Source organism: Amphibalanus amphitrite, unplaced genomic scaffold (assembly GCF_019059575.1).
Source record: "Amphibalanus amphitrite isolate SeventyFive unplaced genomic scaffold, NRLGWU_Aamphi_draft 000088F_arrow, whole genome shotgun sequence".
Taxonomy (NCBI): Eukaryota; Metazoa; Arthropoda; class Thecostraca; order Balanomorpha; family Balanidae; genus Amphibalanus; species Amphibalanus amphitrite.
In genome coordinates, this window is record NW_024881584.1 from 362,411 (window position 1) to 434,499 (window position 72,089).

General features: G+C 49.6%; 1 protein-coding gene across 1 annotated transcript; it reads right to left on the minus strand.

Moving 5' to 3' along the window:
• Positions 1 to 6,764: 6,764 nt before the first annotated feature.
• LOC122379968 lies at positions 6,765 to 40,537 on the minus strand. Its single transcript, XM_043362672.1, has 9 exons — positions 40,123 to 40,537; positions 28,535 to 28,608; positions 21,632 to 21,766; positions 15,845 to 16,029; positions 14,114 to 14,258; positions 13,532 to 14,002; positions 12,924 to 13,147; positions 8,215 to 8,360; positions 6,765 to 7,102 (listed from the first exon to the last, which is right to left on the minus strand). The coding sequence occupies exons 1-9, from the start codon at positions 40,535 to 40,537 to the stop codon at positions 6,936 to 6,938; spliced, it is 1,962 nt and encodes a 653-aa protein (XP_043218607.1). The 3' UTR covers positions 6,765 to 6,935.
• Between the last annotated feature and the right edge of the window lie 31,552 nt (positions 40,538 to 72,089).

The following is a 72,089-nucleotide window of genomic DNA, read 5'->3' on the forward strand; positions in this document are numbered from 1 at the left end:
GTTCTTAGACTACCAAGACAATATTCGTTGCATACAATGTCATTCAAAGGTCAAGGTCAAAGTCAGGTCAGGTCAGGTCAGGTCATCAAAAACAAAATATAGAAAAGGGCATGTGCGACACATGATTTATGGGTCATTTTACTCATAGAATTCAATAGTTAGGCACACTCAAGAAGTGATATGGACCACCTCTGGATGAATTTCAGGTCGAGGCCAGGTCAAGGTCAGGTCAAGTGAGGTCAAATTTTGAAATTAGTTGTTAAGGTCTAAAAAGGTGTCTATCTGATGCAGTTTTTCACGGCGAATCGAATGGTGCTATTTTTGTTTCCATACGAGGTCTAAAGTAACCTTCAAAAAAATCATTTTTCAAAATTTTTGTGTGTCGTGACATCATAAAATTTTGCATAACTCCCACATTTTTGAACCGATTCTTCTAAAAATTGGTATGTAGGTACACATAGACCACTTCTCTGACATATCTTCCAGTTTTTTCGATACATTTAAGTTTTGGATTTTATAATTATTTTCCCAAAAAACGTCAGTTTTTTAAGAAAAAAATGGGCCAAAATTAATTTTTTTTTAAAAACCGAGATAGCCATTTGATAGACAACGTAGAATCACGCATAACCTTTTTTTGTTACGTCTTGATTCCTTTAAAAATGAAGATGTTAGCGGCGTTTGAAATTTTGCCGTTTTTGAGGCGAAAATGGCGAACATGACGTCACTAAAACGTTAATGTCTCAAACAATTTCCGACGGATTTCGCTTAAATTTTCAGGGAACGTGTCAAATTGATGTATGATAAGGTACTCAAAGTTTACGTCGCTGGCGTAACGCGTTTATAAGTTATTGGCGAAAAACGGGAGGGGCGGATTCTGCCCCCCAGCGGGGCGCGGGTTAAAATACTTTGGCTACCGGTGGCCATTTCTTGCCCCATGAACCCTTATTGACGAAGTGGCGGGCTGGCTGCCCGGGTTTCCGACTGTTTGAGGCCGCCGCATTTCCTGGCACAGAGTCACGGGGAGTGGGTACAGAGTTCATAGGTGACCAGGTGACCACTCGACCGGTCAGGCACATATTTGCGTCAGGGTCATGAAATTTTCAGGGTAGGTGTAAAATTGATCAACGCGAGGGTACTAAAAGTTACGTCGTGATCAGCCGCTTTTTACGCGAGTTATTTGCGAAAAACCGAGGGGAGTCCGTTCGACCCCCCCCCCCCTAAAGGGCGAGGGTTAACTCACAGTCCGAACTCCGAACAAGTTCGGTCTTGTTTGTGAATTTGTCGGAGCATCACCTAAATCTAGTAGAGATGATGGAGGGAAACTAGGCTTTTAATGACGGTCAGGGGCACTACAAGCTGGTCAGAGGGCTGACATACCATGTTTTGATAGCATGACTGAAACAGACTTTTTGGGTAGCCAGGAAATCGCATGCGAGAGCCTACTGAAATTCTTACATCGGCCTTTATATGCACCAGTCGTATACAGGTGCGGGATTTGGCATACGATTTCCAGACAATCGAAGTACTGTTTGGAGCCAACGAAGGAAGGAGTGAGTGAGTACTAAGTTGAAAGCATTAATTTGGTTCAAAATGATGATGCAGATAAATTAGTTATTTAAATCTAAATATCTTACGACGAGAGCGATTGGCATTTTTGGTATGCAGTGTTATTCATTGAAAACAGGTTGGAGCGTTTAACCCTCGCCCGCACATGGGGGGGGGGGGGGGGTGGTGGTTGCCACCCCCCCAGGCAGTCTTTCTGCTCTGCACTCAACATTTTTAGAGCTAGAAGGCTGATTTTTCGTATAGCTGCTCGGCTATCCTTTCTTGATGTCTACTGAAAATTTCAAGTTTCTGTGATTTTTGGTTTCGGAGATATGACCTTGTTTTTCAGGTCATGTCATGACCCAAATGGCCAATTCTCAACATCTTGCGTTTGCCATGGGCCTTGTGAGCTTTTGACACCCTGATTTCGGCCTTTTTTGCCAGTCTTACCTCCCACCTATCATGGAACATGCTGTTCGACGATGTACAGGGGTCAAGGTCAGGGTCAAGGTCAACCTAGGTCATCTAAGATAATTGCGTTTTAGGCAAGCTGAATTTACTTTTTGTGAAGTTTTTTGACTGCATTTTTGGTAAAAGCTTCTCAGATCATGATTTCATGTGATATGGACCCAAAAACAATCGGTGCACACATCAGTATACACACAGACACACACAGACATACGAACACATATAATTGACCTTGACCTAACTTGACCTGAAATGACCTCAGCAGCAAAATTCTGGTCGGATAGTGTGACAAAGAGGTTCTAGCTGGCTTGGCACCAGAAAACAGCATCGTCATCGGTATTTGATAAGCAGCGCACTTGATATCCAACGGTGACCCAAAACAGCAACATTTTTTAGTTTGACCTGACCTGGAAGGTCAATGACTGACCTGAGAAGGTAAAACTGGGTATCATTGGATTCGTCTCTTCCCAAAGAATCTTTTTGGTCTTTACTGCTAAGCTCTATCTCCAACAGGAACGAAATGGCGCGGGGGGGGGGGTGGCAATCACCCCCCCCCCATGTGCGTTCTAGGATGGGAAAATGGCATGTGCGGGCGAGGGTTAAGTCTTTAATTTAGTGGTCGCCGCTTACTAATCATGCGGCATACACGCCGCACATAACCGCCAATGCCGCAACACAGCTTAGATTTCGAAGTAAGCATTTAGTTTCACCCTTTAAAGGGACCCTCCCACCTTAAAAAAAGTTAATGAATTGGCATAAAGGTGATGTCGCTCGGTTCAGAAAGAGCAAAAACGAAATCTACCAAATTTCACCGAAAAATACCCGCCGGTTTCAAGATACACTTTAACTTTTTTTAAACTTCATACTTTAACTTTTGTTTACTTTTTGAGACCTGCACTGTTCCTGTGACGTCATTTGGAAGCAATGATTTGGCATACTTAAAGTGCGGCAGATGTCGCGCGCAAAGCAGCGCATTTTTTTTACCAAAGGACTTAGTATACGATTTAAAAATCGTTTGACTTGCGCCGACGTCACAGATTCAGAGGGGGCATTCAAATGCATGTTAGCCCCTTAGAATCCGAAAACAGCAGGCTTTGAAATTAAATAACTCGGAATTAAAGATTTATCGATGTTGTGAGTGCCCAAACCGCTAATTGCAGGCCAGGGACCCCAATTTGGCTATCTCAACTCAAAACTAATGTTAAGGTGGGATGGTGACTTTAAAAGTGCAACCAGCGTTGATGTACGTGACCTTACACCTATTGCCTCAAATATATCCGGTAATATTTCTTTAACGGCAAATTTTTACATAAATTTTCTCCGAAGCATGCATATCCATTGATCAAAACTCGTACAAAGTGATTCCGACGTTTTAACTCCGCTATTTCTTAGGTTTCTCAGACTATGTCAGCCACATAAAATCGGGATATCGATACCAAAACCAAATACCAACGAAAACCATAAGAAAATACCGAAACCGAACCAGCTTGGGAAGATGACAAAAACGCCAACTTTTTACTAAATTTACAGCGTTTTTTACATTGGTGCGGACTGCGGATTCATAATACCACAGATGCCAAAAAAGTAGGGTTGAAATACCAAATGCCAAGTTGGTATAGGTTTGGTATCGGAAAGTTGGCATCCGATTGAAATCTCTGTTTGGGACCATGGGACCGGTCAGGGACCATGGGACCACTCAGGGATCAGGGGACCGGTCAGGGACCAGATGGCCAGTAAGGCCGACAGAGGCACATTCCGGAACGGTGACCGGCTAGTAGCTGAGCCATGCCCTTTAACCCTCGCCGGCCGAGGGGGGGGGGGGGCGGGTGCCGCCCCCCCCCATAGGGTTTTTTTCGCGATAGCTCCGAACACGCTGGCGATAGAGAGCTGAAACTGGGCATACCTGACCTTTGATTCAAGCCGGATCTTCTGACATCAACCACATTTTTGGGTCAGGTCAGGTCACTGACCTATGACGTCATAAGTTAACCTCTGCACGGTCTTCAGATGTCGCAACTTCGCAACGCCCTCACTGCCAGAGGAGATGTCACAGGGAAATGAAACTTGCAGGATCTAGTATCCATTATGAGTCTCACAACTTGTATATCTCGGATTTTTCCTAAAGGTCATATGAGGTCAGGTCATTTTCGTGACCTCACCATTATAAGTCAATGGAGAAAAATGAAAACTGCTATTCTGGCGCCGGGAACGATCTCCAACTATCTCAAGCACACAGAATCGTGATTTGATGCACTCCTTGCAAGGTTAGATGCGTCACTTTTGCAATGTTGACCTTGTGTGACGTCATTTATAACGTCATCAAGGTCATATTAGTTTTTCGTCAATAACTCTTTATCAAATTGAGCTTTTTTTTATATATTTTTGGTGCCCGACCTGGGCTTTTTGTCGTTAGTAGCACACATTCATACTGGGTTAGTACACTATACACACGGCAGTGATACGAATCGTTTTCGGCACCCGCTACGCGGGACAGCCTTGACCGCACGCTTCCTGTCACGTGCCCCAGGTGGCACCGCACTGGTGCGCACGCTGGGGCTATCCCGATTTCTCGGGCCCGGCAGGTCAGAGGGCTGCTCCGGGACATGAGGCGAGGCCGTGCCCTCGGGACATGTCACCGGACCGAAGGATCTGTTTAAAGGCGGATCAGGCCCGTGTACCTGCGGCCGGGGGCGCTGGCTGGCACAGCGGTAATCCCCACGACCGAGCGAACACTCCCCAGCTACTGCCATCTCCTGGGTAGGAGCCGGCCGAGGAAAACGCTGCCAGAGGTCAGCTTTGATCCAAGGGCCTCCCACACCAAACGTGAACGCATTATCAAAGTGAGCTAGCGAGTCGGGAAAGCCAACAATGGACTCAGGAAGACCTGCCGAATCGAATGATATGCGACATGACCCCTTTCGACCAACTTCGTGACCTTAGGGTGCTGACCTGACCTTGACCTCAGGTCAACACCCCAAGTTGACCTGACTCGAACAAAAAGTATATCATTCGACGCGCCTGAGCGAGGCGAACAGGATGCTGCCAAAATCGCGGCTCTGCGGCCGTTTTTTTGCGAAGTTATTCACCAAAAACTGAACCGTATTTTGGGGCACTTGACCTGACCTCAGAGGTCACCGGTTGACCTAGGACCTTAAAATCGGGTACCAATCTCTGCATCTCGTAACGGCGCACACGCTCGTTTTTTCCGCGACGCGCTAGCTCTACCAGGGGCGAAACGGCGAGGGGGGGTCGTACCCGCCCCCCCCCCCCTCGGCCGGCGCGTATGTAGAAAACCAATAGGTCCGGCGAGGGTTAAGGTCCCACCCTTAACCGTCACTTTCTGATCAACTTCTGCTTATTCAGCTTCGCCAACATTAACCCTCGCGGGCCCGGGGGGGGCGTTTTTCGCCTCCCCCCCCCCCTGGCGAATATTTGCGATAGCTCTCGAACGCTTAGGGATAGGAAAGCGAAACTTTCAGTACCTTTTCTCCCATCAATTTAACATCTTCTGAAGTAAAAAATTTGGACCTAGCCCCCTTGATGACGTCACAAGGTCCATTTTTTTTGGACCCCTACACTGCAAACTTTGGCGTCACAGACTCAAACTTCAAATAACTGCTAAAAATAGAGTTTTAGAGATGAAGACAAATTACGAGCACGGTTGTGTAGCGTTTGACCTAGAGAAAAATAGAAAAATAGTTTTGGTGACCTGAGGTCAGAGGTCAGGTCAACGACCCCGAAATGTGGTTTTAGTTTTTCGCAAATAACTTCGACAAAAATGGCCCTAGAGCTACGGCAGTGGTACCATCGCATTCGCCTTGTCAAGCCGCGTCGAATGGTATATATTTTGTTCGGAAAAGGTCAAATTTTATGTTGACCTCATGTGACCTCGAATGACCTCTGGTTTACCTTGACACATGTAAGGTCGTTTATGATGGATTTGTACCCGCTGATCACGAATCTGGCATCTATTTTCCTCTAAGCCTTCATTTAGAGCTTCCGGATGGCAAAATTGTCATATTTATTATTACTAACTTGAATCAGTGAAATAGCCTCTAGCAGGGATACTCTTCTGTGACCTTGACCTTTGAGCAGCCTTGTATCGTAAGATGAACCACAAATAGGAAACTGATGAGCCTCAAAACATTTCAAAACATCTTGGAAGCTAGCACGCAAGATGTGCGAAAATGGGCCAAGTTTGAGGTCAATTTTGAGCGTTATCTTGACCTTGACCTTTAATTTTGAGCACATTTTCGGAATCCTCAGATTCTCTTCTTTCGTTTGACACCTAATTTTGCCGGTTTGATGCAGCCTGCCGTCCTCTAGAAGGCTTACTTTGAGATCACTACACATGTGCCGGTTTTTGCCTTTGACCTTGACCTCTGACCTTGAAAATTGACCTGAGGTCAAAAATTTTAGGTGCCTTAGAATCTTCTCGTAAGGACCTTTCGTTTGGTATCGCTTTTGTTTCCGTAGCTCCCTTATTTACAGAGTTAGACGGGGGGGGGGGCGAAAAACGCCCCCCCCGGGCTGCGGTGGTTGGGATTACCCCCCGGGCCCGGCCGGGTTAACCTATGGTAACTTCCGTGACCTTTTGATAAAGTCAGGCGCTCCTACATACACTAATCGTGACAATAATGTCATACCTATTAGCGATTCAAGTCAACATTTTGCACACTCAACAAGACGGAATGTCATGGGCTGAGTGCTCTATTGTACTCGTACTTCGTAGTTAAGCACTAAACAGTCTATTAAATGTTGGCATCATCTGTATTACGATCGCCTGGTAGCGTCATACACAAATACAAAATACATTTCAAGGGGGTGGACAATGATCATTGCCCATCCCTCCACGGCCCAGTTCCCAAGTCACTCCAACACTAAGGTAGACGAGATTCGTTTTGTTCTCCGGTGTGTGTCCGTCACTGTCCGGGAGGCTCGGTGTCGTGGAGCGGGCTCGGCGGCCGGCGGCCGGCCGCCGCTCCGGCGCCCAGCGGTCTCAGGCCCAGCAGGTCCGTATGCTGCAGCACGGCGACCCCCGGCTCCGGCCGGCCGGGCCGAGCTCCGTGCACCGCGTACACGAGCAGCCCTGCCGAGCCGACAGCAGCGGTCAGAGGACCCGAGGCCGCCGTCAGAGGACCCAGCCACCACCCCACCACCCTCTCCCGGGGGCCGGTCAGAGGACCCAGCCACCACCCCACCACCCCCTCCCGGGGGCCGCCGTCAGAGGACCCAGCCACCACCCCACCACCCCCTCCCGGGGGCCGCCGTCAGAGGACCCAGCCACCACCCCACCACCCCCTCCCGGGGCCGCCGTCAGAGGACCCGGGGCCGCCGTCAGAGGACCCAGCCACCACTCCCTCCCGGGGGCCGCCGTCAGAGGACCCGGGACCGCCGTCAGAGGACCCGGGGCCGCCGTCAGAGGACCCGGGGCCGCCGTCAGCGGACCCAGCCACCACCCCACCACCCCCTCCCGGGGGCCGCCGTCAGAGGACCCGGGGCCGCCGTCAGAGGACCCAGCCACCACTCCCTCCCGGGGGCCGCCGTCAGAGGACCCGGGACCGCCGTCAGAGGACCCGGGGCCGCCGTCAGAGGACCCAGCCACCACCCCACCACCCCCTCCCGGGGGCCGCCGTCAGAGGACCCAGCCACCACCCCACCACCCCCTCCCGGGGCCGCCGTCAGAGGACCCGGGGCCGCCGTCAGAGGACCCAGCCACCACTCCCTCCCGGGGGCCGCCGTCAGAGGACCCGGGACCGCCGTCAGAGGACCCGGGGCCGCCGTCAGAGGACCCGGGGCCGCCGTCAGCGGACCCAGCCACCACCCCACCACCCCCTCCCGGGTATCTCAGTAGACGGACATAAATATTCGAACCGCCATGACCTCCAGCAATAGCGTTTCCTAGTCTCCCAGCTTACATAACTCGCGCCCACTAAAAGGAATTGGGAAGGAACACTGATTCCAACAGCCTACTGTAGCAGTTTGTATCCGCTCCAGGAAAAGACTGGTCGCTCTATAGCGCTTTGCTGTCGAAACACGTTAACATCAAATGAAAATAATGTACCATGCAGCCTTCACGTCATACCCAATCTGACACAAAAGACACACGAGTGGAGTGCTGGTACCATAATGTAACAGAACACAGCACGAGCTGGCGGCGGTGGCTGCAGCGCCCGGCTGGGCGGCGCCGGCGCCTCCTACCTGCGGCCAGGCAGGCTGCCAGCGGCGCCCACACGTGCTGCAGCAGGGTGACGAGGCCGATCAGGATGAGCAGCAGCGCGGCGCAGGGCAGCCACGGACAGCCGGGAGCCTGCAGCTCAGCGTGGCAGGAGCCGCACCACGGCTGCCTGGGGACGAGGGACACACATCAGTCGGACACAGGAGCCGCACCACGGCTGTCTGGGGACGCGGGACACGGGACACACGTCAGTCGGACACGGGACACACATCAGTCGGACACAGGAGCCGCACCACGGCTGTCTGGGGACGCCGTACACGGGACACACACCAGTCGGCACAGCACACACCCACCAGTCGGCGCTCGCAGTATGCACACCCGGTTGGCTGGCAAAGTACATACACGATATTAGTATTGATGTCTGCCTGCGGGAAAGCCGACGGGTAAACATTATATCCACAAACATGGAAGCATCTGTCTGTACTCGGTAGGTGACGCTGGTGCCGGGCAGAATATGTAGGTATGTAAGTACCTACCTACTGAACATAAGCGTAACTTTATATCTCTTTGTGGGTGCTCAAGCACCCCCAATCCTGAGCTCGGCACCCCCTGCCTTCTTAAAGCACCCCCAGCCTCCTCAAAACATTCCCAGCTGACTCAAGGCCCTCAATAATCAGAATGTCCATCTCCTAGTACTGTAATGAGCCCAGTGAATCATGCAAATACTATGCTTACTCAATTCAGTGACTAAGAGAATATACATTGAATAAATCACCACAAATTAAGATGCATGACATTTGTGTTAACATTACATCTGATATTATCAGGGGCCCGGGAACCATTTTCAAGTTGGGGGGGGGGGGGGCGAGCCTAAAATACCTGACATGATGCATATGAAACAGTGGCATAGCTAGGGGTCTAAGGGGACACGTAGTACGTACCCCCTACGGCCTACCCCCCATCGAGTTCAAAGGGACCCTCGGGTCCGAGAGGCCCTGCGGCGCCATTTGACCGCTGAGGGTTAACGATGCCCATATTTCTACTCAGAAGGGCCCCGTGGGGCTCGTTAGAGCACCTCATGGGCCCTAAATAGCCACACTAACGTCTCCATAAGGGCCCCACGCCGACTTCTGAGGGCCTCTTGCGGCTTTTAAGGACACCTCGGTGGTCTTCAAAGGCCTGTTAAGCCTGAAACAGACTCTTTCCGCAGTCAGGAAATCGCATGCGAGAGCCTATTCAAATACATGGAAGCACGCTCGCATCAATCGCACGCACCTCCCGCGAGCGATTGATGCGAGAGGAATTACAATGTATTTGAATAGGCTCTCGCATGCGATTTCCTGAACGCGGAAAGAGTCTACTTCAGCCTTTACTGGCCTCTGAGAGGTCTTACCGGCCTTTGAGGGGACAGTTCTAGGGGCATTTCCTACCTGTGATGGTCCCACACTTATTTTTCTAAGGGCCCCATAACGGCAACTATGGGGCCCTCGTCGGTGCCTATGAGGGCCCACACCGGTGTCTCTGAGCGTTTCACACCCCCAACTGAGTGTCTACACCAGTGCCTATTAAAGCCCTATATATCGGCGGCTCTGAGGACCCAACAGTCAACACCTGTGCATCTAAAGGCCACCCACTGATGACTTGAGGGCCCCACAACGGTGACCCTGAGGGCCCCACCGGCGTCTGACAGTACCATGCCGGTCTCTTAGGACCCCGTGCAGGACTTCTTCTGCCGGCCTAAGCCCTAAGGACCCCTTGCCGGTCACTGAGACCCCCTGCCGGCTTGTAGAGAGTTCGCGTCAGCAGCTCTAAAGGCCCCACACCCGTCTGTAACGGCTGTACACCAGCGTCTATGAGGGCCCGGAGCAACGCCTGTAAGGACCCTCATCGGCGCCTCTGAGAGAATCACACTAGCACCTCTGATCGTCCACACCGGCACCTGCATGGCGGCCCCACACCGGTGCCTCCCTTACCGGCGGCTCTGAGGGCCTTACGCCGGTGATTCTGAGGGTGCCACCGATAACTCGACACCTTTTTTTAAACCCCACATTTGTTATCCGGTGAATTTCAGACAAGTTGGTTAGAGACCTTCAAAAAAGGTACAATCACTCGATTTTTCTCAAGTTTGTCTGTCTTGGCAGATAAAGCAATACCAGAACAGGCCTACGAACACACATATTTGATCAGGATCGGACGATTGGACACTTTTAAAAGGAGATCTTTCGTGCCTCCCGGAAATTCACGGGAGAGCAGATGTGGGGTTTAAAAAAGGTGTCGAACTGAAGGCACCACACAAGCCCTTAGCGTAGCTGAGCTTTAATCCCATACCGGCCCTCCGAGGGCGCCACGTCAGTGCACTCATTGCCCCACATCCCTCCCTCACACCCGGAGCGGGTAAACTGTGTTATACCTATAGCAACGATTTTACCACCGTTGTACGTTATGTATTTCTCAAAGTTGACTCAAAATGGTCCAGTACAAAATCTGGCCTGCCAAACTTATGGCCAAGGTCAGGCCCAAACACGTTTTGGGCTATCAGTCTCAGTCCATGACTCCATTCTTCGGCAACTATACGGTGCAAGGCCGATACTGTAGAAACTTGCAATTTGTACCCTTGACCTGACCTTGACATTGACCTCAAACTTTAAATTAAGTACATGTTTTTAGTTATTCGTGATGAGATCTTTCGATTGGCGTTTGAATTTTCCAAATCGGACCATTAGTTCGGGAGATAACAGGGGGGTAAAATTTATCCCCCCAGCCTCGCGCGTTCGGCTGGAGATCCCAGCCCCGCGCGGGTCAATGCATTGGGTGAGCCAAAATTGTTTTACAGTGGCGCTATTAAAACAAGCTCTCGAACCGATTAAACATCATTTCTTGCATGATGCCTGATGGCTACAGTAAAAAAGAACAGCTAAAAAAACTACAAAAACTATGGCATGCCTTTCTGAAAGCTATTGAGCACCCCCAATAATTTTTGGAAAACTACACCCATGCTACTGAATGCAGAATACCGAGCAGACAATGTGCTTTTATTTACGTTCCTTACTGACAAATCACAAGTCTTAAAAAAGCGAACGCATTTCCGTACCATTTCACATAATTTATATCACACATTTACAGCATAGGCGGCGGAACGGGGAGGGCACCGGGGCACCGTGCCCCCCTTTGATTTTGGCATTTTAACATTAGCCCTATGGGCGTTGCATGGAAAGAATGGGACCAAAAGTCGGCAGTGCCCCCCTTAATTGAGGGTGTTCCGCCGCTACTGATTTACAGAAGCAATATCATTCGCTCCTAGTGATGTGAATGACAGATAATAAACCCGCGCCCTGGTGGGTACGAGGGGAGCATTTTTTGCCCCCTCCCGAGACCCGACTTTTCCATATATTTCCAAAACCACTGCAACCGATTTTCACCAAACTTTCAGTACCCTCCCGACACCAATTTTACACATTGTGACCAAAACTTTCAAAGGCTATGATAGGTTGGCCGCAAATGACGTCAGAGTGGTGACGTCATGCTCTGCCATTTTTGACCCAAAGAAGGCTTCGCGGGAAGAACTGTCAGGCCTATAGCTTTGAAGATACAGATAAATGTTTCCAAATAAAAGATGTATAAGTACCAGGGCTGTCTTGAAATTTTAAATTTTTGGATTTAAATATTATTTTTGGGATATGATTGTTAAAAATTAAAAAATATAGTTTCGAAAAACCGGAATATTTGTGATATTCCCTACAGACTTTTACTCACATACCAAATTTGAGATCGATACCTCTTTGTTTTTGGCTAATTTACTCGTATAGCGAAAAACTGTTCAACATTGATGACGTCAAACTTTGATACTCATTTCTTTAGCAACTCTAGACCACGTATTGCAAAACAAAGGCCACCATTAGACTCCCCGTGACGAGCTGCATCGAATAGAGATACCCATTTTATGCAAAAATATCAGCTTTGAATTTTGACCTTTTTGACTTGACCTTGCCCTGACCTCCACCGGCGCGGGTTAAGAAAACGGTACCAAACCAAATACCAACCATATCATAGGAAAATGCAAAAAGAACCAACTCGGGAACTTGAATGAATTACAGCTTTTATCAAATTCAGAATATCTAATACCTAACTAGTGTGGATACATAATACTGATGATAAAGCAATACATAAGGACTGAAGCATCAACTGGTATTTACATCAAAAAGTTGGTATCGCGATTGACATCTGTAGATTGTCGATTGAGATCCGAGTCTCATTTTTTGCTTGAGATCCAGTGAGATCATAGATCCTCACTTATTTTTCGACAGCACAGAAATCCCCCAAAAACTCTTGTTGCAACTCACAAACGCTCTGTTTTAGTAATTGTATGTGATTGCACGTCATAATCCATAGTTTTGTGGGACTTATTGATAAAGAAACCCTTTAGAACATGGTTTCAAATGCTGTGTATGGTGGGATCCACTCAGATAATAGATCCATGTCCTTGATTTATCGTCAGATCGTATGAGATCATAGATCCACGAAAATTTTTCACGCCGGATCCGATGGAATCATAGGTCCTAACCTGCAGGTTGCTTCGAGATCCACTGAGATCATAGATCCATCACTCGGATCCATGCACATGTCTGCCTGGAGATAACGGTCCTCACCAGGTGATGACGTAACTGCAGGGAGGACGGAGCCAATGGTATATAGCCTACCTGGAGATAACGACCGTTACCTAGAGATGGCCTACCTGGCGATGACGGCGCCGAAGGCGGCTGCTGAGACGAGCAGAAGCGCCGTGACGAGTGACGTCAGTGGGTGGGCAGTGTGCGGCGCGGCGGTGCGCGCCACTAACGCCGCGCCCAGGCCGGCGCCGCAGACGACCAGCGCGGCCACGGCGATCGCCACGCGCCGCGCAGAGGCCGGCGTGGCCTCCTGGCGCAGCAGCAGGCGCGGCAGCGCGCTGGGTCGGAACTGGCGGCACACAGCACACGCCACACACAGTCGGCCGGCGCGCACTGACACAGCGTGCCTCACCGCCGGATAGCTGGCCACAGTGCCGCTACAACAGTATAGTGTGTTTAACAACATTTTAAGTCATAAGTACGGTTTAATTATCAGTTCCCAGTGAGACCAAAACCCGTCCACCTGGACCGAGTGCTGCCGGAGGTCACCCGCCTGCACCGAGTACTGCCGGAGGTCACCCACCTGCACCGAGTGCTGCCGGAGGTCACCCGCCTGCACCGAGTGCTGCCGGAGGTCACCCGCCTGCACCGAGTACTGCCGGAGGTCACCCACCTGCACCGAGTGCTGCCGGAGGTCACCCACCTGCACCGAGTGCTGCCGGAGGTCACCCACCTGCACCGAGTGCTGCCGGAACTCGGCCACCACGGCGTCGATGTCGGTGTCGTCGCTCTCCGGCTCGGACAGGTCCGTTTCGTCGTCGTCGTCGTCGTCGTCGTCTGCGGCGTCGTGGCTGAGCAGCAGCCGGCGGCCGGGCGGCGGTCCGCAGCTGCAGGCCGGGTGCGCGCCGCCGCGCTCGGCCGCCAGCAGCGGAGTCCGGTCGGCGGCCGGCGCCGGCGCCGCCGTCTCGATCACGGCCACCTCGTGGCCGGCCTGTGCCAGCCGCTGGGGCAGCAGGCCCAGGCCCGCCTTCAGACGGCACAGCGGCGCCGTGCCGCGCTGCCGTCCGCCGGACCGGCGCGCAGCCGCCGCCGCCGGACTCACCAGGTCAGCGGTGCCTGCTGAGGCCGCGTAGCGCTCCAAGAGGGCGCGGCAGAGCAGCGCAGCTGCCAGCAGCAGCTGACAGCTGGCCGCCAGCCGCAGCAGCTGCAGGGTGCTCAGCAGGCCGGCGGCGGCCGCGCTGACCAGCGCTGTCAGCGCGCCGCCGGCGGCGGGAGCGGCCAGCGCGGCCGGCGCCAGGCCGTCGGCGGCCAGCGCCGCCAGCAGGACGCCCTGCGGCGCGGCCAGCTCCACCAGCAGCAGCGAGAGCGCCACGAGCGCGCAGCAGCCGACGGCCAGCTCGGCGCCGCGCAGCCCCCGCGCGCCCAGCCCCGGCAGCGCCCACAGCGGCCGCTCGGCGCCGCTGTCGGAGCGCGTGTACCGTCAGTGGTCCGCTACACACACCCACAGCGACACTGAGCGCCGGACCGGCGCGGCACGGCGGCAACCAGGACCAGACCATAGCGCACAAGGGCCAGTCCCTACAGCTTACAAAACACCCAGTGGAAAGCGCACCAACAAACGGCAAATAGCGTATATTGACCGAGCTGCTAAAAGCTAAGGATAGGGGAGAGTGGTGCAGGAGGCCCCCCCTTAAGCTCAGTTACTATTTTTAGACAACTGATAATATTTAAGCGCTAACGTGTGCATGCGCTGTGAGCATGCATCATTTTCCCATACATATTTGCATTCAAAATGAATCCAGGGGGTACACAAACCGTAAACTTTAACATTTTGGAAAAAGTTGCAAAAGGGCCTCTTACACTATGGGTATGGTAAGACGCCCCCCCCCTCGGGCGTTTTAAAAGTCAAGTCGACTTGTAAAAGACGCTTTGCGAACACAGCTGCAAGGCCTTTTATTTCGAAAAGCTAAGCAAATACGGTGTTATCGAAACCAATAACACTTCCAAAGCGCTCGAACAATGCGAAAACTAGCACAACCAAACGCTGATGACCAACGAAAATTGTACCTATAACCTCTAAGAAAAGAAACAGAAAAAAGAAACAAAAACAAACTCCTTGAAAAAAGAATGCCACGCCTGCCGCAGGTGCAGGCGTTTTAGCATCGGGGGCGTTTTTTATCGGGGGGCGTTTTATCATCCTCGAAGGGAGGGCCTCTTAAAAAAATACAGTGTTTTAACGTCCACAATATTTATGGTTTATGAGACATTTGCAGCGCACCAGAACATGGTCTATTCTGAAGCTAACATGTGACAATTTCGATGAGAAAAGATTGCATTTGATAGCCATTGTTTTTTTCAGATATATAAGGGTGATAAAGATGCATATATCTAGCAAGTAAAGGGGCAAAAACAGAAACAGGCTTACCAAAAGTCGCTGCGACGCACCTGATACCTCAGGTTTCGTGAGTTGTTGTTTCAAGAGGGCTTCTGCTTTACAAGAACATTAAAAAATAAATAACATTATTGGTTTGGTAAAAAAAGCGATGGGGCCTCTTACCGACCCTGGGCGTCTTACACGGATCTCCCCTACTTGAAGGCCAAAATAAAGGAATTCGGTTGAAATGTTTTTAGGTCTTTTGCATGGCTCCCTAATGGATCCAAAGTTAAGTTCAACAACGGTAGGAAACTGGCAAGGAACAACGGTACAGCAACGGGAGGAAACTGGCAAGGAACAACGACCAGCTCGTCAGGTCGGCATCCGATAGCCAGCGAGCTAGTGGCCCTAAACTAGTTTCGACTTTCCCGGAAAACACGAGGAGTGCCTGTTACAGGGCTCAGCGGCTGGTATGGTAGCCGAATTGAAGATCAACTCAACCGGTGACCTCCGATGTCAGATAAAAGTGACAAAAGCCAGACTAATTCTGTAAAAAAAAAAACAACTCGCCAAAAAGTTCACAGAACTACGATTTTTGGCACCAATCTGGCATTTTATTGTGCTCACATTAGGTAGAGGTGGGTGGCGGGATGCTGCGGTACTTGTACTCACCCCTGATAGTGCTGGACCAGGGCGACGCTGCTGGCCAGGCAGCAATAGACGAGGAAGAGCAGGCCGCAGGCGGCGGCCGTCAGCCGGGCTCCGTCCCAGCAGTGGTGTCGGGAACGGGTGAGTCGGAGCGGCGGCTCGGGGCCGCGCCACATGACCACCGAGTACAGGGCGCACGCCTCCACCAGCTGACACACAGACACAGTCAATACATCGTCTGACACACAGTCAACACACCAGCTACTGATAAACCTAGTCAATACACCAGCTGACACACAGACACAGTCAATGCACCAGCTGACACACAGACACAGTCAATGCACCAGCTGACACACAGACACAGTCAATGCATCGGCTGACACACAGTCAATGCACCAGCTGACACATACACAGACACAGTCAATGCACTGGCTGACACACAGGCACAGTCAACACACAGGCTGACACACAGACACAGTCAATGCACCAGCTGACGCACAGACACAGTCAATGCACCAGCTGACACACAGACACAGTCAATGCACCAGCTGACACACAGACACAGTCAATGCACCAGCTGACACACAGACACAGTCAATGCACTGGCTGACACACAGGCACAGTCAACACACAGGCTGACACACAGATACATTTAACACACCACCTACTGATATAGTCAATACACCGGCTGATACACAATCAATACACTTGCTGACTGACAAACACATGTCAGTGGTGTACTTACCCAGGCATGATGAAAGAGCACATTGACAGTAAAACATTTGTAACAAATTTAATCCCCGCCATGCTGGTGGCCTGAGTTTTCCGTGTCGTGCTGGGGAGGGGGGGGGGCGTTTTCACGCCCCCGTCTAACTGGGCTCCTGGCCCATGTAGTGACACGCGGTAGGCGCCAGGCGGCAATCGAAAGAGCATCAAAAGTAATGACGGAAACACTTCAGTCATTTTTAGGTCAGTTCAAAGGCCAGGTCACCAGAGGTCACCAAAGGTCAAATTTAGTCCAGTTCAACAAGTTTGGAATCTGCTAACGGCTAACTCGGGAACCAATAGAGCTACAGCGCCGCGGAAAAGCGCATTCGATAGCCCTGGTACAGATTATTCTGGGTGTTGTTCTCAGATTTGACCTCGGGTCAACGGTTTAGCCTCCAGAGGGCAAATGCTCTAAAAATACCCGTTTTCACTAAATATGTTTTTCGGTAATAACTTCTGACTCAAGAGAGCCACGATATTAATTTTGCCAGCATCGTGTTCCTCTCGTCGAGGCGCGTCAAATGAACTATACGTTGACCTTGAAAGGTCATTTTGAGAATTTGACCCCAGGTCAAGGTCATGACCTGGCCGGAAAGGGTTATTTTGCATATCAGTCGATCCGTATCATCGAGCTGAACACAGCTGACGTGTTTTCATCGCTCTATCAAAAGCTATCGTCTTTATCAAAAGCTATCGTCAAAAAACTGCTGGTGACATTAAATGACGTGAGATGACCTCGGGGACATACAGAGGGGCCACAGGTGCATTTTTCAGATTCAGTGTGTCATGTTTACCTATAAACCGATGTTTGAGAGAGAGGGTTTAGAACGACATTCGTCCAAGAAAGGTGCATTTCAATTTTCTCCCGATGACTTTTGGAGAGATCACAAAATTGACCTGACCTTTGGTCACAGATATTTAAAAAATCCGAGATAAACATTTTATATATACTGTTACTCTTCTCTGAAAGTTTTAAAGTGATCGTTCGTTTGGTGTAGGCAAAGAGAGCCTTTGATTTTTTCTGGGTTAATGCCACCTGACGTGACCTGTTGACCTGACCTTGAACGACCCGGGTCTGAAATTCTCACATGTGCGGGAAATATGTATGAACAGGTGTGCCGTTTTTGAGATATTTACGAAAAGCCTGAGGGGGGCGTAAGAACGCCCCCCCCCCAGCACGGCGCGGGTTAAAAGCATTTGGTGTTGAACCAATAGAAACAAAGCCACCACTGTTCGAGCGATTAACATGCTGTAGAAACCGGTACGAATCGCAAAATAGTCCTAGCAGCACGTCATCGCACCATTTGGCTGCCAAATGGAGCAATAAAGCTAAATTAAATGGTGTGGATTCACGTTCCGTAATAGCTGTAGCTGTAGAGCAGCCGCGATTAGAAGTCAGTTCCGAGCCTGTTGAGTCGGCATTAACCCGGCAGGCGGTGGGCCTACCAGCCACCTTCCGCGCGGTGGGGGGGGGGCATTTTTTTGCCCCCCCCCCCCGTATCTCCGAAACTACTGGACGGATCCGGAAAATTCAAACGGCGTTCGATAGCCCTGTCAAATTTGTCGAAGGAAACCAAATTTCATTGACCTCGGGGTCACCGATGACGTCACAGGTCAGGTCAAAGATAAAATGTTTCTCCGTTCACAGGGCTTCTAGGGAAAGCGCTATAACACCGAGTAAAACGCATTTTGTCGAAAATCAGCGATAAGGCGTCAGTTGTCTAGTACATATGTTGCTATTAGAGGTCACTGGTCATACCAGGTCAGGTCACAGGTCAGGTCACAGGTCAGGTCACCAAAGGTCACCAAGGGTCACCACATGAGCCCAACTTTAGGGGAAGTTGGGGCAATGCCGGAGTTGGGGCAAAGCCGAAATTCGAGATATTTCGAAAACCGTACGACATGGATGTCACCTGTCAGTGGTGCTCTGAAGTCTGAAGCGTAAGTGACTACCAATTATCGCATGTTTGTTACCAGTCGTCATTCGGAATACTTCGGCTATGAGGGCGCCAAGAGCGTTTTCAAGGTACGTTTCCTTTGTACTACATGCGTCTTCGAAGCTGCATTTCCTACTCATTATGCTACCGTTTGTCTGGCCAATTCGGTCAAGTAATCTTCAGCACGTCTTTGCATAAGTGTGCTGCCTATTTGAAATTTATACAGCACGTTGAAAAGTTATGGGCCTGCAAATGAAAGTATGGCTGGCTGGGGTAATGCCGAAAACGTGCAATTACGCGCGTTAAAGCACGCTACGTGAACTTTACCGCTGTAGAATAGCAACGTGTATTTTTAGTCACACAAATTACACTTTTAACCGACACAACGGCCTGTTACCATAAGGAATGATTTACCTGGCCTTTTCTTATTATATCACACAATTATAACTTCCAGTGTGCACCAAACGTCCTCAAGCTCTTAAAACGCGTGTCAGCTTTGACGGATTCTAGATAAAATTTGAGATAAAATAGCAAAACATCAATTTCGGCATTCCCGTAGATCATTTCTCCCATTTTCGGCTTTCCCCGCAGTCCGGGGCAACGCCGAAAAAGTCACTTCTTTGATATTTTTAGTTTGTGCGCTTAACGGTATGCGAATTCATCAAATGCGCCTGGTATGTTTGAAAGGCAAAAGACTGGCCTCTCGAATGACGCCAACAAGAATAGCTTATGTTGTCTACCTTGCGTGCTACGGGCGTCAGAAAAAAAAGTATTCGGCGTTCCCCCAACTTCCCCTACTAATGTTATGCGATGCATGTTTTATGGCCAGTTTTTCATTTCCAACTCAATGGTGTTGGTTATAAGACCATCAGGTACGGTTTAGGTCACTTTCTGGTGGAGGTCAGGTCAAGGTCAGGTCAAAAAAGGTCAAATTTCAAAGTTGATATTTTTGCATAAAATGGGTATCGATTCGATGCAGCTCGTCACGGGGAGTCTAATGGTGGTCTTTGTTTTGCGCTACGAGGTCTAGAATTGCTAAAAATTGAGTTTGAAAGTTTGACGTCATCAATTTTTAACAGTTTTTCGCTATAACTTGGCCAAAAAAGAGGTATCGATCTCAAATTTGGTATGTAGATAGAAAGCGGTAGGGACTATCACATATATTCCGGTTTTTATCGAAATTAAAAAAAACTTTTTAGATTTTTTGGCTATTATATTAAAAAAAATCTATTTTTTGATTTTTTGGGGTCAAAATCCAAAAAATTCGAAAAACCGAAATAGCAGTTTTGTAGCCCTTTTGATCCCACACCTCTTATGTCTGAAACATTTTTCTGTATCTCTAAAGCTGTAGGCCTGACAGCTCTTCCCGCGAAACCTTTTTTTGGGTCGAAAATGGCAAAAATGACGTCACTCTGACGTCATTAGCGGCCAACCTATCGTAGCCTTTGGAAAACAATTTTGGTCACCATGTGCGCTAGCTGCTCCCGGGAGAGAACTGAAAGTTTGGTGACGATCGGCGCAACGGTTCTCGAGATATATTGACAAAACTAAAGGGGGGGGGGCAAAAAATGCCCCCCACCGCCTGGAAGGTTAACAGGAAGGCCCTGGGGCCCTGATAGTGCCGCCCCGCGGGCCCGCGGCAGCTCCGATCCGGCCGCGGTGCCCTCTCCAGCGCTGCAGCACTGCGCACCACGGCTGCTCGCCGGGGCTGTGGCTGGAACTGGTGCGGGCCGTCCCTTCGACTCGGCTGAGGTTAGAGTCGGTCTCTGACGGCCCCTGTGGCCCGGCGGCCGCTCTACGTGTACTGTGGCCCGGCGGCCGCTCTACTGTGGCCCGGCGGCCGCTCTACGTGTACTGTAGCCCGGCGCCCGCTCTACTGGCGCCCGGCACCCGCTCTACTGTGGCCCGGCGCCCGCTCTACTGTGGCCCGGCGCCCGCTCTACTGTGGCCCGGCGGCCGCTCTACTGCGGCCCGGCGCCCGCTCTACTGGCGCCCGGCACCCGCTCTACTGTGGCCCGGCGGCCGCTCTACGGTGGCCCGGCGGGCGCTCTACTGTGGCCCGGCGCTCGCTCTACGGTGGCCCGGCGGGCGCGGGCGGGCGGGAGCCCACGGCCGGGCCGGCGGGCGCGGGTGGTAGTCCATCCCACGGCCGGCGGGCGCGGGTGGTAGTCCATCCCACGGCCGGCGGGCGCGGGTGGTAGTCCATCCCACGGCCGGCGGGCGCGGGTGGTAGTCCATCCCACGGCCGGCGGGCCCGCGGAGGGCTAATGCGGCCCGGCCCGGCCAGTGGCCACCTGCGACCACCGGCTCCCGTTGGGAGGCCGTTGGCGCTGACCGGCACAGTGGCGCTTCCGGCGCGGACCGACCCGCCGCGCCGGCGGCCGATACAGAGCCGACCAGACGCTCGGCGAATTAAAACAGCTACCGACCGTGTTCACACCGACAGCCAGGAAATACAGCTGGCAGGCTGGGAGGCTGGCGCTTACTGAGCATTAGACAAGGCTGCTACATTTCAAGGATGCTCCTACTTTCAGTCAGAAATATGCGTTTAATAGAAAAGCTTGAAAGACTTATCTGACTACCAGTTATCTACTACAATTACTTATCCTTTCACATAGATTATCGAATTTCTCCCACATCAGACATTCTCAGAGACCTCCACCGGCTCTTTATTGAGCTCTAGCATACACCGTCAGAGAAGTATCTCCTATCCTTCGGTCAAATAAGAGGCCCCGCACTCGGCCACCACCTTACTGATGTGGCGTCTGCAGCGAATATTGCTGAAACGTGGCCGCACAGGACAAACAGACACGATCCTGGGTTCCCTGCTCTCACAAGACCAGCAGTTAACATATCAAAATTGATGGCAATGTAACCCTAGTCTGGTGAGGTATTCATGTGAACTGGTGAGCGGCAAATTTTGTTCCCCCTCCACTGCCCGCGGGCAGTGGACAGTGGACAGTGGACGGTGGACGGTGGACGGTGGACGGTGGACGGTGGACGGTGGACGGTGGACAGTGGACAGTGGACAGTGGACAGTGGACAGTGGACAGTGGACAGTGGACAGTGGACAGTGGACAGTGGACAGTGGACGGTGGACACTCACGCCGACCAGTCCCCGCGGCAGCAGCGGCTGTCCACCCCAGCTGGCGCTCTCGGTCAGAAAGGCGGCAGAGACGGCGAATACGGCCGCCGCGGAGAGAGTACTGAGCAGCACCAGAGCGCGCAGCCAGCCGGCGCTCTGCGGAAACAGCAGAGTCCTCCGTCAGCGGGTGGCACAGCGCATACAGCTCTCAGACACAGCGCAGACAGACCCCAGACACAGCGCAGACAGAGCCAGACACAGCGCAGATAGACCCAGACAGACGCAGCACAGACAAAGCCAGACACAGTGCAGACAGAGCCAGACAGAGCCAGACACAGCACAGACAGAGCCCAGACACAACACAGACAGAGCACAGACACAGCACAGACACAGCACAGACAGAGCACAGACACAGCGCAGACAGAGCCAGACAGAGCACAGACACAGCGCAGACAGAGCCAGACAGAGCACAGACACAGCGCAGACAGAACCAGAGACAGCCAGACACAGCACAGACAGAGCCAGATACAGCACAGACACAGCCAGACACAGCCAGGCACAGCTAGGCAGAGTCAGACACAGCACAGACAGACCCCAGACACAGCACAGACAGAGTCAGACACAACACAGACACAACACAGACACAGCACAGACAGACCCCAGACACAGCACAGACAGAGTCAGACACAACACAGACACAACACAGACACAGCACAGACAGACCCCAGACACAGCGCAGACAGAGCACAGACAGAGCCAGACACAGCACAGACAGAGCACAGACAGAGCCAGACACAGTACAGACAGACCCCAGACACAGCACAGACAGACCCCAGACACAGCACAGACAGTACCCAGCGCTAGCTCCTTGTGAATCCTTCCTATCTTAACCCTATTCCTGGCGGGGGGGGGGGCCTCAGGAGCCCCCCCCCCCTGAGGTTTTTTGGTTATATCTCCCAAACGCGTTGAGCTAGGGAGCTCAAATTTTCTGACTTTTCCTAAAAGGCTTCTACGCAACATGTCTGAAAATTTTGAGTTGATCTGACCTCAGGTCAGGTCACCAGAGGCGGTTTGGTGACGCTACCTCAGAAAAGTTTGCAATCACGCCAGAGCTAGAGTTTTTGACCGATCAATTTCTTCTCTTCAGGGTTTAGTTAGGGTACCAGTATGTGCAATTTGTATATCTCGGAATTTTGATATCGGTGACCTAAGGTCAGGTCAATTTCGCGACCTCCCCATTATAAGTCAATGGGGGAAAAATCAACTCCCTGTTTTTACCACTAAAACGGGTCGGAATGGCCCCATATACCATACATGACTTCTAATACGATCAACCTTCACTACCTTGAGGTCTGTTTTGCTGTTGGGCAGCTGTGAGGTCATGTGACGTCATCAAAGGTCACCAAAGGTTTTTGGCCAATAACTCCGTACAGGAACAAGATACAGACGCGTGGATGGTCTCATTGTGTTCAGCTCGTCAAGACGCATCGAATGATATACATGATGACCTCGAGGTCACGTGACCTGAGGTCAACCTTTGACCTTGACCTTTCGAGGTCAACATATATATCATTCGATGCGGATTGACGAGAGGATCACGATGATGCCCTTAGTTTGTTCCTATCTTGACTAATTCGAAAGTTATTCGAGAAAAACTCTCTCCATATCTAGTGCCGCCATTTTGACTTTTTCGACCCCTGTGACGTCATCTTTGACCTGACCTGAAAATGACCTTAGTAAAAATTGTAGATCTTGGCCGTGCGTATCCGATGCCGTTTACCGATTGTCGCTATCTTGCTTCGTTCTCGAGATCTCAGGGGGGGGGCCGAATCGGCCCCCCCCCCCCCCGCCAGTTTCTTGTCCCGGCGGAGCCCGCCAGGAATAGGGTTAAGGTTCGGAGTTCGGACTAAATTTATATAAAAAAAAAACGTTATATGCGAGTATGGGTAAAAAATCATCAGAGCTGTAAAAAGGCTTATGAATCGGTCTGCAAACTGTTCAGTTTAATCACTTCGAAATTATGTGGCGCTTTTCGTCCTCATTATCACCAGCATTAATCATTCGGACCATACTCGACACAGAAATTGGTTTTACTGTTCAGTGCTCATTTCTTGAAACAATAGAATACATTCCTCAACTTCTAGTATATAGACCAAAAAACTTCAGACCTCAATGGGACAGCGCGAATGGCTGGCCAAATTGGTTCCTTTGAGAACTGCTCCAAGCGTCTCACTCGGCGGTATCATTTGTCGAGAGCTGATTGCAGGGGACCAGGAAACCGCCGCCGGGTTACTGATTAACGCTGGATACCGACAGCACCAGATCGGACTACCTACATTGTGGCCGCACGACATAAACAGAACGCTGGCACAATATCGAAGGACAGAAACAAAGTGTTGAATAAAAACGGGTACCTACAAATCAATAGACCAACATGAGCAATTCTTGTTTCCGCAATGGTGCTAACAAAAGCGTGCAGACATATGGAAGGCATGTCAATGACCCAACTTGAAAATCAGGCAGAAGTTGGAAGGTGTCGTCATCTACCTGCGATAAGATAAGCTATCGATTAGAATTATCAGCGGTGAACCCGGCACCGGCAAGGTCGGGTGAATGGCGGTGAATCCGTGCTATATTTCGCATCGAGCGCCGCTTAGTGTGGTTGTCGGACCCAAAGTCACTCATTCATTCACTCCGATTGAATTTCCGAAGAAGGTCTTGCTTGCATACAACGACAGGTAAGCCCAATGTCTTTATACTGAAAGTGTGTGGAGCTCAATCGTAAAAAAGAAGGGTTGGCACTTGGCAACACATCAGCGAAGAACACTGCTCAAGATGCCCGGGATTCGTCTGAACAATATCAGGGCTTTTTCAAAATTTCGTAGTTATTCAGTATACCGTATAGAAGAAGGTGGCTGAGGCCCCAATCCCAAGCCATTCATCCCAAAGCTGCCTAACTTTCAACCGGAGGCCCTCCAAAGTTGATCTGTATGCCATCCAAGAGCTTCTAGCGACGAGTATCAAGTGCTTAGTTAACCCGCGCCGGGCCGGTGCTCGCTCTGAGATTCCGCGCCGGGCCGGAGGGGGGGGGGGGTGTCTGAACACCCTCCCCCTTCTAACTCGGCTCCTGGACCACGTAGTGACACGCGGAAAGCGGCAATCGAAAGAACGTCCAAAATAAGGACGAAAACACTTCAGGTCATTTTTTTGGGTCAGGTCAAAGGTCAGGTCACCAGAGGTCACCAAAGGTAAAATGTTGACTATTTCAACATTTTGGAAACTGCCGACGGCTATCTCGAGAACTGATAGAGCTACAACACCGCGGGAAAGCACATTCGATAGCCCTTTTACACACCTTTCTGAGTAATGTTCTCAGATTTGGCCTCAGGTCAACTGTTTAGCCTCCAGAGGGCAAAAACTCCAAAAATAGCCGTTTTTACGAAAAACGTTTTTTTCGGCAATAACGTTTGACTCAAAAGAGCCATGACATTACTTTTACTAGCATCGTGTTCCTCTCGTCGAGACGCGTCGAATGAACTATAATTTGACCTTGAATGGTCAACTTGAAAATTTGACCTCAGGTCAAGGTCATGACCTGACCTGAAAAGGTCATGTTGCATATCAGTCGATCCGCAACGTCGAGCAGAACACATCTAAGGCGTTTTTAGCGCTCTAGCACGCCTCTATCAGAAGTTATTAGCGAAAAACTGTTAGATTCTGTTCCAGACCTGAGATGACCTCGGGGACATAACGAGGGGTCAGAGTTGCCATTTTCCGTTTCAGTGTGTCATTTTACCTACATCTCGATGTTTGAGAGTGTCTAGAATAGCGTTCCTGCGAAACAGACGCTTTTCAATTTTCTCCCATTGACTTATAATGAAGAGGCCGCAAAATTGACCTGACCTTAGGTCACCGATATCAATATTCCGAGATATAAATTTTATAGATAATGTTGCTCTTATAATAAATCGCTGAAAGTTTCAAGGCAATCGATCAATCGATGTAGCTACAACGAGCATTCTTTTTTTCTGAGGTGAGGTCACTTGGCGTAATCTGGTGACCTGACCTAAGGCGACCTGGGTCTGAAATTTTCACAAAATGTGCGAAAAAGATGCTGCACAAACAGGTGTGCCAAAATATCTGCGAGATATCTGCGAAAACCGCAGGGGGGGGGGGTGTTCAAACACACCCCGGCCTGGTGCGGGTTCAAACCCTGGAAATCCATTTAGCGAGTGCTTGGATTTCAGCCCTGTTAACCCGCGCCCCGCTGGACTATTCAGCCATACGCGCCCCTGTCTAACTTCCGAACCGATGGCCCGTAGAAAGACGGGGAAAACGGCGATCGAAAGCTCTCAACAAGATGGATCTTAACCCGCGCGGGGCTAGGAGGGGTAAATTTTACCTCCCCTCGCGAATTTATGCAATATCTCAAAAACGGCCGCGCGCAGCACCGCCAAACTTTCAGTACCTTTTCTTACATCAATTCGACACGTTCCCTGAAAAGTTGAGCGAAATCCGTCGGAAATTTTTTGAGAAATTGACATTTTAGTGACGTCATGTTCGCCATTTTCGCCTCAAAAACGGCAAAATTTAAAACGCCGCTAACATCTTTAATTTTAAAGGAATCAAGATGTAACAAAAAAGGTTATACGTAATTCCACATTGTCTATCAAATTGCCATCCGGGTTTTTGAAAACTTTGAATTTTGGCCCAATTTTTTCCAAAAAAAAAACTGACTTTTTTGGAAAATAATGATAAAATCCAAAATTATGAGTGTATCAAAAAAAAAAAAAAACGGAATATATGTCAGAGGAGTGGTCTATGTGCACCTACATACCAATTTTTAAAAGAATCGGTTAAAAAATGTGGGAGTTATTAAACATTTTATGACATCACGACACACAAAAAAAATTGAAAAATGATTTTTTTTGGACGTTCTAGACCTCGTACGGAAACAACAATAGCACCATTCGATTCGCCGTGAAAAACTGCATCAGATAGACACCTTTTTAAGCCTTAACAACCAACTTCAAAATTTGACCTCACTTGACCTGACCTTGACCTGACCTCGACCTGAAATTCATCCAGAGGTGGTCCATATCACTTATTGAGTGTGCCTTTTGAGTTCTCTGAGTAAAATGACCCATAAAACATGTGTCGCACATACCCTTTTCTATATTTTGTTTTTGGTGACCTGACATGACCTGATCTGACCTTGACCTTGACCTCTGAATGATATTGTATGCAACGAATATTGTCTTGGTAGCCTAAGAACACGTTTTGGGCAATCAGTCTCAGTCCATGACTCCATTCTTCGGCAACTACGGTGCAAGGCCGATACTGTAGGAACTTGCAATTTGTACCCTTGACCTGACCTTGACCTTGACCTTAAACTTTAAATTAAGTACATGTTTTTAGTTGTTCGTGATGAGATCTTCGATTGGGGTTTGAATTTTCCAAATCGGACCATTAGTTCGGGAGATAACAGGGGGGGGGGGGGGGTAAAATTTACACACCCCCAGCCCCGCGCGTTCGGCTGGAGACCCCAGCCCCGCGCGGGTTAAGAGCCCAAATTTTTTTGCTTAAGTAGGTCAGAGGTCAGGTCAAGGTCAGGTCAAGGGTACAAAATGCAAGCTTCTTGCAGTATCGGCCTTGCATCGTAGTTGCCGAAGAATGGACTGAGACTGATTGCCCAAAACGTGTTCTTAGACTACCAAGACAATATTCGTTGCATACAATGTCATTCAAAGGTCAAGGTCAAGGTCAGGTCAGGTCAGGTCAGGTCACCAAAAACAAAATATAGAAAAGGGCATGTGCGACACATGTTTTATGGGTCATTTTACTCATAGAATTCAATAGGCACATTCAATAGGTGACATGGACCAACTCTGGATGAATTTCAGGTCGAGGTCAGGTCAAGGTCAGGTCAAGTGAGGTCAAATTTTGAAGTTGGTTGTTAAGGCCTAAAAAGGTGTCTATCTGATGCAGTTTTTCACGGCGAATCGAATGGTGCTATTTTTGTTTCCGTACGAGGTCTAGAACTTCAAAAAAAAAACATTTTTCAAAAAATTGTGTGTCGTGACGTCATAAAATTTTGAATAACTCCCACATGTTTTAACCGATTCTTCTTAAAATTGGTATGTAGGTGCACATAGACACTTCTCTGACATATATTCCGGATTTTCGATACACTCAAAATTTTGGATTTTATGATTATTTTCCCCAAAATGTCAGTTTTTTAAGAAAAAAATGGGCCAAAATCCATTATTTCCAAAAAACCGAGATAGTCATTTGATAGACAAAGTAGAATCACGTATAACCATTTTTGTTACGTCTTGATTCCTTTAAAAATGAAGATGTTAGCGGCGTTTGAAATTTTGCCGTTTTTTAGGCGAAAATGGCGAATATGACATCACTAAAACGTCAATTTCTCGAGAAAAAAATCCGACGGATTTCGCTCAAATTTTCAGGGAACGTGTCAAATTGATGAATGATAAGGTACTGAAAGTTTGACGTCGCTGGCGTAACGCGTTTAGAAATTATTGGCGAGAAACGGGAGGGGGCAGATTCTACCCCCCCCCCCCACACCCCCAGCGGGGCGCGGGTTAAAAGCCCGTCCATGACAGTGTCCAAGTGACTGTTGGTGACAGTGTTGACAGCTCTCAGTACAGCTCTCAGTGCAGACCAGCGACCCACCTCCAGGCCCAGCGCCAGCAGCGCGGCCAGCAGGAGGCAGACGCCGGCGGCCAGCGGGTCGGCCGTCACGGCGCCGCCGCCGCCCAGCACGGCGCGCACCAGCTCCGCCAGGTGGCCGCCGGTCAGCTGGTCGACGGTGGCGCTGAGCGCGCGCGCGCCGGCGGCCAGCGCGGCGGCGCGCAGCAGCAGAGTCAGCGCGCCGGCCGCCGCCGCCGCCAGCTCGCCCACGCCGGCGGCCGCCGCCGAGTACAGCGAGACGGGCGGCTCGGGCCGGCGCTCCGCCAGCTCCGCCGCGTACAGACCTGCGGCAGCCGCGGGCCAGGGACTGAGCAACAGACCAGCGCAGAGGCACCTCAGTACAGACCAATACACACACCAAAACACACCAGTCAGACCAGCTCAGAACACTGCACACTAGCACAGACCATACAGACCACTACAGACATACAGATCACTACAAACATTTTCAGATCAGCACAAACCTGGAACCTGTAAATAAGAAAAGGTGAATACATACTAAAGCAAACATATACCAAACCAGTACAGGCCACTAAATATTACTAGAGACCAGAAGAGACCAGTACAGAGTAGAAGAGACCAGCACAGATCAGCGTAGACCAGTGCAGAATAGTGCAGACCAGTACGTATGATACAGAGCAGTGCAGACCACTGCGTACCTACCGACAGTATGATGCCTTTGGGGCGGCAAACCGGCGAACCGGAGCAATAGTGCGTCGCACTGGCTCAAAAGTGAGCAAGCCCGACGTGAGACCAGTATAGGTAGGTATAGACGATCTTCGGACACCAGCTTACTACTTATTATTCTAGGGAGCTTTCAAGAGAGCTTCGGCTCCCTTTGCCAGCCAAGTCAACACGAAAAACACAAACACAAACCGTGACACAAAAGTCAAAATGCGTTCACTCCGAGGTGGAGTGTTCGTGCGCCACATTTAGACTAGGTGGAAACATTCAAAGCCCTACCCAGTAAACATGCCGACGTCGGCCCGACGTCGGCCGACGTCGGGGTGACGTCGGCAACTCGGCATCGGCATGCCGACGTCGGCCCGACGTCGGTCCAACCTCGGCACGACGTCGGCTGGATGTCGGATATGCCCGCATGTTCCGACGTCCAGCCGAGGCCCAGCCGACGTCGGGCCGACGTCGGACCGAGATAAACTGCTGAGGTCCAGCCGACGTCGGGCCGACGTCGGGGCGACGTCGGACCGACATCGGTCGCTGTTTTGACCGTTAAAATAATATAAAATACATGTTTCATGCAGGGGCGTCGACACCGGTCCGACTTTTCCGACTAGTCGGACCACTTTTTCGACTAGGCGGTGCCCTGCTGTGGCTCGCGGGGCCCCTGCTGCAGACCGCGGGGGCCCTACTGCGGCTCGGGGGGCCCTGCTAGAGACCGCGGGGGCCCTGCTGCGCCTCTGGGGCCTTGCTAGACACCGCGGGGCCCTGCTGCGGCCCGCGGGGTCCCCTTCTGCGGCCGCGGGGGGCCCCTGTTGGGGCTCTCGGGGGGCCCTGCTGCGGCCACGGGGGCCCCTGGGGGCCCCCACCGGTGGGGGCCCCCCGAGAAAAAGTCGGACCAGTTTTCCTTACGCGTCGACGCCCCTGGTTTCATGTTTCATAAAGAGCTTCTGTATTCAAAATATCCTCAGGAAACTCAAATCTTCCTCCACGCCGCAACCCCCTGTTACGGACTGGACGGGAAACTTTATCCCATTTGGGATTGCCCGTAAGCCGAGCTCGCCCGTAGCCGGGTGCGGTGAGTGCTTGGGGCTGCTCGGCCTATCCTTTGGTCAGGCTCAGCCCCGGCAACTCACCAGGGCCGGGCCCAGTTCATATAGAAAGGCCAGTCGGCAAACTTTGCCAAAGTGCCACTTATCAAAGGGACACTTTGGGAAACGTTGGTGCAGGTGTGTAAGAGTGGCTATATGAATCCATTGTGGGGTCGCCCTTTCCAATAAGTGTCACGTAACAGCAATGGGACCAGGGACTCTATATGAACTGGACCCAGGGTGCTCGCCAAGAAGACCAATCATCCTTCCGGCTCTGAAATGGTCTTGTCAGACCGAAAGGGCATAACCCAACAAAACAAACCAGATTCGTTAGCTGGATGCGTGGTGTAGTGGTTAGCGCACTTACCTCGCGTTCGTATGACACGGGGTTCAAATCCCATCGCCGGCCGATGCTTTTGGCGTGTTGTCCCAGTTAACATGCCGACGTCGGCGACTGGGGGGCTCGAATCCCGCCGCCGGTTGATACTTTTGGCGCGTTGTCCCAATAAACATGCCGACGTCGGCCCCGTCGGTCCAACGACAAACGATCTCGTCAACCTCGGCAAACGATCTCGGCCCGACGTCGGCTCGACGTCGGCTGGACTTTGGCTGGACGTCGGAACATGCGGGCATATCCGACGTCCAGCCGATGTCGGGCCGAGGTTGGACCGACGTTTGGCCGACGTCGGGCCGAGCCTCGGCCCGACGTCGGGCCGACGTCGTCATGTTTACTGGGTACTTAAGATTGTAAGCCTGGATTGTTCAACCAGAGGCCTGTTTCACTAAAAACTTGTAATTACAAGTTTTATTTGTTAGTGAAACAGGCCTCAGTTGGTATGTCATGGGCGGGCAGGCTCTCATTGAAAGTCATGATGCTTTTCTAGATGATTACCTATTAGAGTGTATCGATAACCGAAATTTGCAAGGAAACTGGCATATTATTTGGCGCAAGGACATAAAGATAATATCTGGGCGCAACATTTTCCTCAAAACTCAAAATTGACTGACCCGGAACGGTTTTTGTAAACCCCATTCCAACTGCTGCGGACGTAGGATGAAGCTTTAGTTCTCCCCTTTTGACGCTAGATGGCAGTGATTCCAGACTGTCTCTAACTTAATTTCAGACATTTGTAAACGTAAAAAAGCCATTCGGATTAAATTATGCACATTTTTTTACATCATTGGTGTTGGTATATTGCTGTTTTTTCCATTGCAAGTGTTTTTCCATTGCAAACGCATAGCTTTCCACACATTATCACACATAACACAATACACATTACCTATGCATTAGCGCCCTGAGCTCTTAAACACGAACAAGTAAATAGCAGATTAGGCAACTATTAGCAACTGAGCTCCTGCCGCATCGTACTTTAAGGACTACATATAGCCGGTACAATTGTGTTACCAGCGACCAAATGTCAAAGTGGACACTGGTCAGGTGCTCGGTAACTGGTGACTGGTGAGCCAGTTTGCTTTCTGTCCTATATTACGACTAATTCACCATCATCCTTGCTTGCACTTCTCCGTGTTCCGGATTAACGGTCCGCCTAGCAGACAACCGATGAAAGTCAGCTTCGGAGTGACCATTTCAACAAATGTATGCTCTAGTCTGTCCCGTTGTGACTTGCCGTCAAAACAGTATGTCCCGGCGCTGAAATGCCGTCCCAGCGGTACAGCGGACTAGTCGTCAGTGGTTGATTGAACCGATTGAGCCTTGGTTGATTGAACCTTACATTGCCCTCTCCCTCTCGTGTTTTATCATCCCAGCATAGCCTGACTCAGAGCATTGCAGCCATTATGGTGTCTTTTGACTGAGACGCTGCGGCACACAGCCGGTGCCCGATGGTCGACTTTATTCTGATATTACCCTCTCCCCGCTAATTCATTTATTCATCATACCACGGCCCTAAAATGTTCTCGAATAGACTAACCCATAGGCTCTAACCGTAACCAAGCATAACGAACAAACCCACTTAGCAGTCTCCGAACGTCTGCTGTTAAAATTAGTAGCCACTAGCCAGTAGGTGAAACCGAAACCGACGAGTGGCCACGTCAAGCGGTCCCTCAGTGCCCCAAAGGTGGTCACTTTCGGGGTAGAACTTGTCACAACTCAGCCTATCCTACCGGACTGCCGTGGGCTCCTCTCTTACCGCGCGGCGAACACGGTGAATATCGTGCGCTGGTAGTATTACATACAGCTCGCATCCCAAATAAAAAGTTACTGCCGGCGAAGGCCCAACCATTCACCGTACTATGGTGCAGGTCCGGTGACTTTCCCGCCGCCCGTGTCACCGCGACCAACGGCGGCGACAGTGCCGTCACCGGTCCCCTCGAGATCCGGCGATGCCGTCTGTATTTGTTTGTTTGTTTGTTTTGTTGGGTTAGGCTCTTTCGGTCCGACAAGACCATTTCAGAGCCGGAAGGATGATAGGAATTAGGGGGTGACATTGGTCTGGGCAGGCACCCTAGTGAGTCGCCGGGGCTGAGCCCGTCCAGAGGACAGGCCACCCATCCCCAAAGTACTCACTGCACCCGGCTACGGGGTGCGCTCCCTCGGGAGCCGCGGTGCCGCTCCAAGGGAGCAGCCCGCATGAGATAAGTTGCCTGTCCAGGCCGGAGGGGGTTTCGGCGTGGAGGAGAAGGATTTCAGTATCCTGAGGATGGAAGCACGGAACGGGTGCCGTCTGTACCGGAACAGCGCACTATCTGTACCCGAGCAGGTGCGTCTATGTAGGTGGAATAGGCATACTACCAAACTGAACTGCCGCATGCGAGAGACGGCTACAGTCAACCAGGACTCGTGAGTCTGCGGTGTTTTAATACAGGATCACATGCAAGAGCCCGGTCACCGGCACAGATTGACTGTCAACCAGTCCGTGATATGACCCCTGCTGTAGCTAGCTCACGTTCGGGCCCTGCTCGGCGCACTTGCCGAGGCCAATGACGAGACCGACTTTTACGTCGGTCCTTCTCCGCCGTGCCAACCGAGTTAATAAAATACATTTCACCATTGCTTTCATACATAATCCAGAATCCTATTATTTGACTCATGTGCCGTACACACTTTGCCTCTGTTGCTGCTCAGCCGTTTCAAGCGTCACAGGCACTAAATGAAGAGCTCTTTGCTAACTGACGGTGAACTGGGCTGGTGCGCGATAGGCACTGGTGTACGCAATGCACTTTAGTTTTTAGGGTATTTCTATTACTTTGCTCAAAAGCAATGGCCATTTGTGACCCAGACAAACATACAGTGATCATAGAACAGGAGACATGAGAACAGCACGAAAACATAGCGTAGGAGAAAAGTGCATAGATGCGTTTTGATACTGTTAATGATAATGATACAGATATGGGCATTCAAAGTCCATTCAAGCCTTCCAACGCATGTAACGCTCTCCTATACACACCAAGGTATAAGATAGGTTTCGATCTGCCCCAGACAGAACAGGGCCTAGGCCGAGAGCCGAGAGCAAAACTAGGGCAAAATAGGCACATGTGTAGCTAAAACTCCACACTCCCTGTGTGTTTTGTTATTTTATACTATGAAGTATGTCAAAGGAACCTCTAACTGTCATTTGAAGTTGTTAAACTAGACGTCTGAAACAAATTATTATGGGCAATTAAGGAAAACAATCGCTATTGAGTGAGTAAGATCAGCATCAGACACCACAAGTAGCTATATATCACGGAGTGATCACCCTAAAAAGATAGAGAGACTTCCGTCGAGATTACTTCAGTACCATAACTCGTTTTTCCCAAAAACCATAAGAGAGTGGAACCAACTTTTGCCCAGCATGATGGAAGCCGAATCTGTGGAAGATTTTCGGAAAAACGTTCAAACACATGTAAATTCGGCGTAAACGTGATTGTAATTGAAATTGCTCATGAGTAATGCAGAATGAATCAATCTAAAATCAGTAGTAATGTGAGTAGGTATGTACTTGTGTGTATGTACTTGTGTGTATGTGCGATACTGATGTGTGCATGATGTGTGAACCAGATTTAACATCACCAGGGCCAACCGGCATTCGTGATTGTTGTAATACATGATACATGATACACAAACTGTGTTAAAACGCCATGCCGACGCTAGCGCCACCTACAATTCTAGATGTCGCTAGTAGGTTATCCCATAGGAGCCCGTGTTACGGCGAGATGGTCTCAAAGAAGTGGGCGCGGACCAGAGAATACTGACCGCAGGACACCGATTTTGTGTTTTTCTTACTTACAAATATATAGCGCCACTTTATCTGACAGTTTCCTCTCAATCTGGAATAAAAACCCTCAAATCGATACACTCTATAATACCTATGATGTAAACGTAAGGTGCGTACTAACTACGTGCTTTGTATATGGCACATGTAATTTGTTTGTGATTTGTTTTGCCGTGGAACCTTCCTTCATGCATGTTTGATTTTTTTTTTGAATAATAAACGAATAGATTTAGATAAAATTTGGCATTGCAGATTGATGCGTTCCGAGATTCATGCGTGATTCTGATTCAGTGCCTCCTGCGAAACGGAACGAGCTGCGGAACAGGCTTGAGCGGCGGGTTCCTAAATTTGACCATTATCGACCAAGGAACAGTCAAATTATTGCCATGGAGACAAACTTAACGCCTCTTCATTTTGCACGTGGCATTTGCAGTGAGGGGTCACCGACATGCATCGAGAGTAGCTCGATAGTTGGTAGAAAGGATGCAACCACCCTACAAAAGTTACACTTTACATACAGCAAGTCGATCTGTCCGGCTGCGGCGGCTGAGCCTCTCAAAGGCACTACTTCGCCAGAAACCCTTTTTTTGTGAAGGTTTATGTTTATTCATCATGTTCACAACATCACAACACTATACCACAGACTTCCATGTCGTCCTGCCCGCCCCGCATCGCCCCGCGGGATACAGACTCGGTCTCGCTGGGGCGATGCCCCAGGCCGCCGGCCGGGCCCGCGACCCGTCACCCTGATAGGGTGGCGAGCCGCGCGCCCGGCCGGCCGGCCGACCCTTTATAGGGCCGGCCTCCGGTTAGCCGGGTTGGGTTAGGGGCGGGCAGAGCGCGCGAGCTGCACATTTGCACATGTGCGATAGTTGCACGTACGATGCAAAAAACGCCGTAACATAACACAACGCCGACGATCAAACATAAACGTTCACATGTCATTTTAGGTACCTACCCCTGGTAATATTCTCATCAATCGGAAAATGAGCCGTGTTTGATTAACACATCCCACTCTTGATGGAATTCAGCCAGTTTGTCTTTTCTAGATGCAATGAGCCGATCTATATGGTACTGCTTCATAAGACGTGCCTTAAATTCCCTGATTGTCAATTCGCTATCGCCTTTCAATTTTTTAGCTATAATGAATTCTTTCCCTAAAAGTGTCACATAATTTACCAATCGAGGTGCATCAACACAACCAAAAATGATGTGCTCTGCGCATACCCTGAAACGATCGCCTGACGCTCCTCGTAGCAAGTTGGCAATATCTTGCCACATTGCTTGCACGTTTGCACAATCCACTAGAAAGTGATTTATACTATCTTGATGGGCGCATGATACGCAAAGTGGAGAGTCAATCAATTTTCTAGTATGCAAAAATTTTCTTGTTGGTATGTATCTGTGAATAATACGATACTGCAATGTTTGAAGTTTTGTCGAACTGCAGCACTTATAAGGCAGCAATTGAATCTGTGACCATTTGTCATCAGAGAAACGAAAGTTTTCTTCCGCCCATTTAGTCTGGCATCTTGGTTTGGTTGCTTTTGGGAGAAGTGCCTGATACATTGTCCTGCACAACGCAGTTTTCAACTGTGCTGTGCTATCATCTGGCATTCGTATCTCGGGGACCGAGCCACTGTTATCCGGCGCCAGGGTGGAACTGGCGTGCTGCCTCATGACGACTTTCCATTGGCGTGGGATGGCATGAGCCAAACTTTGATATTTATATAAGGCAATCCGAGTTCCTGGGTGTTTAGCTTCAAGCTGTGAGTGGGTTATGAGCGCCCCTTGCGAGACTAGATCGCCGACACATTTTATTTCTCGCTCATAAAGTTCTGCGAAAAATATTGATTTCCTATCTATCTTAATATGTTTATTGCGCCACAACCTCTGCTTGTACACCGCTTGTGGGGTGTTGCACTCGTCTTTTGCCTGCACAGTCTCGTACTCTCTGAGCGCAGAAATGTAAAAAGGCGGGATTCCTAAGGCCGACAGATCCTTGGTGTCAAAGTCAGTGCACAGCAGATCTTCCAATTTGAGTTTTCCTATTGTGTTTTGCAACAGAAGTCTCCATGGTGAATGAGTACTAGTTAGCATTCTACGACACCAAGTTAGTCTCAGCGCAGAAATATGGCTCTTAAAATCCAGCGCATTCATACCGCCTTCAGCGATTGTCTGGCATAATACACTTCTCTTTACTTTTGGTGGCCGGTTTCTCCAAAGAAAAGCAGAGAGTTCCCTATCGATGTCTCGGCAAACTTCTTCGGGGATGTAATACGCTGACGCGAGGTATGTGAATTGACTGGCCATTAGCATTCTCACTAACGTTATTCTGCCTTTGAGACTAAGGTCCCTCACCTTCCACATATTCATTATGTTCCTCATTTTTCGAACTTTCGGGTAAACGTTATCTTCTAAACAATGCTCTACTGGCGAGAATATAACACCCAGCGATTTAAATTGTTTTGTACATGTTTTCCCGCATATTGGCTCATGACTCGTCCTGTTTAGACCAAGCCAAACAAAGTCCGTTTTTGACATGTTGAGCCGAAGACCAGATACCTTGCCAAACTCATCCAACAAACCTAGTGTTTTCCCCCGCGGACTGCTCATCTCTAACGAAGATAGTCGTATCGTCCGCGTACTGAGATATTTTCAACTCCATCCCATTAACTGAAATTCCAGCTATTTCGTCGTAATTGCGTAACTTGCATGCAAATGTTTCCGCTGCAAGGACAAACAAAAGCCCGGATATTGGGCATCCCTGTCTGACGGCTCGGGATGGTTGAATCCATTCAGACGATATGCCGTTATTTAATATTGCCAATTCAGTCTTTTCATATAATATGCGAATCCATCGGACAAACGATGATCCGAAATTGAACGCTTTTAGTGCCCTGAACAAAAAGTCGTGCTCGACTGAGTCGAACGCTGCAGCGTAATCAAGGTTCATCAAAATACCCGGCAGTGCTTTTTCTTTACAATAAAACATGACATCAGATGTTAATCTGAGATTGTCTGCTATGTTTCTACCACTCAGAAAACCCGTCTGCTCGGGAGCTATCAGTTTATCAATTACATTAGACATTCTTCTAGCCAACACTTTTGCTACGATTTTGTACAAAACGTCTAAAAGGACGATGGGCCTCTTATTGCTGAGCATTCTTTGATCACCTCTTTTAGGCAACAAAACTATATAGCCTCTTCTCTGCGTAATGAAAAACTCTCCCCTTTCGAAGGCAAAATTAGCGTAACTAACAATCAGCGAGCCCAAAACGTCCCAGAAGGCAATAAAGAATTCCTTCGTAAATCCTGATGGACCTGGTACCTTGTCATTCGCCATAGATTTTAATGCTGCAAGGCATTCGTCATTAGTAATTGGGCCCTCACAGCTGTCTCTTTCACTGTTTGTTAGCTGTGGGATGTGTAAATCAGCAAAAAAGTGTTCCAGCTTCGTTGCAGACGCATTATCCCTCGTTGTTGCGTATACTTTTTTAAAATGGTTCGTGCAAGCCTGGAGGATGGCAGCGTTCCCTGTTACCTCATTTCCATCGTCATCTTTCAGCTTTCGAATTGTACCGTCATCCTTCCCTCTCGACTGCAGATTTAGGAAGTATCCTGTGGGCTTCTCTCCCTTTTCGGTCCATTTTGCTCTACTGAAAAGCATCGCTTTCCTAGCCTTTTGTTCCTGTATTTCCTCCCACTTATTTTATAGTCATTATATTCCGCTCTTACGTCCGTTCCTTGCTGTATTTGTATAATGCAGCGTACTAGTTTAGACAACAAACTTTTTTCCTCTTTGTTGCGCTCCATGGCAAGGTATTTGGAAGTAGAAATAGTCACCGCACGTATACTTCCCATCAGTACTTCTACTAATAAGCCGGGATCCTCGATGTCATAAATTCCGGTCCTAGCTCTTGCCTGTTCAATTTCCCACATAACCTTTTCTCTAAATTCTTCGTTTTCTAGCAGGGAATTATTAAATTTCCAAACTCCCGGTCCGCGTTTATCCTCGCAAATCTTCAGACTCAATCTAATCATTTTATGGTCTGATCGGAAAGCTGGTCTCACTTGTACTCCTGATATACCCTGCGTTGCTACAAGTGATTCGCTTATGAAAATGAAGTCGATGCGCGACTGTTGTAAAGCTGCGGAGGTGCCGCGCTCCCATGTAAAGCCATTCGTGCTCGGGTGCAAATGCCTCCAGGCATCTACGAGGTCAAACTTATCAAGAATTTCGGCTAAACGTGCGCTCGTAACGGTACGTACGAATCTCGCGGAAGTATCTAGTTTTGACAAATGCGTGTTAAAATCTCCACAGATAATTAGATCGTTTGAGTCGTTTAAGCGTAGTAGCAGTTGTTCCAATTTGTTCAAATAAGCCAATTGCTGCGCTTGTTGGCTGCTGGTGGGCGCATAGACTGCAGCGACGTAAATGAGTCTGCTAAGACAGTTTAGCTCTGCAATGATGAGCCGACCATCATCCTCCAAAATCGTTGACTTCACTTTACTCTGCATTTGGGTTGGGAGCAGCAGTGCTACACCTCCTTGGTTTGTTGATGCTCCATGACTAAACAAAATTTTTGATCCCCATTCAGCACTCCAGAAACGCTCATCATCTTTTTGGAGTACGTCTCTTGTAGAGCTACAATGTGCCCGGGATACGTGGTATGTAAATGTCTAAATAAGGCACGTCTTTTGACCATGTTCCTTATACCCCTCACATTTGCTGTGATAATATTTAATGTTTCAGAACTAGAGGTGGCAAAATGTGGACCCGAGGACCCGGTCCAAAGAACCAGTCTGGACCCATATGGTCCAGACCGGTTCCTGGAACTTTTCTGACGGGTCCAACCGGGTCCTACCATTAACTATACATCTTGCACACTGCACATTACCGCAAAATATGAAGTGAATGGTTCTTTGCACACAGTATCTCATGAGTATTCCCAGTGGGAAATATGCTGTTTTACATGATGCAACTAATGATACCTACAAGTAGTTTGTATTAATTGACTTTTGGGGAACGGGTCCAACTGGTTCCGATTCCAACTAAGACCGGGTCCGACTGGTTCCAGAAATGTCCAGCCGGGTCTGGTTCGAGTCTGGTTCCCAAAATTTTCATCTTTTGCCACCTCTATTCAGAACCCATTGCGGCTCATAAATATAACGTGATATGTCCCTCCCTCGGATACAAATGATAGTGCTATAACAAATGAACAGGTAGCGAGAATTACAACCATCCTGAGTTTCACGAAGATCGTATTTTGGTATGAACACATTAAATGCCAAACAAATATACGCACATACAGAACAAAATGAGGGCACTTCGTGCATCCCACCATGCGCGTAGCGTTGGCAAAGCGCCACTTCACCACCGGCTCCCGCCCTCCCCCCATCCCCACCAGCCCAGCCCCAACAGACAGGTCCGACAGACAGTCCGCGCTCCAGACAACGATGGGCCGAAACAGGGGCGCGTCCAGTTTGCGGGTCAGGTAGGTCATGGTCCTTAGCTGCGAGCGGTTTCGATCAACTGTGGAATCTCAGACACGTCGTTCACAACGCATTTTAGTGCCACCTCTGTTAAGCCTGCAATAAACCGCGCCCGCGTTTGTGAATACAGTATTCACGCTCCCTTTTTTCTTCTCAGCCAACAGTGCCTGGAAAATTTTCATCCTGTTCACAGTGAGGTATTCACTGATGAACAGCTGCTTATGCTCATCCGCTGCGCGACCAGGAGGTCGCCTGAGCGAGATGCGTTCATAGTACAGCCTGTCTCTCACAGAGCCCCAGCCACAGCGCTCGAACTTACAGAGGATTTTGCCGTTGCCGATCCGCCGTGCCGTGGCCACGTCGTCTCTGCTCACCGGCACAGAGGGGAGATGGCGTCTCAGGACGCCGACGACGGTGTCGACGACGTCCTCCCCGCGCCGAACGTCGCCGCCCTCCCTTGACTGCTGCTGCGGAGCTGCGGGAATCGCCGATCCTGAGAAGATGAGGTAGCTCAGCTTTCCTTCAGCTTCCAGGTTCTCAGCGACCTTTTCCACCTTCCGCAGGCGTTCCTCTCGGTTGTCGTCGCTGCCGCCGAGTGCGTCGAGCTGCTGATCACGATTCTCAACGTGACTCTCGAGATCTGCAACTCGACTTTTCAGAGCCGAAACTTCTGTTTCCAGTGCCTTAGTTCTAGTTTCAAACATGGCGGCCATTTCTTCATAGAAGCTAGTCATCTCGGCTTTGATGAGATCTCTTAATGCACCGACTGTCATACTAGTCACCTTGTCAGAGTCGTCGGGTCGAAGTTGTCCCGACGCCTTCCTCTTCTTTGATCCTTCCTCCGCCCGCTCGTTAGCTGCGTTAAAGTGGTCAGCTATTGAGCGGACAGAGCCGGCGTTCGACCGTTGCACGGTCTTGCCGAATACCAGATTAGCGCGAATTTAATCAAAAACCCGACTTTCGATAAACTGTTATTTATACCTATCAGTGGGTAGGAAATTGTCTGAAGTTATCGGATAGAACCTTATTTTTAAGCCACTTTACCATTTGAGGACTTATATCCCTGCCGAAAGTAGACCCACGCTCCGGTTCCTAAAATCGGGCTATGGTACTGGTAAATATGTCCAGTTTTCAACGTAAATTTTACGGAAGTTTCGAGAAGATATACGAGAAAATAGCATATCACCGAATAGCACAATTCATGATGAAGCTGTTTCTGCTATCATGGTAGCTTTTCAATGAATGGTTTTTGAGTTTAATGAGTTAGAACAAGAGCCCTGCATGTGTATCGTTCTCACGATAGTATTTAATAAAGAAGTTGAAAAATGTCAAAATGGATAAAAATGGATATGACGAATAGGGCATGGCTGAACTCTCCACAACCTTTCTGAACATAAGCGAGCAAGTTTCAGCTGCCAGTTTTTGCCTATTTGCCGTCAACTCAGCTTTGAACATGTCTAGTCGGCCGCCCTATGTGACCTGACCAAGGTCGGGGGCGGCGCGGCCGGACAGGCTCCAGCCTAATAAACTATCTCAAGCACACGAAATCGTGATTTCATGCACTCCTTGCAAGGTCCGATGCTTCAATTATGCATTGTTGGTCTTACGTGACGTCATGTATGACGTCACTAGGGTAATAAGAGTTTTTCGTCAATAACTCCCGATTAAATTGAGCTAGCGAGTCGAGAAAGCCACCAATGGACTCAGGAAGACTTGCCGAATCGAATGATATGCAACATGACCTTCAACCAACTTCGTGATCTGGAGGACTCTGACCTGACCTTGACCCACGGTCAACACCTTAAGTTAACTTCAGCCGAACAAAAAGTATATCATTCGACGCGCCTGAGTGAGGCGAACATGATGATACCAAAATTGCGGCTCTGCGGCATTTTTTCGCGAAGTTATTAATAAAAATGAATCCGCGCCTGGGTCACTTGACCTGACCTCAGAGGTCACAGGTTGGCCTGAGACCTTAAAATCGGATACCAGTCGCTGCGTCTCGTAACGGCGCACACGCTCGTTTTTTCCGCGGGGCTCTAGCTCCATCAGGGGCGAAACAGCGACGGGGGTCGTACCACCCCCCCCCCCTTCGGCCGGCGCGTATTTTGAAAACCAATAAGTCCGGCGAGGGGTAAGTGTCAGTTTTGGAACCAGAGAACCATTTTCAGTGGATCCGAGCGGCGCTGGGATTAAATTCGCGCTAAACTGGTGTTCGGCCACACTGTGCGTTGGCTCAGGCCGGCGCCGCCACTGCTGCCGCTGCGGCCTCGACCCGGGTCAGAGGAGGCGGAGCCGGGCCGGGAGGTAGAGCGGCCGGAGCCGGTGGCCGCGCCGGCGCCGCGCCCGCCTCTGTTCTTGTTGCCAGTCATTGCAGGGTGGATGCAACCCAGGTGAGAGCGGTCGCTGGGGTACTGTGGTCGCAAAAAAAAAATACACAATTTCGTGGCGGAGGGCTGCTCAGCAGGCCACGTAGTTGTCACACCCCGAGTTGAGCCACCTTTAGTCCTTGACACGCTTGAGCACCGTGCAATTGTCCCACCTCACTGTTGTCACAGACCCCGGCGTCACTCTAATCACCGAGCTGGCCGGTCCAGTTGGCGAGCTGGTCCAGCCGTGGTCACTGCGCTCACCACGGGTCAGCTGGCGGAGCGCGGAGCGGCGCGCACGCACGTCCGACCTGGTCCGCTGCCAGCTGACGACTGACTCGCCAGAAACCCTTAGACAAACACAAACACGACTTTTCACGTGTCATGTGCCGCGACGATCACCCATGGATCCATGAAGAGTAGGCAATTACGGATAGAAAGGATGGGGCTATCCAACAAAAAAGACCACATGTCAATCGGCCCAGAGGTTGCTGAGGTATAACCCTCTCAAAAGCGTCACAGACCGGGTCGGGCCGGGCCGCTCATACCAGGGTTGTGCTCGACTAAAAAAAAATTGCCGACTTGACTCATCATTCAGCTTCAGAATGCCCTGACTCAACTCTGACTCAAACAAGGAGCTGATTTTTTCCCTTGACTCGACTCATGACTCAAGCAGCTCAATGAAAATACGAGTTGACTCAAACTTGACTCAAATTTTTTGTTGAGTCAAGTGTGTTGACTCAAAATTGACTCAGATAAAAAGTTGTTGAGCGGGGGGGGGGGGGTGAAAAAATCCGGCAGCAGGGCCAGGCCTAAGTTGTTAATCGGGGTGAGAGTGAAAAACTTATACTATATATTGTTTCTAGAAAGTTGAGTCAGCTGACTCATGTTCCTAAATGTTTTTGACTCAACTCAATGTCAAAAGTTATTTTACTGACTCAACTCTGACTCAACTCAACACCTTAATATTTTTGTCCGACTCAACTCTGACTCAATCAACAGCTCAACATTTTATCCGACTCGACTCAAATCTGACTCATTTGAGTCAGAGTTGAGTCAAATTTCTGACTCGACTCATGAGTCAAGCACAACCCTGGCTCATACTGACATGTTTCCGTTGTAATGAAAAGACTCGTTTGGTGCTCGCTGGTAGCAGTTAAGTGATTCACTTTTTTTAATAGGCCGGTGTTTGTTACTGAGTTGGACGGGACAGCCCCTGCACTTCCCCTGATGACCCGCTGACGTCCTCAGGTGGTTTGGTGCTCGGTGGTCGGCCGCTGAATGAATCATTCTCGCCAGGAAATCTCGGCCACTTGAGAGCACTATGATGGAGCTAATGTGTCCTAATGGTCTCCTGGGCTCGGCGGTCGGCGGTGCGGCGCTCGCACCCGGCCACAGAGCGCTCATGCATGGTTAACGGGGCGCCGCCGGCCGAAAGAGAGAGAGAGAGAGAGAGAGAGAGAGAGAGAGAGAGAGAGAGAGAGAGAGAGAGAGAGAGAGAGAGAGAGAGGGAGGGAGAGAGAGGGAGATGGAGGGAGAGAGAGGGAGAGGGAGGGAGAGAGAGGGAGAGAGAGAGAGAGGGAGAGGGAGGGAGAGAGAGGGAGAGAGGGGGAGAGAGAGAGAGAGAGAGAGAGAGAGAGAGAGAGAGAGAGAGAGAGAGAGAGAGAGAGAGAGAGAGAGAGAGAGAGAGAGAGAGAGAGAGAGAGAGAGAGAGAGAGAGAGAGAGGTGGGGACCCGGGGCACTCGGAGGGGGCACTCGGACAGTCAACGAGCCGGGCCGTCAGTGGTGGGTAGCGGCCGTCAGGGGCGCTCAGAAGCAGCAAGCTCCGCCCCCTCTGGCCTCTCCCCCCCCCAAAAAAAAAACAACAGTAAAATGGTGCACATGGTGGACTCAGTGCCAAAAGATATCGACAGCATTGTTAATCTGCGTACCAACAGGGCAGATATCCGCTCCCAGAGTCTTTCTGTTTCTAACTGTCAGGTCATGTGACATCACCAGCTCGGTTAACTCGATATGTGACATCACCACAGGTCACCAAAACATCTTCCTAATAACCTTTTATAGGAAAATATACCGCATAAATGATCTCATTATGTTCAGCGTCTCAAAACATATCCAATGTGATCTGTTTTTACCAATTTTGACCAACTTAAAACCTTAACCCGGCAGGCGGTGGGCCTCCCAGCCACCTTCCGCGCGGTGGGGAGGGGGGGTATTTTTTGCCCGCCTCGTATCTCCGAAACTACTGGACGGATCCGGAAAATTCAAACGGCGTTCGATAGCCCTGTCAAATTTGTCATTGGAAACCAAATTTCATTGACCTCGGAGTCACCGATGACGTCACAAGTCAGGTCAAAGATAAAATGTTTCACCGTTCACGGGGCTTCTAGGGAAAGCGCTATAACACCGAGTAAAACGCATTTTGCCGAAAATCAGCGATAAGGCGTCAGTTGTCTAGTACATATGTTGCTATTAGAGGTCACTGGTCATACCAGGTCAGGTCACAGGTCAGGTCACCAAAGGTCACCAAGGTCACTACTCACTACATGAACCCAACTTTACTAAGGTTGTGCGATGCATGTTTTATGGCCAGTTTCTCACTTCCAACTCAATGGTATTGGTTATAAGACCATCAGGCACGGTTTAAGTCACTTTCTGGTGGAGGTCAGGTCAAGGTCAGGTCAAAAAAGGTCACATTTCAAAGTTGATATTTTTGCATAAAATGGGTATCAATTCGATGCAGCTCGTCACGGGGAGTCTAATGGTGGTCTTTGTTTTGCGCTACAAGGTCTAGAATTACTAAAAATTGAGTTTAAAAATTTGACGTCATCAATTTTGAACAGTTTTTTCGCAATAACTTGGCCAAAAAAAGCGGTATTGATCTCAAGATTGGTATGTAGATAGAAGGCGGTAGGGACTATCACATATATTCCGTTTTTTTTTTCGAAATTCAAAACGTTTTTGGATTTTTCGGCAATTATATTCAAAAAATCTATTCTTTATTTTTGGGGGTCAAAATCCATAAAATTCGAAAAACCGAAATTTCAGTTTTGTAGCCCTCTTCATTCCACACCTTTTATGTCCGGAACATTTTTCTCTATCTCTAAAGCTGTAGGCCTGACAGCTCTTCCCGCGAAACCTTTTTTTTGGGTCGAAAATGGCAAAAATGACGTCACTCTGACGTCATTAGCGGCGAACCTATCATAGCCTTTGGAACAATTTTTGGTCACCATGTGCGCTAGCTACTCCCGGGAGGGTACTGAAAGTTTGGTGACGATCGGCGCAGCGGTTCTCGAGATATATCGAAAAAACTAAAGGGGGGCAAAAAATGCCCCCCCCCCACCGCCTGGAAGGTTAACCCGCGCCGGGCCGGGGGTCGATGCGACCCCCCCTAAGGTTTTTCGAAGATAGCGTAAAAACGGCGGCGCGCAGCGCCGCCAAATTTGGCACAGCTTATGGGGCAACCTTTTAACATATGACCTAGAAATTTCAGGTCCAGGTCATCTTGGGTCAGGTCACCAGGTCAGAAAAACCAGTACAAGGTCATGGTCAAATTTCAATTTTCTTTTGCACCTGTCCAACTCACAGTTTTATACTGATTTCCTTCACACTTTCAGGATGTGCTAAGTTCACCGAGTTGTATAACATATTGTTCGGGTTTTTTTTAAGGTCACTGACCTGAGGTCAGTTAGAGGTCATTACGTCGTAATGTTAAGCCTATGGGAAAATACTAAATTCGGAAAATACTGGAGATATCCGCTTCGTTCTATCACTTTTGTGCTTTGAAACCACAGTACTTAACAGCAGGTCACTGGGTGCTTCTTTGTTTGGTGTACTTATCCATGGGTCAGGTCAAATGAGGTCAACTGAGGTCAAATGATGTTTTGCCAATAACTTGGCATATAATGATGCTAGAGCTTAAAAAAATGGTGTCATTGTGTTCCTGGTGATCAGTCGATTCGAATGATATGCGATTTGATGCAATTTGGTTAACTTGAGCTTAATTAATTAATTTAAGTTTACTTAATAATTAAGAAAAGCTTTAAGTACGCTTAAGCAAGCAAAAAAGTATATCATTCGACGCGCCTTGACGTGCTGAGTTCAGTGATGCTTTTGTTTTTGCTCTAGTTATCTTTATTAGATCAAAAGTTACAGGCAAAAAACGTTTGACCTGTTTTTAGCGAAATTTGTACATTTATACCCCCCCCCCCCCAAAAAAAACCCTAAATTTTGACCTAGAGCAACCAAATTTGCACAGGGGCGAGAACTCCAGGAGGTCCACCTACCTACCAAATTTGGTGTTTCTAGGTGCCATAGGAGCCAATCGCGAGGGGGGGTCGCATCGACCCAACCCCCCCCCCCCCCCTGCCAGGCCGTGTTATGAGAATGCCCTGCCAGGACGAGGGTTAACCTTAAAGCTACTGACCTTGAAGTTAAGCGATCTGTCATCAACCTTGACCTTTTAGGGCAGACAAAAAGATCATATTTTGAAGCGTCTCGACGAATGGATCTATTATCTATGGTGCTACTATGTATTTCAGCAATCAGCTCTTTGTTGATTGCTTAGGAAATTATTCCCAAAAACAAAAACTTTTTACTCCAGGGCTATTTGGACTATTTTAACCTCTTGTGACATGTGTATAATCCTGTTTTAACCAACTGGATTATCCTGCCATTCCATGAGGATTAGCTCACCCAGCCAGCCTTCCCAAATGGGGCCCATATGGGCTGAAAGTGGGGCATCTGGGCTTAAGTGGGCATGGGCTACATGTGGGCTATTATCTGGGCTAAATCTGGGTCCCATATGGGCTGAGCCCCAGCAAACATGCCCACATGGGTCCCATATGGGGTGAACATGGGCCAGATGGGCCCACGTGGGACATGGGCTACAGATGGGCTACCCACATGGGCCCCATATGAGATAAAAATGGGCCAGGTGGGCCAAAAGCATGTGGGCTGGAGATGGGCATCCCATGTGGGTCCCATATGGGGTGAACATGGGCCAGATGGGCCCACGTGGGACATGGGCTACAGATGGGCTACCCACATGGGCCCCATACGGGATAAAAATGGGCCAGGTGGGCCAAACGCATGTGGGCTGGAGATGGGCATCCCATGTGGGTCCCATATGGGGTAAACATGGGCCAGATGGGCCCAGTGGGACATGGGCTACAGATGGGCTACCCATATGGGCCCATGTGAGATAAAAATGGGCCAGGTGGGCCAAACGCATGTGGGCTGGAGATGGGCATCCCATGTGGGTCCCAGATGGGCCCACGTGGGACATGGGCTACAGATGGGCTACCCATATGAGCCCCATAAGGGATAAAAATGAGCCAGGTGGGCCAAACGCATGTGGGCTGGAGATGGGCGTCCCATGTGGGTCCCATATGCGGTGAACATGGGCCAGATGGGCCCACGTGGGACATGGGCTACAGATGGGCTACCCATATGGGCCCCATATGGGATAAAAATGGGCCAGGTGGGCCAAACGCATGTGGGCTGGAGATGGGCATCCCATGTGGGTCCCATATGGGGTGAACATGGGCCAGATGGGCTCACGTGGGACATGGGCTACAGATGGGCTACCCATATGGGCCCCATATGGGATAAAAATGGGCCAGGTGGGCCAAACGCATGTGGGCTGGAGATGGGCATCCCATGTGGGTCCCATATGGGGTAAACATGGGCTAGATGGGCCCAGTGGGACATGGGCTACAGATGGGCTACCCATATGGGCCCCATATGAGATAAAAATGGGCCAGGTGGGCCAAACGCATGTGGGCTGGAGATTGGCATCCCATGTGGGTCCCAGATGGGCCCACGTGGGACATGGGCTACAGATGGGCTACCCATATGGGCCCCATAAGGGATGAAAATGAGCCAGGTGGGCCAAACGCATGTGGGCTGGAGATGGGCATCCCATGTGGGTCCCATATGCGGTGAACATGGGCCAGATGGGCCCACGTGGGACATGGGCTACAGATGGGCTATCCATATGGCCCCATATGGGATAAAACTGGGCCAGGTGGGCCAAACGCATGTGGGCTGGAGATGGGCATCCCATGTGGGTCCCATATGGGGTGAACATGGGCCAGATGGGCTCACGTGGGACATGGGCTACAGATGGGCTACCCATGAGCCCCATATGGGATAAAAATGGGCCAGGTGGGCCAAACGCATGTGGGCTGGAGATAGGCATCCCATGTGGGTCCCATATGGGGTAAACATGGGCCAGATGGGCCCAGTGGGACATGGGCTACAGATGGGCTACCCATATGGGCCCCATATGGGATAAAAATGGGCCAGGTGGGCCAATCGCATGTGGGCTGGAGATGGATATCCCATGTGGGTCCCATATGGGGTAAACATGGGCCAGATGGGCTCACGTGGGACATGGGCTACAGATGGGCTACCCATATGGGCCCCATATGGGATAAAAATGGGCCAGGTGGGCCAAACGCATGTGGCCTGGAGATGGGCATCCCATGTGGGTCCCATATGGGGTGAACATGGGCCAGATGGGCCCACGTGGGACATGGGCTACAGATGGGCCCCATATGGGAAAAATGGGCCAGGTGGGCCAAACGCATGTGGGCTGGAGATGGGCATCCCATGTGGGTCCCATATGGATCACCCATGTAGGCCCCATTACTCCAAGAGCATAAAAGCAAAAAAGGTGACTGTTGTTCATGTGAATTTTGGACTCCAAGTACATCAAGTTCATACATGATGCCATATGGGGTCAATGTAGGCTGGCCCATATGGGTCCCATGTGGGGGCCGCGTGGGTCTCATATGGGGCATACGTGGGCTTGCCCATATGGGTCCCATGTGTCACCCACTGCTATTCCCATGTGGGGCCCATATGGAAGAGGTGGGGGGCCATGTGGGCCCCATATGGGAACCATGTGGGCATGTTTGCTGGGATATGAACATTTCCTTTACTACAAAATGTTGGTATCTGACCCGACACCTATCTGGGCTGGATGCGGGCAGCATGTGGGCAAACTGGACATCAACAAGCTGGGCACACCCAGCCGGGGCCCACATGGGGCCCGGCCGCCCACATGGACAAAATTTACTACAAAACTTTGTTAACTGACCCGACACCTAGGCATCTGGGCTGGATGCGGGCAGCATGTGGGCAAACTGGACACCAACACGCTGGGCACACCCAGCCGGGGCCCACATGGGGCCCAGCCGCCCACATGGGCAAAATTTACTACAAAACTTTGTTAACTGACCCGACACCTATCTGGGCTGGATGCGGGCAGCATGTGGGCAGACTGGGCACCAACAAGCTGGGCACACCCATCCGGGGCCCACATGGGCAAAAGTTACTACAAAACTAATTGTTAACTGACCCGACACCTACACCATATATAAACATTTCCTTTATTACAAAATTTTGTTAACTGACCCGGCACCTATCTGGGCTGGATGCGGGCAGCATGTGGGCAAACTGGGCACCAACAAGCTGGGCACACCCATCCGGGGCCCACATGGGGCCCAAATGGGCAAACTTTACTACACTTTGTTAACTGACCCGACACCTATCTGGGCTGGATGCGGGCAGCATGTGGGCAGACTGGGCACCAACAAGCTGGGCACACCCATCCGGGGCCCACATGGGGCCCAAATGGGCAAACCTTACTACAAAACTTTGTTAACTGACCCGACACCTATCTGGGCTGGATGCGGGCAGCATGTGGGCAGACTGGGCACCAACAAACTGGGCACACCCATCCGGGGCCCACGTGGGGCCCACATGGGCAAACCCCAGCCACCATGTCTATGTGGGCCCCACATGGGCAGTTGATGGGCATGGTGGGCTAGGTGGGCCATGGGCTAGAGATGGGCAAATATGTGGGCTGCATGTGGGCCCCACATGGGCTGCCCACATATTTTTTGGCAGGCATAATGCTTGATAATGAGATTGCTTGCACATGTACGAGGGCATATCCAGGAATTTTGGTGAACACAGGCATTCACGCGGTGTTCCTGTATGGTGGGCTTAACATGGGCACTGCGTGGGCAGCCCATGTAGTGGGGTGTAGGTGGGCTGGATGTGGGCAGCCCATTATTTATTTTTTCACTGTCCAATGTGTATGATATTACAAGAAAAAAGAACTCGCTGTTTAGTCTCATGCCTCCAAAATACACTTCGACGTCGTGAGGAAGTCGCATAGTTGATGTTTGTGAGACCAGCTACGGCTGATATTGGACAGTCAATGTTGTGATTGTGTCGTATGATTGTGTCGCCTGAGCCCGCCCCTGCGCGGGCGACCCGCCGGCGGAGCTCGGCCCACCGCGCCGGACGGGGCCTGGGGCCGCCTCTGCACCGCCCGGGGCGGTGACCGGCCGACCGGCTGGCGGGGCTGCGGCGTCTGGGCGGGCCAGTTGGCGTTGAGACTCTGAGTGGTGTGCGTGTCCAATAAAGCCTTAATTCGGGCGGAACCGACACATGGCGCGGTCGGTATTAGCTCGAACCCGCCCATAGTGAGTACAAAGTGCGATGAACGAAAGTGAAAGGAAGCAGGAATGCGTAGCCGTGGCGGCCGCGCCGCAACCACGACCGCGTTCGAGTCTCTTCGGAGAGGCGCGCCCGCAGCGACGCCAGCTGTATCGCTAGTTGGTCGAGTCGCTGCTGTGACATCAGGACGTAGTCGTCCCATCTCTCCTTCCAGAGGTAGAAGGCGTCACTGCGGTCGGTGGAGATGTCCAGTCGGTCAGGCCGGATCGGCTGCAGGCTCGTCATACCACAGCGATTACGAAGGACTGTTCTAGAAGCCCTCCACGCCAGCCACCTGGGGAAGGAGAAGACGAAGGCCCGCGCAAGACAGAGCGTCTACTGGCCCGGGATCTACCGGGATGTGGAAAATGTCACCCGCTGCTGTACCAGCTGCCAGAGAGATCTACCCGCTCAGCAGCAAGAGACCATGATGAGGAGACCGCCAGCGGAAAGGCCGTTCGAACTACACATCGACTTTGCCGATCACGCCGGCAGGAAGTACCTCGTGGCAGTGGACAGATACTCCGGGTGGCTGTTTGTCGCCGACCTCGGTGTAAGCGCCCCCGCTTACACCGGTCCGAAGGACCATAGCAGGCGTCATGACGAGCGCACTCGCTACGCGACTAAGCGTAAATGGACGGCACGGGAAAAGGGCTTTCGGCGGTACCCGGCTTTTTGATGTGGTGTTCAGTAAGTAATGGTTTTATCTCTTTATTTAATTGCCCAACTCCCTTGGACACCTGATAGCGGATGTCAGAATAACACCAGCACTCCCATTCATATGTTATTTCAGGTGTCGTCAATTACTGTCCGATTAGCGAATTCCAAGCAGCCGACTTATAAAGCACTAATGTCCTTTGTGTCCATCATAATCGGACCTTGTATGTTTATTCTGCATCAGATTATTTCCTGCCAAAAAAAAAAAATATTTAAAGTTCATTTCTCAATTATTCAAGTCAAATCAGATGATGTTACTTTTAATGCAGGTAATACAGAATCATGGTAGAACACAGCACGGGCAATACACAATTCGCTTATGTGTCTGCACATTTTACATTGCTGGTGCTTATTTTACAGGAGCCGTGCGGCGGAACGGGCTTACCCAGGACACCAACAACGGCTAGCTGGAGGTGGCGCCACGAAAGTGGTTTACGGGTGCCAGGAACCGCGACGGAGGCCGCCAGGAGAGGAGACCAGCTGGAGTTTAAGCGGAGGAGCAGATGAGAGAAGAAGTCTAGAGATGAACAGAAGAGAGGAGAGAGTTTTAACAGCATTTTTGTGTTTATCGATAATATAAATATTGATCACTGACAGTTTGTTTTGTTGCGGTGGCGAACGTTCAGCAATGATCAGGGGGAGTGATTGAAATAGCAGACATCGATTATATTATAATCATAGGATTGAAATTAATTGTAGGTTCTGGTGGGAACTAAGATGGGCTTTGGTGAATATTTATTGATTGATACAAACGATGCTAGGGAGGTGTGAGCCAGCATGTGGCCCACCTAGGGCCCACATCTGCTGGCCCACGTGGACCCCATATGGTACCCACCTTGAGCCCATGTGGGCTAGCCCAGGTGGGCCACATATGGTACCCATCTTGAGCCCATGTGGGCCAGCCCAGGTGGGCCCCATATGGTACCCACCTTGAGCCCACGTGGGCCAGCCCAGGTGGGCCCCACCATTTACCCAGGGACAAATTTATGTGGGCCCCACATGGGCTGCCCCCATGGGTCCCACCAAGTGGCCCACCTGGGCCCCATGTGGGGCCAAGGTAATAATGTTGGCTGGGTATGGGTCCCAGCTGGGTCCCATTTCGAACCCACATGGGCTCCAGGTGGGATTTTTCGCTTATACCCATTTGGGTCCCGGCTGGGAAAGCCCATATGGGACCCGGCTGGGCCCAATATGGGTCCCATGTCGAACCCACATGGGCCCCATGTGGGATTTTTCGCTTATACCCATGTGGGTTCCGGCTGGGAAAGCCCATGTGGGACCCATATGTGCCCCGGCTGGGCCCCATATGGGTCCCATTTCGAACCCACATGAGCCCCATGTGGGATTTTTCGCTTATACCCATGTGGGTCCCGGCTGGGAAAGCCCATGTGGGACCCATATGTGCCCCGGCTGGGCCCCATATGGGTCCCATTTCGAACCCACATGGGCCCCATGTGTGATTTTTCAATTATACCCATGTGGGTCCCGGCTGGGAAAGCCCATGTGGGACCCATATGTGCCCCGGCTGGGCCCCATATGGGTCCCATTTCGAACCCACATGGGCCCCATGTGGGATTCTTCAATTATACCCATGTGGGTCCCGGCTGGGAAGGCCCATGTGGGACCCATATGTGCCCCGGCTGGGCCCCATATGGGGCCCATCTGGACTGCCCATATGGGACCCAGTTGGACGCCCATGACAAACACATCTGGGCCCCAAGTTGGCAGCCCAGATGGGCCCCAGTTTGCTGCCCACTTGGGGCCCATATGGGCCCCATTTGGGAAGGCTGGCTGGGTCAGCTTACTCTGGACGCTGTCCTCCCTCCGTTTGTCGGCGGACTACCCACCGACGGCCGGCGATTATCGTCAGTGAGCCTTTCTCCTACGTAATCTCTGATCCATTCCCGGTCGTGTGCGATCCATCAGGTCGTCGTCGCCGCCTCGTTTGCGGGCTGCGCTACCATTATCTGCGCCCCATCGGCGATCGGCGGACGGCCGGCGGCGCCCTGCCCCGGCGTGCCACCAGAGTGGCCCTATTTCGCGCGCGGCCGCACACCCCAATGGCCAGCGGTAGTTAGGGGAGAGGCACCGAGCACCCCCTCCCCCCGCCGGGATGTGACAGAGCGGCAGTCGGCAGTCAGTCCCCCGCCGGGACGTGACAGGGCGGCAGTCAGTCCCCCGCCGGGACGTGACAGGGCGGCAGGCAGTCCCCCACCGGGACGTGACAGGGCGGCAGGCAGTCCCCCCCCCCCGGGACGTGACAGGGCGGCAGGCAGTCCCCCGCCGAATTGTGATAGGGCGGCAGTCGGCAGGCAGCCCCCGCCGGGGTGTGACAGGGCGGCAGGCTGTCCCCCCCCCCCCCCCCCGCCGGGGTGTGTCAGGGCGGCAGTCAGTCCCCTGCCGGGGTGTGTCAGAGTGTCAGTCCCCCGCCGGGGTGTGTCAGAGCGGCAGACAGTCCCCCGCCGGGGTGTGTCAGAGCGGCAGACAGTCCCCCGCCGGGGTGTGTCAGAGCGGCAGACAGTCCCCCGCCGGGGTGTGTCAGAGCGGCAGACAGTCCCCCCGCCGGGGTGTGTCAGAGCGGCAGACAGTCCCCCGCCGGGATGTGTCAGAGCGGCAGACAGTCCCCCGCCGGGGTGTGTCAGAGCGGCAGACAGTCCCCCGCCGGGGTGTGTCAGAGCGGCAGACAGTCCCCCGCCGGGGTGTGTCAGGGCGGCAGTCAGTCCCCCGCCGCCGGGGTGTGACAGGGCGGCAGGCCGTCCCCCGCCGGGGTGTGTCAGGGCGGCAGTCAGTCCCCTGCCGGGGTGTGTCAGGGCGGCAGGCAGTCCCCCGCCGGGGTGTGTCAGGGCGGCAGGCAGTCCCCCGCCGGGGTGTGTCAGGGCGGCAGTCGCCAGTCAGTCCCCCCGCCGGGATGTGACAGGGCGACAGGCAGTCCCCCGCCGGGGTGTGACAGGGCGGCAGGCCTGTGAAATCTCATAGCAGAGATATAGCGGAGGTTCTTACACCTTTCGAGCGATCCCCCACGGTTCGCCATTGGCACATTCCTCGCCCTGCTAGTCGAAAGGGAAACAATTGAAAAGGGTTGGCGCAGAAAACGGCACTGCATTCCGAATTGCTTTATCGGGATGGCTTAAGAAAATTGAACATTTACGACAGATATAAAAGCTCTACTTCCAGAAGTGAATGAAATGTTGCCTCATACATTGACCAATGCCACTCATAACTCACTTTCTCCATCCAGCCCGGCCATCAGCTGGCCTTATCGCTAAGAACAGGGGGATTTATGTTTCGCCGAATGGAACAGGCACGCCGGCAGGGCGGCGGCCGGATCGGATTCTTACATAGGACGCCAGCGGAGCGACCGCTGTATCTGAATCGCAGGACGCCAGCGGAGCGACCGCTGTATCTGAATCTCAGGACGCCAGCGGAGCGACCGCTGTAGCTAAATCTCAGGACGCCAGCGGAGCGACCGCGTATCTGAATCTGAGGATGCCAGCGGAGCGACCGCGTATCTGAATCTCAGGATGCCAGCGGAGCGACCGCTGGAACTGAATCTCAGGACACCGGCGAAGCAACGGCGATGAAGGGGACTTCAGTTGAGCATTGGTTATTTTAACCAAGAACATTTTAACCATGGTAATGCCAAGCTGACAAGTGACAACCTTACAGAAATAACTTTGAATAAGTAAGAACAAAACATGTAGACCACATGTGACACAAGGGTCGAAAAGAACGTTTGGTATAGTGAGCTTCACTGAAAGCAGGCTGTACTTTTTGAGTGCATGATGTTCTAGTCCATACTACATGGCGCGTATAACCATTTCTATAGTCTAAATTGCTCCTTCATTCGGGGACGAATGCAAGGAGGGGACTGATGGTGGGTGCAGCCCATCCCGGTGTTCGACAATTTTTCCATCACTTTAACCCGCGCCCCGCTGGGGGGGGGGGGCAGAATCTGCCCCCCCCCCTCCCGTTTTTCGCCAATAACTTCTAAACGCGTTACGCCAGCAACGTCAAACTTTCAGTACCTTATCATACATCAATTTGACACATTCCCTGAAAATTTGAGCGAAATCCGTCGAAAAATTTTTGAGAAATTGACGTTTTAGTGACGTCATGTTCGCCATTTTCGCCTAAAAAACGGCAAAATTTCAAACGCCGCTAACTTCTTCATTTTTAAAGGAATCAAGACGTAACAAAAAAGGTTATCCGTGATTCTACTTTGTCTATCAAATGGCTATCTCGGTTTTTTGAAAATTTTGGATTTTGGCCAAAATTTTTCCAAAAAACTGACTTTTTTGGGAAAATATTTATAAAATCCAAAATTTTGAGTTTATCGAAAAAACCGGAATATATGTCAAAGAAGTGGTCTATGTGCACCTACATACCAATTTTGAGAAGAATCGGTTCAAAAATGTGGGAGTTATTCAAAATTTTATGACGTCACGACACACAAAAATTTTTAAAAATGATTTTTTTGGAAGTTCTAGACCTCGTACGGAAATAAAAATAGCACCATTCGATTCGCCGTGAAAAACTGCATCGGATAGACACCTTTTAGGCCTTAACAACCAACTTCAAAATTTGACCTCACTTGACCTGACCTTGACCTGACCTCGACCTGAAAGTCATCCAGAGGTGGTCCATATCACTTATTGAGTGTGCCTATTGAATTCCATGAGTAAAATGACCCATAAAACATGTGTCGCACATGCCCTTTTCTATATTTTGTTTTTGGTGACCTGACCTGACCTGACCTGACCTTGACCTTGACCTTTGAATGACATTGTGTGCAACGAATATTGTCTTGGTAGTCTAAGAACACGTTTTGGGCAATCAGTCTCAGTCCATTCTTCGGCAACTACGGTGCAAGGCCGATACTGTAGAAACTTGCATTTTGTACCCTTGACCTGACCTTGACCTGACCTCTGACCTACTTAAGCAAAAAAAATTGGGCTCTTAAGATCCGCCTTGTTGAGAGCTTTCGATTGCCGTTTTCCCCGTCTTTCTACGACCATCGGTTCGGAAGTTAGACAGGGGGGGGGCAGAATCTGCCCCCCCCCCAGCAGGGCGCGTATGGCTGAATAGCCCAGCGGGGCGCGGGTTAAATGTATTTGACACAAACAGTAGCAAATGGATTCAATGACGAAATAAGGATAGTTTTATGTTTTTTGGTAGGTTTTTCATAGTCATTTGCTGCAGCCAACCATAACCCGCGCCCTGGTGTGGGTCTGAGCCACCTTCGCCCTGGTGGGGGGGGGGGCCAAAATGACCCCCCCCGTCTAACTCGAAAACGAAGAGGGCTAGGAAGACGCGGAAAAAAGCAAACGAAAGCCCATAACAAGTACGTTCGAAAGTATTTCGGTCATTTTTTTCGCTAAGGTCAATATTGAGGTCGCTAGAGGTCATCATAGGTCAAATTTCAGTGTTTTCGGTGTTGCCGGACATATTCCGCTGTAGCTCGGAAACTAGAAGAGCTAGAGAGCCGCGGAAAAAAGCAATCGATAGCTCTTTTCAAGCTCTTTCGCCAAGGTTCGTCAGATTTGACCTCAGCTCAACGGTTTGGCCTACAGAGGTCATGCAAGGTCAACTTGGCAAATTTCGTTGAAAATGTTTTTAACTATAGCATGCATTCACGAGAAAATAGAGAAACGATTCATGCACCATCGTGCTTGGCTCGTCGAGACGCGTCGAATGATATATAGTTTGACCTCGAAAGGTCATTTTGAAAATTTGACCTCAGGTCAAGGTCATGACCTTACCGAAATAGGTCATGCTGCATATCATTCGATCCGCATTGACGAGACAAACACGATAAACGTCGAACGGAGTCTCTATCTCTATTCAATAACAAGTAAGTGCAGAAAAACCGCTGGTGACCTCTGGTGACCAGGGAGATGACCTAGCGTGACCTCAGCGAGGTCACAAGCAAATGGTTTCACATGGGCTGTGATTTGCTGACCCAAGACACTTCAATAACGAAATATAGGAACAATCACGCCCGATTTAGCTGAAAAACAACTACTTTTCGATTCTCCCATTGACTTATAATGGGGAGCAGCGATGACCTGACCTGACCTTAGGTCACATTTATAAAAAATCCGAGATAGCCATTTTGTAGAGCTGGGTGACATCTTCAAGTACTGTAAATTTTACATCGATCGGATAAAAGCTGTGCCTTTGAGAGAGCTTTGAACTTTTTTAGAGGTGGTGTCAGTTTTGGTGACCTTGTGACCTGACCTGACCTGACCCGAACCCCCCAAAAAAGGACATGATGTAAAAATGTTGAATAAACAGCTATACAAAGTTTCAGGGCGCTAACTCAAGTGGTTTCTGAGTTATCGCTGAAAAACCACAGGGGGGGCCAAAATGCCCCCCCCCCCACCAGGGCGAAGGATAATCGATAATCCAATTTCATATAGTGTCAGAAGGGAAGCAATTTTGATAGCTGCCAGGCGGTACTGAGCTCCGGTGGGCCCTGAATACTTAGCCCGAAAATTCTGAATGCGTGTCGGAGCTTTCAGAGCGCATGGCACGGGTTTCACGTTTATATTCCGTCCCTCTCGCGATTGCTCAAAAGGTGATGGCCACAGAAAGCAGAAAGTCACTGTACCTGACCGTTGATTGAAGCTGGATCTTGTGACATCAACCATATTTTTAGGTCAGGGCAGGTCACTTGCCTATGGCGCCATAAGTAAACCTCTGCACGGACCTAAAAGGTCGCAACTTCGCAACGCCTTTCGTGCCGAGGGATCTTTTACATGGAAATGAAGCTTACAGGACTTCGTAAACCCTCAAACCCTTTCAAATTACACATCTTGGATTTTACCATAATGTCATCTAAGTTTAGGTCCCTTACGTGACTTCACATGACCTTGCGTGACAATGTGACAGCAAAGTCAATTGGGGAATTCAATGGAGGAATTATGGAAACTGTTAAGCACCGGGAATGGGCTAAAAAAAAAATCTAACACATTGAATCGTGACTGTATACACTTTTTGCAAGGCCTGTTGCTTCACTTTTGCATTGTTGACCTGGTGTGAAGTAGTGCATGACGTCATAAGGTCATCGGAGTTTTTTTGTCCATAATTCCCGAGCAAATGGAGCAAGCGAGATGAAAAAGCCACCAATGCACAGTGGCCGATTTCAGCATGTTAGCACTTTACGCTCGAGTTAAGCTCTAGACTGCAGATCTTTTAACCTTTTATTTTGTGCGATTTTTCATTGTGCTTCTTTTGAAACACGAAATGTTATCAGAAACAGTCGTGTTTTCCTTGCAATAAGCAATAGAGCAAGCAATGTCCTTTCCCCCAGAGGCTTATAGCAGGACAGAACGGTAAGCAAAACGTCTATGACTATTGTCAAAGTTATGACTTACTGCTCTCAAAGGCTTCTTTTGCAGATGATTGATGATTCAGTTACGACCAGTAATGCGTATTGCGTAACCTGCGCACCGACGGGGGTTCGCGCCAACTTAGAACCGACGGGGAGGGGTGGTTGACCGCCTCCCCCCCCCCCTGAGATCTCGAGAACGAATCAAGATAGCGAAAAGCGGTAAACGGCGTGGGGTACGCACGGACAAGGTCTACAATCAGGTCGAAGATGACGTCACAGGGGTCAAAAAGTCAAAATGGCGGCGCTAGATATGAGGTGAGTTTTTCTCGGGAACAAACCAATGGCAACATCGTGATCATCTCGTCAATCCGCATCGAAGCATATATGTGTTGACCTCGAAAGGTCAAGGTCAAAGGTTGACCTCAGGTCACGTGACCTCAAGGTCATCATCTATACCATTCGATGTGCCTTGACGCAGTGGCGGATCCAGGGGGGGGGGGCAAAATGGGCATTTGCCCCCCCCCCCAAACGGCATAATTTTAACATTACGCCTGTGGACGATGCATGGAAAGAATCGATAAATTGTTATGGTTGCCCCCCCCCCAACACTCTGAGCTGGATCCGTCTCTGCCTTGACGAGTTGAACACAATGAGACCATCGTCGTGCCTGTATCTCGTTCCTGTAAGGAGTTATTAGCAAAAAAAAAAAATATGGTGACCTTTGATGACGTTACATGACCTTACAGTCGCTCAGTAGCAAAACAGACCTCAAGGTAGTCAAGGTTGATCGTATCTGAAGTCATTTATGGTACCTATATTGGGCCGTACCGACGCGTTTTAGTGAGAAAAAAAACAGGGAGTTGATTTCCCTCATTGAATTGTAGCCGGTAATGGGGAGGTCAAGAAATTGACCTGACCTTAGGTCATAGATATCAAAATTCCGAGATAAACAAATTGTAGCTACATATGACTTCATTACATCCTGCGACTTTCAAAAGCCTCCGTCTTCTACTGTAGCCTTGACACGGTGACAAAGTTGCATCAAAGTGGTTTGAGGTTGGATCATTCGAAGTGACCTGGTGACCTGACCTTGAAAGGTAGGAGGTTAAAACTTGCACACCATGTGTAAAATTGATGAGGAAATAGTTATGCAAATTTCGCGGCGCTACATGCCGCAGTGTTTCCGTTATTCACGAAAAACCTCAGGGGGGCGGTCACCCTTCCCCCTGTCGGTGTGCGGGTTAACCCGCGACCGCCTGGGGGGGGTCGGATCCGACCCCCTCCGTTTTTCTTGAATAACTCATGAACCGCTTACGCTATCAGCTTGAAACTTGGCATACCTTCTCCCCCATCAATTTGACGTCTCCTGTGTAGTTTTTAAGAATTTGTTTGCAAATTTTTTAGATATATCGATTTTAGTGGTGTAACTACATGGCGTTTTCCGTCAAAAAGTGGTAAATGTTTAAAAAATCGCCAAAAATCAGGGTTTAAAGCAAATTACAAATTAAGGACATTAATAGACGCAGCTCAACGAGTTCTTTAAAATGGTTATCACGGATTTTCTATAAAATGCGGTTTTCACCCCTAAAAGTTCAAAAAACCCTATTTTTTGTAAAACAGCAAATAAAATCGATAATTTTGAGAATTTTCAAAAAACCGGAATATGTATTATAGAGCTCTATTAGAATATTAGAGATCCCAAATTTCAACTTTCTATCTTGATTTTTGACCCCCAAATTGTAAAAACAAAATAGCTCCAACATGCATAGGGCATGGTGACTTCATAAGCATTTTCGCGAATTAGAGGCACTTCTAAACATCGCATGTGAAAACAAATGGCACCATTAGATTCCTGGGACAAAGCTCGTCTAGAAAAGTGCATTTTTATGTCAAAAATAAAAAGTTGAAAAATTGACCTTTTCTTAGCCCTCGTTTAGTTATGTATGATTGTATGGTATAAACGATTTTTTTATGCTTTCAATGCACACTTATCACCAGCACAGTGACTTGGGGTCACATATAACCATTACCATCGGATTCGGCGTGAAAAATAAGCCATAAAACATGTGTCGCACGCCCATGTAGCAGAAAGTGAAAACTGTGACCTTTCGTGACCTGACCTGACCTTGACCCGTACTTAGTATGACCCCTATACGCACATGGTACCTTCACTAGGTCTTTGAGGTCATTTTTGGTGAGTTTCGAGCAGCAGCTAGCGATACCGCTGTCCGTAAGCCTAATCATGCAAAACCCCAGAATTTGACCTTTGACCTGACCTTGACCCGAAAGTTGACCTCAATCTTAAAATCTTAAGAGTGCTTTGGAAATACGAGACCTTTCGAACGCCGCCTCGCGGGGCTAATAACAGGGGGGGTCGGATCCGACCCCCCCCCCCCAGGCTGTCGTGGGTACGGAAATAGCCCAGGCGGTGCCGGGTTAAAAAGAACACCAATAACTCTGAGAAAAAACAAATAAAAGCAGCTGACATTAGCAGGGCACTGAGACCAAGGATCATGCTTCTTTGTAATGGTATTTATATCGCTGGATCTCGCGGAGGCGGACATCAAAAGATGCGCATTGCCAAAGCCTTGCATGCATTATCGGTGTAATGCATTTTGAAATGCATGCCTGATAAGACCTTATTAGGCGATTTTTCCATCGATGTATATGTTGCAGGCACTTTAGAAAATCAGCCATTTTGTAAAATGCCTAGGCATTTTGCAAAATGCCTGATTTTCCAGGCTTTTTGCAAAAAGCCTAGGCATTTTACAAAATGACTGACTCTCCAGTCATTTTGCAAAATGCCTAGGCATTTTACAAAATACCTAGCCATTTTACAAAATGACTGAGCAGCGTGTTAAAGTGCTCATGCAGGAAGATGTGCACAGCACGCTGTACGTGCAGGAAGCATGGCCTAACGTGCAGCAGCTGGTGCCATCGCAGTACGCACTGCAATAATAAATAGAACTGACAGCGACGATGTTTCTTAAAATGTGAGGATGAGAGAGAAGGAGTGGGAAATTATAATTAAATTCGAACTTGTTTTTAATGTCCAAATACATAATGCACTTTTGTCCGGAATGGCACAATCAAACAAAGACTACACTCATTCGTTTACATGTAATTGTACATCAACCGGGCCTGCCTATTGACTGGGGCCGGCCTCCGGCTGGTTTTGTTAGGTCTAGCTTCAGGCAGAACATGAACGGCGTTGATGTACTTGGGAGTTTTTACAGCGTTAACTTAACAATGCTTTATGCTACAGCCGAGTCTGCAACTCAACCTGGTCGTTACTCAGCATTGTCGTCATCACAGAGCTTCAAATCGATCAGCTACAGGCTGAACACGTATGTACCTATAGGGTATAGGAAGACGTCCAAAAACTGTTGGCCATAGTATCTATAGTGGGATCTACGTTCCATGCTGGTCAGGCATTTTGCAAAATGCCTGGTCATTTTGTAAAATGGCTAGCCATTTTGAAAAAAGCCTGGTTGCGTTCAGTCATTTTTCAAACAGCCGTCTTTTTGTAAAATGCCTAGACATTTTACAAAATGACTGATTTTCTAAAGTGCCTGCAACATATACACACAACCCTGCCTTAAAGGGACTATCCCACCTTCTAAAATGTTGTTAAAACCAGTTAAATTGTGCCCGACTTTATAGATTGGGTGACCAGGAACACGTTTCTGGCATTTATTTTTCATTAAACATCTTAGGCTTCCCATATTCCAAACACAAACTTTCAAATATGTGACGTCACAGCCCAAAATTACCTCCTTCCCCAGGCCACATTACTATCATAAAGCTGATTCTTTTTACTCTGTAGGCACCACAACAAAGTTCAGACCAAGTTTTAAGCGATTTTTCAACGAACAAACCCATTTAAATCAGAATGACTAAACGAGGTGACGTCACACTAACGGTCGCTCCATGTTGAAGATAGGGCCTTGTACAAGGCCCATTTTCAAATGAAGGGAACGAATTTCTTCAACACCAAGAGGCCGCGGGGGTTGCAACCTAGATAGATAGTGGTTTCTGAACCTCGCCGCAAACTTGGCTATCTCAACTCAAACCCCATGTTAAAGGTGGGATAGTCCCTTTAATGTATGTGAAAAAACAACATTTCCAAAGCCTTGCATGCATTATCGGCGTAATGCATTTTGAAATTGTTTATTGCAAAATTTAATGCATTTTGAAACTGACTTTCTGGGCACGCATGTTTCTCGGTAAGATATGTTCTACGAAAGCAAAATCATATTCAAACGCATTTTGGGCACCGTTCATATTTACACGTCACACAATAATGAGGATCGGGTCGGGAGCAGAGACCGGTATTTCAGCCTTTCAAAATTGGATCGTGTTTGAATGCATATAGTTTGCAATTGCCTTGGTTTATGTAAAAAATGGTAACATTTTTGGCACGCTAGGATAGGTATCTGGCTACAAAATAAACCCTTGTTTGATTACATTTTCCAATATTGTAGGTACTCGGGGCCACTGAAGGCCCCGAGTACCGAGTACGCCTGGATCGCCGACTGTGCAATAAACTCGGGAAGATCTTCCACCACTGTGCCTTCTAGTTCTACCTATTTTCCGAGAAAAAAGCAGTGCGACAGTTTATTATCTTCTTGGCTCTCCTCCTCATTATGTCGACCCAATTATAAAGTGCACTTTAAATGCTAACAGAGCTTACATAAATTATGGTTTACGACTACCGGACCAAACTGCCTCAGCGCTCGGTGTATTCAGTAAAGTCATCCAGGCCCGTGCCAGTAGGGGGTGACCCAGTAAGAGAGTAATCCCCCCCCCCCCCGATCGGCGCCGCTGGTCCCGCCGTCGATACTCGATAGGAGCCATCGTAAACACCCAACAGTCGTCCAACACACAATCATAGACTCAGCAATAATTCAGGCCGCTGTTTCAGAAAGAACGTCACCAGAGCTGGTATCGAGGTCGGCGGCAGAGCGGCCTCCGCGCCGGCCGCGGGGACGGCTCGGCGCTCCCCAACACACTGTGTGGGACACTGTGGGTGGGGAACTGTGGAACACTGTGGAAGGAAATGTGTGGGGCACTGTGTGAGGCAATGTGTGGGACACTGTGGGTGGGGAACTGTGGAACACTGTGTGGGACACTGAGGGCCGCTGTGGGACACTGTGGGGCGCTGTGTGACACTGTCAACTGTGTGGGGCACTGTGGGAGGCACTGTGGGAGGCACTGTGTGGGACTACTGCTGCCGGCTCGTCACTCCAATAGCCGTGCAGCCCTTGGCTCCGGCCCTCATGTCACGCAGCCTCCACTCGGCGCGTGGCGTGAGTCGCGGCAATGCGCACAGGGCCAACTTCAGGCCAAGTTTCGGCCTTCCCTACCCGCCGCGTCGCCCGTTTATGGGGCGCGCCCTCTCGGTCTCAGCGCCGCCGAGACGTAATGAGGCGCGATGTTTTCAGCCCACTATCGTCGCCATCGGCGGCGCGCCGGCGACGAAACCGACGCTAAGACCGGCAGCGCCGTTTTTGCCAGCGAGGTGCATACAGATGTGGTCGAAATGTGCCGTGTGAGACGCCGGAAGCGGCGGCGCGCGGGCAAATGGCTCGTAAAGAACTCGTCCGGACACCGGCTGGATGGCCTCCGGGCGGCCTAACAGCCCGGGAGGAGAGTGAGAGCCAAAGCGCGGGCACACCACCAGCGCCGGCCGCCGGCCCACGGAGCACAGACGCTCCCGGCGCCGGCTCACGGAACACAGACGCTCCCGGCGCCGGCCCACGGAGCACAGACGCTCCCGGCTAGTGATGTCAATTTCAGAAATTTTGGAAACCAATACCAAACCGATACCGACCAAAACCACTGAGAGTATACCAAAACCGAACCGATTTTCAGAAATAGGGTGAAATACCGACTAGGTACCGAATTGAGGGAATCATCAAACAAATGCTTCAAACTTTCTCAAAACAAATGATAAGCATTAAAAGGTAATACTTTAAAATAAGGCAACAAATACAAGTCAGGAAATCTCTAAATTATTTTCACTGCAAAAACATATAACTGTATTGTGTAACTACTAACAAATATTCAGGTCAGTTACTTAACTGGGATGTGGATTCAAGTCATCTGCATGAGGTGATAGGACAAGAACTTGAACCCTGACTCTCATCCATGCCTGAACCCAAGTCAATTCAATTCGAGTCCAGTCAAGACAGGGTTACGTATGTTATCATGATCCAAAAATGGTAACCAAATGACAATGATGGGCTGGGCTATACCATTAATGTAAACAAAATCCATGATACCTACAGTTCAACTCAAGAAGCGATGGTGACGATAGTGACGCAGCCAATTTTTCATCATAAATAAATGTTTAACACAACAAATCTTAATAAACAATTACTTACGAGGCACACTGATAGATAGCAGACACCACTGTAATGATATCGCGATGAAAGCTAAGTAAAATGTCCATAATTTTACGGAATCATTGACACGTGTCACGTGGCATCACTTCCACAATGGCAGCCTTGCAGGCGGCGGCCATTTGCATTTAGGCACGAAACGCACGGAACCGCATAAAATAAAGTTTTTTTCTTTTTTGCTTATGTAAAGTTAATTAAGAAATATGATGTTCATATTTTGGTATCTTAAAATTAATTCAAGAAAGATTGTACGCCGCTATCGCTAAAAAATGAACCAGAAAAACAATGTTGCTCAATTATTTTAAATTAGTTTTGAGCTACATCGGGTTTTGGCGCAGCTGCGACATTTAAAAGTTCTTAGATGTGTTCAGTTTTAAACTGCTAATTGCGAATCAAGCCAAGACCCAACCATATTTTAGGATCGCTTTTGATTACATTGCTAGCGATTTCTATCTGTTGAGGAGAGCAGAAAAGAGAACACTAAGTAAAGAAAATAGATTATCCACAGGATCTTTTTGAAGTTGAACGAAGTTGAGAATTTGTGGGGTGATGATGAAGTGATAAATGCTGCCTTCAATATTAGATGATATTGGTGAAGCTAGTGCTATAAAAACAGGGTTTTGACTTTTGGATAATGTCACCGCATTGCAGTGAAATGGAGAGCAAGACAAGGTCAAGATCAATCACAGACTTCTCAAAACAAAGTCAAATTTGTTACCAATGAATGCTTTGGAAATTTTGAGTAAGGTAGTTAGAGTATGTTTTCCAGTATACAGTGAGTTAAACATTGATACATGTTTAATGTAATGTATGTAATATTTAATGTTGTCTTGCACATTAATTTTTTTGTAACATAATTATCCTCATGGTATTGGAATTTGCTGGCACTGATAAGTTGCCATTTAACATTGGTAGACTGATGTGTTTGATGTTGCAGTTAGCGTGTTTGCCCATTTGTTATGACATCATGCATTTGGGAGAAATGTGTCATGATTGTCCTTTTTCTTCATCCAATGTCATTTAGCAAATCAAATTTGAGTTCAGAAGGTTTATAAAAAAATGTTTTAATTTTTTATGACAGTATAGTTGACTTACATAATACCGACAAAATACCAAATGCTTTTGGTAGAAAATACCGAATACCGAATCGGTATCGGTTCGGTATTGGTATACCGAAATTTTGGTAACCGATTGACACCACTACTCCCGGCGCGCCACAGGAAGCCAATGGGAAAACGGGCAGCACAAAGACGAGCCTCTAATACACACTGGAATACAGTAAGTTATTTTTCAACGTTCTACACTAAATAAATAATTTGAACGATCAATCAATAAACAAGCTGATAAGATAAGTGACATTATACCATGTAAATTAAGTAAGGAAAATGAAACAACCACCTTTTTCGGCAAAGCTACATCCAGACCTTGTCAATGGAAGTGCACAAATGAAGCAATGGCTAAGTGCAAACACGTGTATTTCCTGTTCCTAAATACGCGTCAGGGGTATGTACTTACTTAAAGGGACCCTCCCACCTTAACATTAGATTTGAGTTGAGATAGCCAAATTGGTGGCCATGGCCTGAAAATACCGGTTTGGGCACTCACAACATCGAAAAATGCTTTAATTCGGAGATATCGAATTTCAAACTTGCAGTTTTCGGATTCTAAGGGGCTAATGCATTGGTATGCCCCCTTAGAATTTGTGACGTCAGCGGAGATCTAACGATTTTAAATCTTTTACTAAAACGTTTGGTAGCACGCGGTGGTATATGCTGCTTTGCGCGCAACAAATGCCGCACTTTCAAATAAAGTCGCTAGGAACAGCGGAGATCCCAAAAAGTAAACAAAAGTAAAAGTCTAATATCTTGAAAACCGGTGAATATTTTTCGATGAAATTTGGTAGATATTCGTTTTTGCTCTTTCTGAACCGAGCGACATCACTTTCATGCCAATTCATTAACTTTTTTGAAGGTGGGAGGGTCCCTTTAAGTAAGTAGATTCAGACTACAGGGGTACCTATTAGCCGTTTTCACGACGGCCATCTGGTACACATTTGGTGCACATTTGGTGCAGATTAGGTGCAGATTTGGTCAATGTGTCTTGTTTAACAAGACACATTGATTTTGTTTGTTTGTTTTTAATGTGTTCAATGTGTCTCTTACTATCCAGCTAGGGTTGCATATTGCTTATAGGCCTGCTTTGTCATATTATGAGAGAGTATCATTGATTAAAACACTAAAATAAATTCATAAAATAAATATATTTGCTGTAAAAGGGATTAGGTGCAGATTTGGTCAAATTAGGTGCACTCGCCGGATAGACCGTCGTGGAAACGGCTATTTACCACTAGACTCCGCGGCAGGCTCAGTTCGGACAAACCTGCGTGTGTAGACTGCGCCGCCCCACACCGGCGCTCGCCGGCACAGCCTAACGCGGACTGTGGGAGTGGAGCTCGCCGGGACAGGCGGACTGTGGAAGGGGAGCTCACCGGGACAGGCGGACTGTGGAAGGGGGGCTCGCCGGGACAGGCGGGCTGTGGGAGTGGGGCTCGCCGGGACAGGCGGGCACTGGGCATTATGAGTGGAGCTCGCCGGGACAGGCGGGCACTGGGCATTATGAGTGGAGCTCGCCGGGACAGGCGGGCACTGGGCATTATGAGTGGAGCTCGCCGGGACAGGCAGGCACTGGGCATTATGAGTGGAGCTCGCCGGGACAGGCGGGCACTGGGCATTATGAGTGGAGCTCGCCGGGACAGGCGGGCACTGGGCATTATGAGTGGAGCTCGCCGGGACAGGCGGGCACTGGGCATTATGAGTGGAGCTCGCCGGGACAGGCGGGCACTGGGCATTATGAGTGGAGCTCGCCGGGACAGGCGGGCACTGGGCATTATGAGTGGAGCTCGCCGGGACAGGCGGGCACTGGGCATTATGAGTGGAGCTCGCCGGGACAGGCGGGCACTGGGCATTATGAGTGGAGCTCGCCGGGACAGGCGGGCACTGGGCATTATGAGTGGAGCTCGCCGGGACAGCCCCCGACTAGCGGTGGCGCCGCGCTACCAGCGGCACCCAAGTTACACATCAAGAGGAAGGGTAACTCTTATTTGATAATGACGATATGATGAAAGCCTGTTCACGATGAATGCTTATCTTAAAGATCAAAATTATTTTTGCATAAATACGTGTTTCAGTCAGCGTTTCAGTCACCCTGGACCTGGCTGGACAATGGGTCGGCTGGGACAACCCGACCCCAGCCTGGCTGGACAATGGGTCGGCTGGGACAAACCGACCCCAGCCAGCATGGGTGGCGTCCCATCCGGTCCCTTGTCCGAGGCCGGTCCGAAAAGATCGATGGCTGGCCGAGTGGAGCAGATCTGACCCGGGGGGGCGTCCGCGGCCCAGCGCCGGGCCACGGCGCGCCGGGCTGGCGCCGCCGCCCCCGCCCCCGCCCCGCCCCCGCCGGCAGTGGTCATTGCGCAGTGCCCAGCCGCCGCGCGTGTGCAGGCGTGCTTTGAACAGCAATGTCGTCCCCACAGCCAGCGCACAGACCAGAATAGAACCGCTGAATGACTGGACGAACTGGCGGACTTGAATTTCCTACCCAGAGACGCCGGAATCCGGATCTTACAATGCGGGATATAGATACGTCAATCGGATACCAGCCTTTTGGTGGGTAGGGGAGAGTGCGGCAAAGCGACCACCCTATCGCTTCTTATGATGACGCCCCTTGATAAAAAGGTTTACAAGAGGAAGGATGTTTATTTTTTCATGGTTCACCTGTAAGTAAACAATGCTTAGACATTCATACAAAAACATTGAATTGCATTATTTGGGTAACTCGTGTAACCCAAAAGTGGCCGAGATGAACGCAAGACGATGCATTTCAATATCAATAACGTTTGTTGTCCAGGATGAAGCAATTTATGGAATTAGGAGGTGTCCACTCTGCGCCGTCCACTCTACTCCGCGCGTACCAACCGAGACAAAAAACAGTTTTGTTGTGGTGGGGCAAAACGCATTACAATTGGCAGAAGATATGTGCTATAACCACTCAATGCAGGACTGAAAGCACTTAACCCTCGCCCGCACATGCCATTTTCCCATCCTAGAACGCATGGTGGTTGCCAAATACCACCACCCCTCCCGCGCCATTTCGTTCCCGCTGGAGATAGAGCCTCGCAATAAAAACCAACAGAACCTTTGGGAAGAGACGAATCCAATGGTGCCCAATTTTACCTCATAAGATCAATCACTGACCTTCCAGGTCAGGTCAAGCTAAAAAATGTTGCTGTTTGGGGCCACCGTTGGAATATCACGTGCGGTGCTCATCATATACCTATGGTGCTGCCCTTTGTGGTGCCAGACCAGCTAGAACAGCTCTTTGTCACACTATCTGACTAGGTTTTTACCGACTGTGGTCATTTCAGGTCAAGCTAGGTCAAGGCCAATTATATGTGTTTGTGTGTCTGTGTGTATCTGTGTGTATACTGATGTCTGTGTGTATACGACTGGTTTGTGTGTCCCTATTACATGAGATCATGATCTGAGAAACTTTTACCAAAAATGCAGTCATGAGTCAAAAAATTTCACGAAAAGTAAATTCAGCAAGCCTAAAATGCAATGTTCTTAGATGACCTAGGTTGACCTTGACCCTGACCCTGACATCTACACATCGTCGATAACATGTTTCATGATAGGTGGGAGGTAAGACTAGCAAAATAATACCGAAATCAAGGTGTTAAAAGCTCACAAGACCCATAGCTAACGCAAGATATTGAGTTTTGGTATTTGGGTCATGACATGACCTGAAAAACAAGGTCATATCTTCGAAACCAAAAACCACAGAAACTTGAAATTTTTAGTGGACGCTGAGAAGGGATAGAGGAGCAGTAATACGAAAAATAAGGCTTCTAGCTTTAAAAATTTTAGTGCAGAGCAGAAAAACTACCTGAGGTGGGTGGCACCCCCCCCCCCTGTGCGGGCGAGGGTTAAAGGGACAGTGTAATCATTTTGATGAAATTTGATATTGCATAGGCCCCACCTTTCTGGTCCGGGAACTGAAGACCGATCTTCGAAGCTCCACACCGTTCTCCCGCTATCGCCGCTCAAAGTACGAAATGTGTGCTACACTTTGAATCGCGCACCACTACATATTCTCACTATTAAAGGGACTATCCCACCTTCTAAAATGTTGTTAAAACCAGTTAAATTGTGCCCGACTTTATAGATTGGATCAGATTGGATGACCAGGAACACGGTTCTGGCATTTATTTTTCATTAAACATCTTAGGCTTCCCATATTCCAAACACAAACTTTCAAATATGTGACGTCACACCGGTCACAGCCCAAAATTACCTCCTTCCCCAGGCCACATTACTGTCATAAAGCTGATTCTTTTTACTCTGTAGGCACCACAACAAAGTTCAGACCAAGTTTTAAGCGATTTTTCAACGAACAAACCCATTTAAATCAGAATGACTAAACGAGGTGACGTCACACTAACGGTCGCTCCATGTTGAAGATAGGGCCTTGCACAAGGCCCATTTTCAAATGAAGGGAACGAATTTCTTCAACACCAAGAGGCCGCGGGGGTTGCAACCTAGATAGATAGTGGTTTATGAACCTCGCCGCAAACTTGGCTATCTCAACTCAAACCCCATGTTAAAGGTGGGATAGTCCCTTTGAATGCTTGCGCCGTTTTGCATTGACCGCCAGTAATAAAATATTTTCCCTGGTCATTTCATCAAGCTTTATAAAGTCAAAACGTTTTTCGCACTTTATCATCACCGTTAACTTCATTAAATAGTCGTAGACATTTCCCGCTTTCCCTTCGGATTCTGAAAGTTCAACAAAGGAATTCCTCCAGCTTGAATCACAATCTCCCTCCAATGCATGACGCTTGTCCCGCCTGACGGACGCAGGGGGAGGGGGTCTGGGCAGACGTCAGCCTGTTTAAAATGTCACGGTGGAGCCAGCCGACCGACCGGTGGGAGAGAGCGCCGCCGCGCTGCCGACAGAGCGCTGAAAGGAGCCAGCGGCTCCGGCGGCACAATGGAAATCAGCTGAACAATTCGCCTCCCAGATTCTGCGTCCCCTGGACAGTTCAGACTTCAGGCTGACACCCTCTGAATAATTCTCTCAGCTAAAATGCGCTGCATTCGTCGTTTTCTTTCCACTACGCCAAACGATGATTATATTCTCCGTCGAGATAAAATGCTGCTGAACTTTGTGGTAGCTTTCCAGATTATGAAAAGCTTATTAAAACAGCCTGCCAAGGACACAATGGCGTCTCGGCCGGTATGGACTCGTTGTGGGGCACGGGGCTGTTATGTCGAAAAAAGCATACCCATCACGAAATACCTTAAGTGTTTTGTAGCATTTTCTTTGTTGTCTCCTTATTAACCATCGCGGGCCGGGGGGGGGGGGGGGCGTTTTTCGCCCCTCTGGCGAATATTTGCGATAGCTCCCGAACGCATAGGGATAGGAAAATAAAACTTTCACTACCTTTTCTCCAATCAATTTGACATCTCCTGATGTAAAATAAAAAAATGGGACCCAGCCCCATTGATGACGTCACAGCGTCGACTTTTCTAGACCCATGCACGGTAGACTTCGACGTCACAGACGCGAACTTCAAATAGCTACTAAAAATAGAGTTTTAGAGATAAAGACAAATTGCCAGCACGGTTGTGTAACGTTTGATATCATTCACGATTTTGATGTGGCATGTTCGCATCAAAGAATGATGCGAAAATCATTACAACTACCATACTTAATAGTAAATCGAATCAAACGAAAATCATACTACCAGTATAACGCCTTTTGGGGCGACTAACGGAGCGAGCGAGAGGGTGGGCCTTGCACGTGCGAGGTTGCGAGGGGATACCTCCAACTGACTTGTGCACGGCACCCTACTAACCGGTCTCTAGCGATGTGCCAAATTTGAGCACA

Excerpts from the sequence above, each read along its gene's own strand:
- LOC122379968 (XM_043362672.1), bottom strand. The coding sequence starts at position 40,537 with ATGACTAGCTTCTATGAAGAAATGGCCGCCATGTTTGAAACTAGAACT. Across the intron at positions 14,003-14,113 it reads CGCAGGGCGTCCTGCTGGCG|CTGCTGCGGCTGGCGGCCAG; the intron begins GCGCTGGCCGCC and ends AGCACCCTGCAG. Across the intron at positions 13,148-13,531 it reads TCCGGCAGCACTCGGTGCAG|TTCCGACCCAGCGCGCTGCC; the intron begins GTGGGTGACCTC and ends GTGTGCCGCCAG.